Raw genomic sequence first — 72,089 nt, forward strand, 5'->3', positions numbered from 1 at the left:
ATATATCTCATAAAAACGAACTTCGACAAAATGTATCTCGTAAAAACGAACTTTGGGAAAATATATCTCATAAAAACGAACTTCGACAAAATGTATCTCGTAAAAACGAACTTTGGGAAAAATGTATCTCATAAAAACGAACTTCGACAAAATGTATCTCATAAAAACGAACTTCGACAAAATGTATCTCATAAAAACGAACTTCGAGAAAATATATCTCATAAAAACGAACTTCGACAAAATGTATCTCGTAAAAACGAACTTTGGGAAAAATGTATCTCATAAAAACGAACTTCGACAAAATGTATCTCGTAAAAACGAACTTTGGGAAAAATATATCTCATAAAAACGAACTTGGACAAAATATATACTTGATGGCACTACAGGGCTTTCGTACAATAGGAATCTACTCAAGTTGTTATTTCACGAGCAGTTGAACACTTATATCATCTAGGTATTTTCCAGTATTTTCCTCAGAGCCGAGTACCCCGTGTACTTCAGGGGCCAAGTCCTGGGCCGAGTCCAAGTACACTGTGACGAGTCCTAGTTCTAAGCATCGAGTATGAGTACATTCAAGGCAGAGTATTGGGCCGAGTCCAAGTACCTAAGTCCGAGTCCGAGTCTGAGTTCGAGTACAATACCAAAAAGTACCCCAAAAATTAATAAATAAATAAATAAGTAAATAAATAAGCAAGTGAGTAAATAAATTAAATTAAATAAAACACCACAACACGCAATACAATTTTCTTTACCAAAATGGTTAACACCAACAACTTTGATTAAGTCTGACACCAAACAATTGGGTGAAAAGAACGACACCGAACTTCAGTGGCTCAATCACGTGCTCACGAGCGCTGGTACAATGATTTTGTTTGGGAAAAAAATCCGAAAATAATGGTCTCACTGGTAACCGTGAAGCATGCAGAGAGCGAACATAAGCATACGCTTGGCTGGCTCTTATTTACATACTTATGAAGCGCTGGGACAAGGATTTTGTAGGGAAAATCCCGAAATGGTCTCACTGATAACGACTTAGGTTCCAGGTTGCAGTGGAATCGATGAAAAAGAAATGTACTCAATTTGTACTCCCGAGTACTGGGGTCTAGTCTGAGTATCACCCGTTATCCACGGAACCAAGTCCCTTATATTCGCCGTGGTCTATTACATAGACTAACTGGGGGTCGAGTACTCGAGTACTAGTACGAGTACTCCAACAATGGTATTTTCCGAATTTCAGCTTAATCTGTTGTTGCAAACGCTAGTGTTACACCTTGAACTATCTCCGAGGAAAATTTCGACGAGGAATATTCCCACCAAGCCCACGCGCATGGTTTTCAGCAAAGATCGTTTAGCTCCGTAGGCGCCATGGTTGACCGATTTCGGTCCGGCAACACAATGACGAAGCGTATATTAGCATATGCATTAGCGTCACTCGGCGCGACTTGGCGTGGGTCTCGGTGTCGACCAATGGAAGCCAGCGAAGGGGGTACAATTTATTAATTAATAACTCGTGAAGGAGGCTTTTATGCAATTTGTACTGCACACCATAGGAACTTATTAATGTTCTTGAGGCTTGAACAGATTGACAGATATTGCCAACACCAGTGTTACAACTTTTAAAAATCCACGTAGACAGGCCTATTTCTTTTAAATTTCAACGCGAAGTAATGAACATAATCACAACGATTTTTAGCACATACTTAAATCTTAATAAGGGAAATAAACCCTGAAAGTTGCAAGAAAATACGGTCTTCCAAACGGGAGAAACTTTCAAAGATTTTGGCCTCCAACGTGAACATGTCTGTGTGCATGTAGTTTCATTCGAAAATACAGTGTTACATAAATCTTTAGAAATCGCCCTTCGCAACCACACGGCTGGAGTGTCCAAGTGAACCATCGGCCCGTTTGGAAATGAGTACATCAAGGAAAGGCAATGAATCGGATGTCTCAGTTTCCACGGTGAACTGTATACTCGGGTGTTGTTGGTTGAGATGGCGGAGGATCAGGAAACCATCAAGTTTATCGGAGCCGTGTGGCCATAATGATGAATGTATCATCTACGTATCGAAGCCATAGCTTGGGTGGAATTGAGCTGTCGCCAAGGTCTTAATGCTCGAAATCTGCCATAAATCGGGAGCCCCATCGGAGTGCCCAGCCTGTTGGTAGTAATTGTCAGTCTCTCCATTGGAAGTACATTGATTTGATCTGGCGTTAGGCTGGTTCTTTCCGAGAGGAATAGAACTTTCACAATATGCTCTTTGCTTAGCACATGGAAATTAAGCATTAAGATCAAACACCTTCATAGTGTTGCTCTTTAAAAACAACAGAAATAAGGCATGTCTATCAAAAAGCAACATTAAGAAGGTGTTTGACCTTAATGTTTAGTGTCATGTCATAAGTAAAGTACATATTGTGAAATGTCTATTCCTGACTCTAATGTTAATTGTGAAACACACAAATAAAACTTCAAACCTTAAAGCTAACTACTTTTATGTATACATATAAGGAAGTATATGTTGAATTATCATTATTTTAATGTGCACAATTCTTTAAATAAGTTTAAAGATTGGGCGCATTTTCTAATCGTATACGTTTTAAGTCACCAAAAGGAATGACAAAAAAAACCGAATTTGCTTTTTCAATTCAACGCCGATTGCTACACGAGACGAATTAAAAAAATTTAGGACGAATCGGTAGGCTGAAAAATTGAAACCTTAAAAGAAATCTAGTGGTGGTTTTCTGAAATTCAAATTGAGAATTGAGCTTGGCGAAAAGTTCGGGGATGAAATTAAAGTATCGATATAGGGAATTTGTGTGATACAAGTGTTAAAATGACAGGGAAAACCTATATTAACATACCATTAGCGGAATATGACATTTCCTTTTAGAAATGATACGAAACTGATCGGTTGGCTGCTCCGCATCGCGCGCTTCAGAAGGTAGGCCATATAGTCACTTCAGCCAACCAACTAGGAAGGAACAGTATTTCTGCCTTAGGCTACTTCCTAACCCATGCAGTCGGAAATCATCACAATATTAAGTAACGAAATATTCTTTGAACAGTTTGATTGGTTTTCCCGGCGCATTATCCCACCACACTCACACTACGTCACTCACTGCGCACATTGTGGACGTTATTCCAAGATAATACAAGTTTTTGTCGTAACGCATCAAGACACCCTGCGCGCTGTGCTGTAAGTGTATAAGAAAAACGTAGAAATGCAAATGATGCCGCGTGTATTTTTCAATCCAGAATCATTCCTAAAAAACAGTTTGGAATTAAATACGTCATTACGTGTGTACTGCTGCCAACGACAATTCTCGAGTTTGAACTCGGTGGATGATTTATGCCCCGCCTAGATATAAAGGAGACAAATCACGTGGGTTGTTGGACGAGAGAGTAGAGATATGCAGTAGGTTAATGGAGCTGGCTGGCCAACATCCTTTCATCGATCCCAAATCACCAACCCATCAATCTACACTGTCGGCTCGTCATTACCTTCATCGACGTGAATTTCAAGCTCAACTCTACTGTCAAGGATTGGAGAGAGTTGTGTGATTTACTGCCGTCTCTAAGATCAAATGAAAACTTGGACCTGCGTTTTTTATCGGGAATGTTTTTGACTATTCATTCTCGTATCGTAAGTAATTCAATATACAGATGCAAAATTTGAACTGAAATCCACACTAAGACTACTCATCGGACTTTTGCTGGTCCCGACGAAGATCACAGGCGCCTCATTCGTAAAGACTAGCGTCGACAGGTAAGTTTGTGAAACCCATGGTTATCTACCAATGAGAGTAATACGACAGGGCTTACATATAATCTTTAAATGTATGGAAAGTTGAAACGCGAAACCTGGCCTGCATCACGCACCTGGGTTATAAAATGTACGCAAAACAGGAAAACGAGTGTTGGCTATCATCGTTTTCCTAAAATGTAAACCCCCACCGCGCGCAATAAGCATGGGTTCAAAAATTGGATTCGGGTCTTTAATTTAAACGACGGTCGCGCTATTATTACATGTGTAACGGCTTTGTAGCCATAAAGTTAGCCAAAGCTAACCACGCCTGAGCTGCCCACGAGCCATTACCTTATAAATAATGTCAAAAGGTTTAGAGTGACTCGACGCCTGACAAGACAAGAAACTAAACCTGAATATCGACATGACTGTGCAGATGGCAACACGAGCCGAAAATGGAGCCGAAAATGGAGCTGTCACCGGAAGTAGCATGTGTGTCTACGACCGTACTTTACAGGTTGTCTGTGGTAGAATTACTATGCCGCCAGCTGCATGGACAACTCGGGAACAAATCGCTGACTGCATGGGACTTCATTATAATGACGCTGGCCATGAGCCATCGAGTAATTCCTTGTAATTGAGCCAATAGGTATTTTGATCACGATTACAGGTCAATATTTTCGTCCTCAAGTGACGTGCAAGGATTTTTTCCCCCGTTTTTGCTTTCCTTCTTATGATTCCTTTTTTGTCTCGGAATCTGAAGGTATGATTGTCATGGCACTGGTTGGGACCATGGGACCAATTGACGGAATACCGCAGCTTATTAAAGATTCTGAGGTTAGACAGCAGTCACAGCACTGCATAATTATGATCATGCGCGTGCTTCTATCATCGGGTGAAACAAATTAAAATCGCTGCTTGTTGACATCTGTTCCAAGCTGGGAACCCAGGGACATGCAACACATGACACGAAACACTGCAAAACACACGCACACTGTATACTCAATTTAATTGGATAGAGATAAAGAGATAAATGGGTTCCTTATTTATACCCGTACATAAAACGATAATCCAAACACAACATTAAGTATATTATGCTTTCTCTTTCTCTTTCAAGCCTTCATAATAGCATAAGTAATGATTAAGTAATGCATGAAACCATAATTTATATTGAGACCTTTAACTGTCTTTTAATTGACGAAGGTTCAAAGTTTGTCCATTTGGTACAGATTATTCTTGATTAAAAGTAGATGACTGATGAGGCGGGCATACATTCCTCCTGTTTCCTTGCTCTATGCTCCTATCCTCGCACCAAGTATGTAATACAAGTGCTATTTGAGGGCTGTCAAAGCGACAGCTTAATCAACTGCAGGCGGCAACATTCGCTGAAAATTTAATGTAAATTAAAATATCTAATTGGACATGCCTTCTTTGGTTTGCACTTTTAGTTACAAAAGTTAATTTAAAACACAATTTGACCTTTGGACTAATACTGAATAATTGTTTTCCTTGTTCCTACTTGCTTTTGGTATGCAGCTTTTATTAAACAACTTAACGATGACAAAAATGCGCAAACGTCATACATAGGGATATACATCATGATTAACACACGGAACTCGCCGGCCGGTCTTAAAACGGTTGATAAAACACCACGTGCAGTAACAGTTTTACTTCGAGTCCTTTTCTTTTTTTTACCTATATTTTTTCCTTTTTTTTGTGATTTTCTGGGGGGGGGGGGGCTGGCGAGGCAAGGCCAACGATTGCGGGGTGTGTGAATTACCCCCATGTCGCATGATTTGAAATAATTTCATAGTTTAGACTCCACGGTAGCACTGTATTGAGCGTGGCATCAATATAGCCTGCTACCCAAGATCGGGGTCAAAAATGCTGCAGGTCCTGGAATCCAAGATTCTTTTTATTCCACCCCCCCCCAACAAAAATGCATTTACCTTCCTTAAATTGTGATTAATCAAGTCCTACTGATCGATAAGTTGAGTTCACCTCTTTTTCTGATTCATGGCTTCAGAGGATTTTTTTAAAGGGTAGTCAGAAAATATAATTGCAGGCCGCATTGAACCAGATATACAAACATTATACCCGATCCCGTCATTAGAACATTTTGGGGACGTCACGGGTGTTATGGACATGAATTTTACTTGTGCTCATATTTTGTGCAACTTTCTACTCTTAAATGTATGACACTTAATTTTATTGAAAAGTGAAATTTTAAAACATTTCAAATTGTCCATGCTCTTCTGGACAAATAAGGGCACTCTTGCTGTGATGTCATTTCAGAAGGACACGAAGGGTTTTCTGTTAAAATTGTGAAGTTTCTCTGAAAACATTTGTGGGAAAATTTGCTGACTGGTCTCATGTCACGTGCTGAAAGAACAACAAATCATTAAAGAAAAGAAAATTTGCTATTTCCACAGAGGTTTCCCCATTTGTTTTCTGGTGCACAAATATTTCTGAAATTGTGTAAGGGGGGAAGGGGAGTAACATTTCATCCAGCCCAGTTTGAGGTGATTTTTTTTTCAGACGGAAAAATGATGACGACTGAACGACTGACGAATTTGGTAACATCCCACAAACTTCAATAAAAATGATCAAACACATCCCTCAGAAGTACAATTGAAGTCTTAGCACACCACTGGGTTTTAATACACAACAGATGACAGGTAGTCACTACAGGGATCATTGTCTTTGTAAATTGGGGGCATGGGGGAAACAGAGTATCCTCATTTTAGTAGGGACACTCATTGAACAATTAATGTAATGATATAAAAAGCATAATTTTTTATGTCTCCGCAAATTCTGAGGTTGGGATGGGGAGAAAAAGTGGGTGCGTGTGTTGGGGAAAAGGAGTCGTCAATGGGGGTGGCGTTACCCATTACCTCCTGCCCCTGTTTGCTCTACTTTCGGCAGGAAAAAAATGGAATTGGTTTCTCAGTATCTATTAATAGGGCCATCTCTGGAAATTGCGAACATGTACACGTATTATAATCAAGCTATGAATTTAACGACCATATTGTTCATCATATATTGATTGGATGCATTCCTCTGATCATACATTAGGCCCCCAAAAAGTCTCCGGTTTCTATTCTGCGCGCGCGTCGCCGCGCCGTAGCCATGCGCGTCGGCAAAATGAAAAAGTTTTTTTTTCAATGTAAGATGATGTCTCAAAACCGCCAAATTTACTGGTTTGACTGGAATCCTGCTGCTGCATGCACAATGTTAACGTGTTTTTAGATGGGGTTACGATCGAGTATAAGCTTTATGTGGCCTCTCTGTACTCCCATATATTTTGCACTAAATTTAGTCGGGCACCATTTGCAGTCATCAGCCGACATTATTTTGAAGAGAAAAAAAAAAAATAAAAAAAAATAAAAAAACCAGCCACGTCGCCGCATCACTTTTGGGGCAAGCTCCATACCAGAAACTGGAGACTTTTTTTGGCCTTACCGAGTTCCATTGGTTAAAATATGGAATGTAAAAACCTTCTTAGAACATTGTTGGGTAAAACATTAAGAGCACATCCATGCATAAGAAGGTTCAAAGGGACACTTACAAAACAGAACTGCTGTCAATTGATCATTCCGCTTTCAACACCTTACATGTACATGTATTACCCTCAGTGGTGGCGCACATCGTCCATTATCCATCTCACCATTGCAGGCTGATCACATCAATAATTGTCCAGCTCGTGTCAAATGCAGGCCTACAGATCCTCAAGAATCAAGAGTTGGCCGCTGAAAACTTTGTTTTCATATCCCCCCCCCCCCCCCAAAAAAAACCCTACAAGGACTGAAGGAGTCACATCCAGTGACTTGGGAGGTCATTCTACAGCATGATTCAGTGAGATTACTGTCCCTAAATGTTTATGAAAGTGATTTCTGAAGGGAGTGAGTGCTGGGGCACCGTCTTGTGCCTGCCTGCCTGCCAATGATGTTAGAAGATACAAAATATCCCATGACATTACTTGTCTTTATGTCCGGTTGTGTTTTCTATAAATTGAACCTAATATGTATGCATGAGCTCTTAATGTTTTACCCAAACTGCCCCCCCCCCAAAAAAAAACCCAGCTTTTTACATACCATTTTGAAAACAATGGAACTCAGTGGTGTATTACCAGAGGAATGCATCCAAGATATCAATGGAAAGCTATAAAAGCTTACTGCCCATAGGTTATAATGAAAACCATAATTCTAAGCCTAATAATATAATCATGTTACACAAAGGGTGTGATCAGTTAATTTTAGTTAAGTTTTAAGAACGTCAAATGAATTGATTGGAAATCAATATAGCCCAGATATTTACTGACACTTGAAAAGTTACACTTCTCGAAATGGTTCAATATTTAAACAAAAGGAAAAATTTGAAAAGGATACAAGGAAAAAGTAATTGCCAAATAACAGCTGAAAATTTTTGATTATTATTTCTAAAATGTCACAAAATAGTGCCATTAGATCTATGGTTTCCTCTAAATGTTCATTTCAGCTTTCACTTATTTGGCTCTTTGACTATTTCTCTCCTTTATCAAAAGTGCTCTTTGATTCAGCATTAAGTATGAGTTCATATCCAAATTTCAAAAGTTCATGCTGCTTAACTGGCATCAAAAGCCTAATTTGACACTACAGGGTGTTGCAAAAAGAAGGAAACCCACTTTTCACAGCATTTTCACATATGTATTGATCATATTGCAAGTATTCAATTTAATGGTATTAAAACGTTGATCTTTAAACACAGTGAAGAAAAAATGATTGCAATTTGCAAATACACATGTACATAGTTTGTCTCTAAGATATGGTAGTTTAAAAATTGCATGTGCCACACCTATTTGTCCACGGACGGATTCCATTCACTTGACTGAGCTCTGGAGCTTGATTTGAAGACAAAAAACACTACAATTAGACTTACAAGTGGACAGAAGTGATTTTGGTGACTTGTATAGGTTTTCCCGGCCACTTTCCTAAAATATTCACTCACTTCTGAAAATCGGTCATTCATTTTCGTCTGAATTTGAGAATCGCTCTTAACACGCGTTTCGTTTTCGCTACCAGAGCATTCGATACCATTTCAGTTCAATTAGGATGATATACAACATTTGCAAACATCAAAAAACAAAACTACAAAATTATTATGCAATATCTTACTGGATAGTAAGTTGTTGAATTACAGTCTAAATCATCCTGTAAAATCATGGCACTTGGTGTGCTGTCATTTTCAAGAAAAGTGGTATTTTTGTACCAGCATTGGAAAAGAAACTTTTTTCTTCTTCAAATACTGCCTCCAATTTACCATATTTAGTTTGGCTGCATTTTGTTTGCAATCGACAACACACCTATGAGCGGGTACACAAGCCAGACTGTTTCCCTGACCTTACCATTCCCCGACAGCGTAATTTTTTTTCCTAGGAGGGTTAGGGGCAATGTCATGAATAATTCAGTTTTTCCTTTGAATCATTGCAAGACTTAGGTTCTCGTTCTATTTTCCCCTTAATTTAAAATTATCTCAGTGATAAATTTGGAGAAGAAAAATAGCTGATGAAAATGAGCAGCGACGACGTGGATTCGAACCAGGGATCTTTGTATCCATAGCTCATCTCGCTATCCACTAGGCTACTGTGTGGTAGCTCGACGACAACCGTTCTTTAAAATGCTTTAATGTATTGTAACTAGTTGAGTAACTAACAACAATGCTGTTGATGTCATCGTCCGTTCTCATGGATAAACATGAATTATTCATGACATTGCCCCTAACCCTCCTAGGAAAAAAATTACGCTCCCCGACATCTATAAATTGCTCCGTTTCATCTTACGTGGGGTCAGGGAACCAGACTAAAAAACATGATCGTTTTTTTCGTTTTTTTTCAGCATTTACGAACACAAACATTCCAACAAGTCAGTGTAACAATATTTCCTACGAAATACTTACCCCCAAATAAATCCATTTCTGAAAATAACAGCAAAAGCAAATGATGTATATCCCCTTTAAGTGATTGAGCAGCACCTTTTCTTTATGTCCATTCAGATTCGTTTACAAGACTTCTTTTTCGCTTTTAGAGACCGATTTCAAACATTCACAATGCTATTTCACTTTTAGTTTAATGCGTTCGGCACCAGATACATTTAGGGGTTTCTTGTTCATTAACCGTCAATCAAATTAGCTGTACCTGAATTCAATTTAGAAAAGGTATGCTTGGGTAAATGAATGCACAGGTAAACGCAATTGGCCGTCTGTTTCTCAAAACCGAATGCACGAAAACAATTGAACTTTCGTTGAATTGAAATGGGACTAAAGACGTGCATTCAAATTCAGATAAAAAGGAATGACCGATTGTCAGAAGTGAACGAACATTACATGAAATTAGCTGGGAAAAGTTATACTTAAATTAGCATAATAACACTACTCTTGCGATATTTAAAAGATTTTTTTTTCACCACGTATAGTTGAAGAGCTAAACTTCACTACATTATATAAAAAAAAAAAAGTTCAAAAAAGTAGGTTAAAATTCTTATCAAAAGTGGGTTTCCTTCTGTTTGCACCACCCTGTAGAAGTTCCTGGTATTATAGTATATAGTATATAATAGTACATAGCCAAAGCACTCTCAATTGCTCCAAATCCTAACTCTGAGCCTGCTGGAAAAGCTATGGAGCAGGACTGCGATTTTTCAAAGTGTGCTTTATGTTTGACATAAACTTTTTAAGATGACAAAACACCCCCTCTAGCTGTGTTATGGTATGTCCCTCACGCAATTAGTCGTAAACAACTCCTTATATGGAGATTGGAGCATGCGTTGCGCATACTGGTACTGTGGCACAGAAATAGGCGGTGCTGGTGTACAAATGTAGTGTGAATTTAGGACTCTAAAAATACGGACTCAATGGTAGCATTGCACACATTCTACCAATAAAAGGGTTACAACGACCAGACTTCATAGGAGTCCAAATTTCATGCTACACTAGAAAAATGTTTTATGACCAGCCAGCCGGTGTTTTATCAACCATTTAAGACCGACCACTTGATGGGCTCTGGACCAATGGGAATGGATAAACACAATGTAAATGTGAAAAACAAATTATGAGGTGATGTTGTTAACATACTTTTGAACATGCTCCTTCATTGGGTAATGTAAAAAAGTCAGGATCCTACTTTTAATTCAGAAGTAATCAAAACACCAGATGCGTGTAGTATAATGTCATTAGAAGAATCATGTCATGAGGACAGATGAGGTACATTTTATCATTTGCATTTGCATAATATTGATTTGTATAATATTTAAAAAAAAATCCAAGATAAACTGATTGTACCTTCACCCCATAATAAAGGATAACTCAGGCGCGGATCCAGAGGGGGGGTTTGGGGGGTCACCCCCCCCCAGCTCTGTAAAAAAAAAATTATCATACAAATTCCTAAAAAATAAGTTGAAACCCCCCCCCCCCCTGTGAGTGACACCCCCCCCCAAAAAATTACACTGGTATAATGTCCGCATGTTCTAAATACGGTACACCATTTTGTAATCTAGTGTTAATAATCGTCGGATTTGAATAGCGCCCCCTATTGAAATATGGTACCAGCCCCCCCCCCCCCCCTCCCAGTTTTTGATTTTATGGAGGCCAAGTGTCTGGAGAAAAAAAACCTGTGTACATTTTCAGATTTTTTTGCTGATGAAAACACCCCCCTGCGAAAATTCCTGGATCCGCCCCTGTTACTTGCTTACAAACGTGCAAAATCGGCAGTGGCCTACCAAAGGATGGATAAGCTAGAATCCCCATTCTTTTCTGAAATGCTCCCCAATTTGTCCTGGCGATGCAGTAATTATTGTTCACATCTTACCATTTGTTCTCCCCCGATTCCTTCTGCTTACTTGTGATACTATGTGGCCAGTATGGTCAAATTGTCTGTGGCTTTGATATCCATGGAAATTGGCCCATGCTGAGTTACCAACCCAAGGTGCAGGATAATCATTGTATTGTCTTGCTTGAGGTTGCTGGTAATAACGACGATCTTCATTCCTCGAATTCCAGCCCCTGTTTCTCGTTGACTCATTGTGACTTTGCCACTGCTTCTGGTAAGCAATGCTGCTTTGGCCCCTGTCACTTAATGACTTATCTTGTGGTCCTTTGAAACCACTTTTACATCCTCTACTGTATTGAAGAGTCTTTGTACCTCTACAATTGTACGGTTGATAGCGATACTGGTCCTTGTGTTTCCTTATCCTACTATCACAGCTAATTCCTTGGACGTTTCTGTTATCAGGTCCCATCAGCTTTGTAGTGTAATGTAATGAACTGCCCCTTTCACCATCTGTAGATGACTGTGTAGATAAGTCATCAACTTGCATTACATGTACATGCCCTGAAGGTGTTTTTGATGGTTGCCTTGCCTCACTGCTGAAACATACAAAGAAAATGCATGAATGCAATTACAATCCATGAAATGAAATCAAATTAACTTGACCAAATTACCGTGTAATGCAGATGACTCAGCTTTACACGTGCACATATTCAGGTGTATGTCTTGTACACCTTTTCAAAACTACTTTACAACAGAAACTCCTTTTTCATACAATCTTTTACAAGCTAGTGCTTGCTCCTTTAATGGAATTTAAGAAAAACATATAAAACAGTGATAAATAAAAAAGGAATTGAAAAATAAAAATGCCAAAACAGATTCTAACATTTTACCATGCAATGAGAAATCATATTCTGAAATACTAACAGGTTCTAGAACTCCCAGAATAGTCCTCCCCCGGTGATGACCCAGTGTGCAAATTGGTATAAAAACATGTAACTTGCCATGGATGTTCTCTGATGCATTATGAACAAAACCTTATATAGGGTCACATCATGTTGGCTTGTTAATTTGGCTAATTAGCCTAGTTGTGACCCAACCCATCAAAATGAGGGACAAGTTGCCTAAACCATTTAAAAATAATTTGCCATCTAAACAGATTTAAATGTTGAGGAATAGTCGCCCTTTCACCCACATAATACCTGTATATGTTAAGATGTCAACATTTGTGCTACATATACAGGGTGCTATCAAACTAAAGGTAATCCAAAAGTCATGGGTAAATGTGCACAGGTTATGAACTTAAACACTGTCAAAGTGGCTGCATCTTAAAGGCTAGTTCATTAGCTTTTCATCTCATGTGCATCTCTTCAGTCACGGTTTATAAACTAAATGTCTTGGGTCGGTTTCACTACCAAGTTGGGCAACGCTCAAGCCATATTTTGAGTACATTTTTGCAATTGGTAGTTATTATTTCAGAGTAAACATAACATCTTTGAAATGATCGATTTAATTATGAAACATGATATTCCATTTAATTACTCAAACACTTTCAAGATGTCTTTCTTCCTGCCCCATTCAACAAATAATCCACTGCGACTGCGAACTGTTTTGGACTGCTCAATTCACAGCTGGAAGAGGGAGTGGACTAGTCCAATATAATTCTCAACTGATGTGTAAAGCCTCAGTAAGAAACTGAAGGCATTACAGTAGGACCTTAGTTGCATTATGGTTGGAATTGACACCCATCACAATAGTGCCATCACAAAAGTAAGAAATTGCCATACTACTTGTTAACAAGTTTTCCAATAATTATGTGCTCAGAATGACAACTACTTTTACCAATTGTGCATGTACAACTACCACATCTGTTTTCAACCTGTTATCGTGTCAGCTGATTCCTTACAACCCTACACTCTATATTCTGCATAATGTACATGTAACTAGGCATAATTTATAACTCATTCACAAATAAAAAAATACGGGAACATGGTTTTTAAAATATCACAGACTATGTAAAGCAGCACTTACAGGGAGTAACTAGGTTATCTAACTCAAAGTATCTAATAATCACATGGATGATCTATCAACTATGAGTCTCATAATGTTTTAATATTATCTTTTTATGAAAATGTTATAAATAATATTAAACATAATACCAATATTAATTTACCAATAACCATGTCACAAAAAAATACAAATATTACGCACTGCAAATATTAATCATGATTATGGTGCTGTCCAAGTTGTTAACTTCATGGGGACAAACAATATATCTATTGTTATCTATATATATAAGAGAGAAGTTTACTCGCTCCCGAGACGATGTTTGCTCATGAAAGGATCCGAGACCGCGGGCTCACGCGGCGCCAAAATCGCTCCACATCCGTGGAAAAATGCGGAGGGTGTCTTCCGCCGGGTCGGACGCTTCGGGTCGTCCTAATTTTCCCGTACGGACCGGCGATCCGTTTCGTCGATTTTTCGTGACTGCTTTTTGCGCAGGAATTTGCCGTCGTGTGCGCTTTCACGTTGACTGCCTGGCCGCCCCCTGTGCTGGCTTTTCTGCGAGTCTAGACTGTGCGAGGTCAGCGAGGTCAACGTAGGGGTTTCGTTTACGTGTTCTACTCAGCCGTTCTGCAAAAGTGTTCACCAAATGGTAGTATGGGGTGACCTTGGCAAAATATTTTTTCTCCATGGTGCGTGGCCACCAAGTGTCCCTATTGTTTCCTGTGCTTTGCTTGCCGCCCCTGCGCCGAGTGCAACGAATACTCAGAAGGACTACACGTTAGTATGCCTTGCGCGGTCTGACCAATCGAAAGTCTACACTGCGTAGTATTTCCGGGCTATGCAAAACTGTCGATGGCAACGCGTACTGCAGCCTGCTCCACACCTGCAAACGAGGTTGGGTCTACGGTGCTCGCTATTTGAAGCGCAAGCATGTGACGTCGCGTGATAGAGTGCTGTTGCTTCCATAATGTGTTTACAGCTCCATGCTTCCACCACCAAGGCTGAGCGTTGCGAGTTCGCTGCCCGCCACGTATAATTCAGTGTCGCGTTATAATTTCGGGGGCCTGTTTGGGGTCATTTGAAGCGCAAGCATGTGACGTCGCGTGATAGAGTGCTGTTGCTTCCATAATGTGTTTACAGCTCCATGCTTCCACCACCAAGGCTGAGCGTTGCGAGTTCGCTGCCCGCCACGTATAATTCAGTGTCGCGTTATAATTTCGGGGGCCTGTTTGGGGTCAACGAAGGATCGATGCATTGCTTCAAATATCGCGATCTTAAACGAAGTCACAAAAAAATCGACGAAAAAGTGTCCGACCCGGCGGAAGACAACCACATTTTTCCACGGACGTGAAGCCGCGGTCTCGGATCCTTTCAGAAGCAAACATTTCTCGGAGGCCGAGTAAAACTTGCTCTTATATATAGATGGTTGAACCAACTTGAATAAAAGTTGAATCGACTTTTTCCTCGCAGACGGTCTCGCAAATTGTAAGAAGTTGAAGTTTACGTTTGTTGAAGAGTCCAATACTGAAACTTAATTATGACCTTACTCCATGATTCAGACCGTTTGTAATTTTATGGTAACACTCAACATTTTCATTTTAAATGACACCTTCACGTTTTATTGCATTATGATTTATTGTCAAACTGTACAACCAGCCTTCGCCTGTGTATTACACTACAGTAACCTTTTCACTACGTTTTCCAAATGCGACTGCCTCACAAAAAGCCAATTTAAGGCCAAAAAAAAAATATATTCGGTCTCTGGTCAGACCAAAGTTCCGGAATTGACGCGGCGACGCGGCTTTTTTTTTTTTTTTTTGCTTTTTTTTTCCTTCTTCAAGCTTGGATTGTACAGACAAGGTGGGGTACTATTTTACTTTTTTGGTGTCCTCATGTTCATTGGTGTCCTCCATAATTTGCCTTGGTGCTCTCGAACATTTGCCTTGGTGCAATTTCCCATTCCTTGGTGCTCTTTGGTAAAACAAAATTGAGGAGGTGCGGCAATAGAGGGCACTGTTGGAGTTACCGCGGAATATTTTGTAAAAAAAAAGATTGACGCGCATGATTAAAATCGACGCGCGCGCTGACCAGAGACCAACTTATTTTTTTTTTTGGCCTAACAGACCAACGGCAACATTAACAGACATTTGCCATTTTACATAATTATTATCATGTGCGTAAATCGACGGGGGACAGGGGGACACACACACACACATTTTGAGGGGGGACATTGTTTGGTCCCCCCCCCCCCACACACACTTTTTCTTCCCCGAATAAAAATATTGTAGCCTACAGTAATGATTCTATTGCTCAGAATACATGTAGCTGATTCAATTACTCAAAACTCAAAACTTTCACAGATGATCTTTTGCTCAAATTGGTTTTAGTGAGAAATTGCCTCAGATCACACCACAGAAATTGCTTTTCTTTAACTGCATGTCTCCCCAACTATATCCCCCATTTACATTTAACTCCCCACATTTTCATCCCCAACACTACGCCCTACCCGATCTATGATCGGGTAAACCAGCTTGTCTATTATAAGATGTTTAAATGTGATAGTTAAACATACATGCATACATGGTTAAACATTACAATGAGTGATTGTGTGAATATTTCCTAATGTCCTTTTTTAACATAAGCAGGAACTGAAGACCATACATATCAAATCTCAATATAAATTGTTTGTGGTTTTGACTGGCCTTTAGGTTTTGCACCTGCTTAAAAGTGCAGCGGTGCCACAGATGGTCAATAGCAATAGTACAAAGGTTGCCATGTACTATATGGGCATATGTACTTTAATTATAAAATTTATCAAATTAAACCTAAAAGTAACGACCCGGTTTAAAACTGAATACTGCCTGCATAACATCATTGTGTATTACTCTACAATTACAAGTACAAGTATGTATATATTGCCCGAGGGAAACTACCATGTTTTTCTGTAAGGTTTTCCTCTTTTTTTGTGTGCGTCCCTAGAAGCAGGTACAGACACCCCCCCCCCCCCTCCGCCTGTGTAGATCGGCTAGTGCAATATTAAATTGAATGCTGATATCAGAATTTGTTTTAATATCCAAGGAACTACATGTACTCATGTTAAATTGAAGGGCAGAGTATACTGGACAGAGGACTTCTTTGAAGGATTTTGCAGTTTTGAAAAGCAAATACATGTAGTGGGTATTCTGTGCAAGGAGAACGGATGAAGCTGCCTCCAAGGTTCTACCATGGCAACCCAGACATGAAAGAGATCAAGAGGACAGCCACCTAAGGACTACATGAAACTCCTAGGATACAGGCTTAAGTGGCCAAGACATCAAGACATGTATGATGGATAGGGTGGTTTGGAGAGCTATCACTGGAGTCCGACCTTCAGAGTCACCATAAGCAAGTAAGCAAGTGGGTAGCCACTGGGCTTTCAGTCACACTCATAATGTGCATCGACCCAAGACATTTATTTTGTAAACCGAGTCTGAACCGAAACAAAATTGGACTACCTAAAATTGACCCGACAATAATTCAAAGAAAACCGACCCGAAACTGAACTGACCCAATAAAACCTCCCGAATATCTGGCTTGGGCAAATGTGTCTACTTTTTGCGCCTGAACTGACCCGCTTCGCGTAAAAATATGTCGGCTTTCAGTAACTACATGTAAATCATGTCGTGCAGCACTCACAACATGACCTACTGGTGGGCCTACATGTTATAGACTGATCGAGACAGACAGCAAACCATTTTTAGTCGCCACCGCGCACAGTGACTCTGCACTAAATAGTGCACCATGTGAATTCCGTTCTGTTTCGGTTTATTTCAGGTTTTCCAAAATGGCTTAACCCACCCGACCTGAACGCAAAACGGAAACGGACCCAATCCGACTAAAATGACGGACAAACTGACCTGACCTGACCTGAAGTCGGTTTGGGGTCGGGTTTGCACAACATTAAATCACACTACTTGTACCAACATCTTGCCTGTAATTTATAAGGTAACAATGTACCATGAACTAAAGATTGTAGAAGCTAGGTTTTGCAGAATTAATACAGAAACTTTCAACATGTTTTTCTAAAGGATTTTTTTGGGGGGGGGGGGGGAAGAAATATGTATTAAATAGGATGAAAGATACTGCCCAAGTTACTTACCTCAGTGAATGTAGATCAGCAATGTAATTTGACCTCTCCATTTCATGACCTCTTGCTTTTCCGAATGCTAAAAATAGACAAAATATAAAGCAATCATTACACAAACTCCATTACAAATCATTTACCATTCATGTAAATGAACACGCACAATGTATTTTGACAATACAAGTTATCCGGAGAGCCTGAGTGGAACACGGCCTCATGGTATGTGGGGCACAGACGCACTACATTTTCCATGTTCCCGAGCGCAAGCGCGATAACGAATTTATCCTCAAGCAAACTTGACGCACAGTTAAAGGGAATATACATCATTTGCTTTTGCTGTAATTTTCAGAAATGGATGGAATTGGGGGGGTTGGAAATATATAGCAAATATAGTTACACTGACTTTTTTGAGGTTTTGGGTTCGAAAATGCTATAAAGACCAAGAAAAACAATCATTTTCCTGTAGTCTGGTTCCCTGACTCCATATAAGAAGAAACAGAGCAGTTTACATACATTGGGGAATTGTAAGGTCAGGGAACCAGTCTAGCTGGCTCGTACCCGTTCATAGTTTTGTAATCGATTGTAAACAAGTGCGATGGTCAATTGGGGCCAGTATTTGAAAAAAAGCCAGTTTTTTTTCCAACGCTGATCGGCCGATCAGCGTTGGAAATTGATACAAAAATACCACCTTTCTTGACAATGACAGTATACCAGGTGCCATGATTTTACAGGATGCTTTACACTGTCATTCACTAACAGTCCAGCAAGGTATTTCAAAATGATTTAGTAGTTTTATTTTTTGATGTTTGCAAATGTTGTATTTTCCCTTTAAGTTGGAACATGCACCCTGTACACAAACTTTTCAGCGGTCGTCCTGTTACACATGCCTGTTGCACGGAATGGCGTGCGCATCTTAGAAAAGCGCAATACGTGGAGTGCGGTATGGACCAAGCCGTGCTACATGTAGCACAGCTGGTTGCCATGTATCGACCAATCAGGATTGAGGATTCAAGTTTTCTTGAAGATAAGTTAAAATATATCTGCTGTTGGTCACATCGCAGAGAGAATTATTGAGAACTACATATGTAGGATTTCTCAGTTCAGCGATATGTGACTGAGTATACATGTATGATAGCTGTACCTCACATTAGATTATTCCAGTCTAACCACAAAACCAAGATGTAAAGATAGGGATTTATGTTTGAGTTCCATAGACTTATGGTTGTGGGTGTTTACACATAGTTATTTTTCTTTACAGAGGAGAATTACTTTTACACTACAATTGAAAACAAAACTGTTTTATGGTATGAAAACTACATGTATCTACATGTAGGTAGGACTTCCTATTACCCATTCATAAACCCATAAATATTAGAGTATTTAAACACAAGATATGAATATATCTTGCGTTTAATCATCCCCTGAAATTTATTTTGTATTTTTATAAAAGCCAAGAGAGACTTAGCATTTGTTGTTGTTATGAAATGTTTTGTAAAAGCAGGCTTGCAGCATTACTACTATTTAGCATGGTGACTTTGGGCATGAGCCCTGGGTACATGGTATACAGGTTTGTAACACCTCTCCCTAAGGATTCTGTATCCTGACTGGCTGACAGCAAGTCACATGGTGATTGCTATTCCACTATCTTGCTGTGCACAGCCAAAAAGTACTCCATGTGTATGCATAGAAACCAAAGTAGCAACAGGTGTGTGTGTACACGCCCACACGCTACTAGAGTTGGGTTCAAACATTTTATGAAGGGGAAGTTTGGAAAATTGGAGTAAATTTTTCAACTAAATTTGTATTGAAATAGAAGTACATTGTAATTGAATTTTGGTTATATTAATCGGCTATCTCTTAAAATCAAGCAGAATCTGCAGGTGGGCATTATAATTCAAATATTGACTGAACTCTTGACGTGGTAAAACCAGCCTCCCTCAGTTTAGCCTCATGGAGGCTCATTTTACCATACCACTTGAAGCAGTAAATATTTGTACAATGTGGCTTTTGACTAGCCCCCTTAAACCAACATATTGACAAAATGGGGAACTGCCATAGGGGTTTGAACCCTGCTCCAGCCAATTTTTTTGGTTTCAAATTATAGGCCCCCCTCCACCAAAAAAAAATAAATAATGAGAGTGTGAGAGACAAGAACTACATGTACAGGTCTGTGTCTGTTTGAAGAACAGAACATGGGGCTTTTCTGCATTTTACATTTTTTAAAAAGTTTATGTTGCAATCATGAAATGGTACAATTATAACATTCAATTTCATGTAGGAACAAAGTTCCATGATTAAAGTGCTGTTTTAGCATTCCATTGTTTGAGTTCTAAATGAGTGGAATCCATGACATGACCAAGTCTTTAAATAAGACTAGTCATCTCCAAACATTCTATGTTGAACAATAGACCACTGAGTAAAAATTAAAAGAACATGAGTAATCACAAATTACGTACAAATAGTATCGACAATAAAATTACCAGCCTTCTGACTTGTTAAATAAGACTAACAATCAGAGAACTAAATAATTATTATAATAAATATGTACCGGTAACTTGTATATTTTATGTGATTGGCAAACCGTGAAATAAACGAATGAGGATACCGAGCCGGATTATTAGTCTTTTATTGTGAAAATTGTGGCCAATAATGGTGAAAACAAGTTCAGACAAAATAACTGGGAGAAATGCTAGAGAATTGAGATCAAAGGTGGCTAATCTGTTGAGGTCACCCAGGAGAAATGAATCTAAGTTGACTGATGGAGCACAAGAAGCTCTGAATGAGCTTCAAAGAGATCCAGATTCTGACAGCAGACAAAGGTAGACTCATAGATGTTTTTAGATTCAGAAGACTGCCTACATAAATGCAAAACACTGCTCAATGACATGAAGACCCAACACCCAACTACAAGAAACAACTAGTATCACTAGGAGGGAATTAACAGGACTGAATATCGTCTGTTGCACCCCAGTACTCAATGAATGGAACATATTCTAACTATTGCACTCATAAACATTCATTACTTGTATACTATTCCACATTATTTATATACTATTCCACAGTATTTGAAACAAAAGCCCATGTACATTTACAATAAGCTTAATACAGCACTATTAAAACAAAAACCTTCCAGTGAGTGATTGACACCCCATTAATGTCCTGATCATTACAAGTCTCTTTCAGTTCGTCTTTTGAGATCTACATTGCTTGTGTGCCGTGATTAGAATTGTGTTACGCCCATTACGAACAATATATTTTGAAGATAAGGCCAAAAAAAAAGTCTTCATTTCTGGTATGGAGCTTGCCCCATAAGTGGTGCGGCGACGCGGCTTTTTTTCCCCCCCCCCCTTTTTTTTCCTTCAAAATAATGTCGGCTGATGACTGCAAATGGTGCCCAACTAAATTTAGTGCAAAACATATGGGAGCCCAGAGAGGCCACATAAAGCCCATACTCGATCGTAACCCCATCTAAAAACACGTTAAAATTGTGCAGCAGTAGGATTCCAGTCAAACCAGTGAGTTTGGCAGTTTTGAGACATCATCTTACATTGACATTTTTTGTTAAAAATTTTGCCGACGTGCATGGCTACGAAGACGCGCGCGCAGACCAGAAACCGGAGCCTTTTATTTTTTGCCTTAGGTTGGTGATGCCAATTATTAGTGACGCATGTACATGTATGCATGCATATGCCTACAGACACGTTCGACTGCAGAGGTACCGGTACTACGGCAGGTGTCAGTCTCTGGGAAATGGCTAAACTTTTGGAAATGTTTAAACGGTTCTTAAAATATTTGCTTAACGTTTCCAAATTAAAGGCAAAGTCACATCCTTACATGGTGCAGCTATTTCACCCGCCATTAGTTTTTGAGCAACATACTTATTCTGTGCCTCGTCAATTCTGTGTGTCTCTGCTGCGCCAGCTTCAATTGTAATTCTGCAGCGCCAGTAAGGGCAAAAGCAATGTTAAGACATTTCAAGGACACTTTTAGTGAGTCCTTGAAACATTTTCTTCTGATCTCCTCAGCTCAGCCTTCTGCAGCAAAATGAATATGTCTAAGCTGGTTCCTCTGCGATCCCACACATTCACAAATAGTCTACCAAAGGCAGAGTTGCTAACTTATGCCATCCTGCTGTTAACCCTACGTAAGTGAAGCTGTAGGTCCCGATCTTTCACACAGATGTGCAGCTCATGATAAGGCTTTCCAGCGACAAACTGATGCATGATTTCTGTCTGTTTGGTGTTGATGGTGAGACTTAAGTTATCACATGCCACCTGTCCATGCTGGTTTGCATGCCTTGCTCTGAGCTGCCATTGCGGGGCAAAGTCGAGTCGCCAAAAATGTGAATTGATTCGGACTTGAGTCGAGTCATTGTCTCGAGTCATTACAACTCTGGTTTCTTTTCAGTCTGGTGTTGGCTGAGCTTGGGCTTATATTTTGATGGCTTTATTCAGTGTTGGAAACATGTAAAGGCAAAACAAACAAAAATAGCACCTGCATTAGATGTAAAGGAACTCTATTTTTGCGACATCTTCGTCGTGAATGTTGTAAGACATTATGTGGGTTTCCTAAGGTCTAGAACTTTGAAGTTGAATTAATAAACCATGTGGGCACGTGTGGTCTAGCGATGGAGCACAGGATTCATGATCGTTAAGTTGTGGGTTCAAGCCCCGCTGTGGCCGTGCGTGTTGTGCCCTTGAGTAAGGCGCTTTACCTCAATTACTCCTCTCAACCCAGGCATTATTCAATGCTGGGAAGGTAACAGACTCGCTGTGGAGGAGGTGTGGCAATCTCCCCACAGCAGCATGAGTCTGGCCCAATTGCTAAAGAAAGAGAGATGAACACTCCATTCCTGTTAACACAGGTTTGGCATCTTTACTTTTTTTTTTAGTAAACCATCAAAAATGCTTAGTATAAGCGATCCCGAGACAAATGTCCACATTTAACTAAAGAAAGTTGCATATCATTGTAAAATTGGTAAATGGGATGTGACTAAATACTAAGTTGCTTCCAATGCTTTTTGATTCTTCATAAAAAAACATTATGCAAGGTAAATGTGTGAATTCTTGGACGATCTGGCCCAATTGCTAAAGAAAGAGAGATGAACACTCCATTCCTGTTAACACAGGTTTGGCATCTTTACTTTTTTTTTAGTAAACCATCAAAAATGCTTAGTATAAGCGATCCCGAGACAAATGTCCACATTTAACTAAAGAAAGTTGCATATCATTGTAAAATTGGTAAATGGGATGTGACTAAATACTAAGTTGCTTCCAATGCTTTTTGATTCTTCATAAAAAAACATTATGCAAGGTAAATGTGTGAATTCTTGGACGATCTGGCCCAATTGCTAAAGAAAGAGAGATGAACACTCCATTCCTGTTAACACAGGTTTGGCATCTTTACTTTTTTTTTTAGTAAACCATCAAAAATGCTTAGTATAAGCGATCCCGAGACAAATGTCCACATTTAACTAAAGAAAGTTGCATATCATTGTAAAATTGGTAAATGGGATGTGACTAAATACTAAGTTGCTTCCAATGCTTTTTGATTCTTCATAAAAAAACATTATGCAAGGTACTATTTTTAACATTTGGGTTCTGAAATTTGTGTACCGATGTGGAAATGTTTGGTTTAAACATGGAAACCTCTTATCCTTAAATTTTATTGCGTAAGTTTAAGGATATATGTGTTCCGAACATGGCAAATGGAATGACTGAGTTCACACTAAGTTCTCTTCAATTTGGAAGAGCCATATGTGGCTAACTTTTATTCAGTTCTGCCATTTGGCTGCAGCACTAGCAATAACCCTTATTAACACTTACCTTCCAAAATCCTCTTTTCAAAATGGAGGATTTTGCAGGATTGAGGCTATTTTGGCACAAGTGTGTGGCTGATTGCGGATGATAAACTGTGTCAAGATTTTAGACTGGACCTTGTGTTGTCTACATGTATGCACAGCCATGCATCAATTTAGGCCTATTTTATACTCATATCATCCACAATGCTCTAGGATGTCACATGCTCTACCTCAACATATTGGCAGTGATTGCCGGAGGATTTTGACCCCTCCAAGGACCACATTCAAGAAATAATGGAGGATTTTGCAGGGTTGAGGCTGTATGCAATTTTATATAGAACACTACTGTTGTTTCACAGAGATAATCTCAAAATAACTGTATCTCAATAAATAACAGTGTGGTGTATTTTAATTATTTGTCATCTGAATGGAGATTACATAGAGACATAGACACTGTACTTACCAGCCAATGCGGCACTTGCTGTCCATCCTAAGCACTCAATCATGTATCTAAACAGAAAATAAAAGAAAGCATACACAGCACTAACCAGCATGTTGCATATATATATACGTGTATTTAATCAAATCAAGCATCATTTGGGATCACATTTGGTTGCAATGATAATCATAACACAATCACTGGCACAGTAAATGTGGTTTTAATTCTCATCCATTGAAAAACTTTTATTCAAGTGAAAAGTGAATAGTAGGCTATTTAAATATTATACATTAGGCCAATTTTTTTTTTAAATGTCGGTCTCTGGTCAGACCAAAGTTCCAGAGTTGATGTGGCTATGGGTTTTATTTTTCATTTTTTTTCTTCAAAGCTTGGATTATACAGACGAGGTGGGAACTATTTTGCTTTTCTTGGGTCCTCATATACAATGGTGTCCTCCATCATTTATTTGTTCTGTGATGGGGATGATCTGACCATCGCACGCAGTCCCCTTCGATCTAGCAAAACAATCTCTTGCCACCACTGGACAGAGTCCCATCGCACACAGATCTGTGCGCAGTAAGTAGACTTATCAAGCCATCATATGACACAACGCCTAACGGTCGTCACTCCACAAACAACGAACATGGAAATAAGTGGCATATTTCATGTATTTAGACATGCTATTCACAATCGTTCACATCACATGTTGTGTCGAAACGTGGGTAGTTGACTAGCCGCCATTGTCGTTGATCAGCTGGCAGCAACCTCGTACCCATGGTCTACTAGATCATTCTTTTAACATCGACCTCGTACTGGATCTATCACCCTGGGTACGAGGTCCAGCTGGCCACGAAAATTTGAGGCAGTGTGGCAATAGAGGGCGCTGTTGTAGCTACTGCGAACATTTGAGAAAAAAAAAAAAGTTGACGTGCATGATTAAACTCAACATGCGTGCTGACCAGGGACCGAATTTTGTTTGCCCTAAACATGTATTCAGAATTCCACAACACCGAAGATCTGTGATTTTCTTATTCCATTCCTTTACAACTTGAAAGTAGTTTAAAGGTCATCAATGTTCATTAATTTGAAACAAAAATATAATAAATATATGGACCAATGGCATTTCTTGAGTAAAGACAGAAAACTACATGTACCTGCATAAAAGGTAGCCAGTCCTATTGATGCCATGTGTACAATGAACTCCTATGACAAGATCTGTATGTTCAATGAGCAAAAAACAAAAAGATGACCTCAGACCAGTTTATGAATGCAGATTCAATAAAATACGACGTAAGATAAACAGTAAAAAGTGCATAATTTCAATGGATCACTACAATTTCATGCATGGACTCTGCAGAGTGTATCGCCCCTTGTACCTTGGGTACATTATCTATGGTTCTCAAATAAAGTCAAAGAGTTTTGGAAAATATTCTCGGTTTTTCTCTTTGCGACACTGGTCTAGTACAAATACTTCTGTCAAGAAAACCTGGTGATCCAATATCCATGGCATGTAATAGGGTTTTCACTCTAGTTCAAATTGTTCATATTTGCTGAAGCATGAACATGTATACATAACATTTAGACAAGTAACTCACCATCATCGGAGTGTTGATGTGTGAATTCTTGGACGATTGTTGTAAAGCTGTAGAGAGAATCAAACTTTTTCATGTAAAACCTGTATACACATGTATATTTGACTCATCACCAAAAAGAAACATGTTTTCACCTAATTTGTTCTTTACATGTTTTATTGCAAGAAAGTATACATGTACTTGCTGGATTATTTGATGGCTTTTAGTAGATTATTAATTAACTTGAATGCTTTATTTTCACATCAAACTGGATTTTATTTACAGCTTAAATTTGTAAAGTAGAAACCATTTATATCATGTGCATGTATTAATCTAGCTCAGTGAATGTCCTGATTTTTTCAGTGTTAAAAGCATATCCCAAATTTTAATACCAAAAATATTTTAATTTCTTGAATCTAAACATGTGCCTACCTGAATATATTTTCCTTTTATCACAAACTTTTAAACAAAAAGCCATATCTTCTTCCGATTTTGCTTCACATTTCCCCCTTTTTGCACTCTGTCCCAAATGGCCTAGATATTGTACATGATGTCAGTTTGGTCAATTCTTAAAGTTCTAAAAATTATAGCAGAGACAGTCTGTGTTAACATTCAGCACAGATAATAGTTTACATCATTGTAGATGATGTAAACTGAATTGATGATGAAACCTGACTGGGCTTCCTGGCGGTGTGCATTGGACCAGACAGCCATTACACTGCATGTGGACAGACCACACACAGAAATCTGGATGATGACCAATCAAATTGTTATAGGGCCTGAACGTATCTATTTTGTCTTTGAGCTTCCAGACCCCTCTGCGACCCTTTTATGGGCATGTTACACAGGGTTGTCCTTTCTCTTGCTACAGATTTTGACAGAATGATTTCTAACCGTATTCACTCCAAGAAACATTCATGTTGGAATTATATTTTGGAATTCCACAAAAATAACGATGAGTAATCACTAAGATGGCTAAAAACCAATTTTACGACATTTCACACCCGGCGTTTTTGTTTTTGTTCTCCTGCCTAGTGCCTACATCCCATGGATTCTAGATTCAGTCCAGCTTGCTTGAATACAGTTCTCATTGACGGTTATTTTAAATGTGTTTGTAAATGATAATGAGTCCTTCAAGTTCATTTAAAAATATGGAAGTCTTGAAAAAAGTTTCATTCTCCTATAGGTTTAAGTTTTCAACCAATAACCGCCACAAAATTATTTCATAAATTTTCATCTTTGTAGGAGTACATCGAGTTCCGCTAGTCCACATGTATTTTAGATTTTCAGAAGTGAGAGGTCAATTTTTTGCATGATATTTTTCTTTCACATGTAGCGATAGTTTTCATAATGTTGTGATGCTACCGGTAGTAAGATTTTTTTTACACTGGCCTTTTTCAAGGGTGATTTTCTTCGGAAATCAATGCATCAAAAATTATTGCAAATTTTTGAATTTGTGCACGTTCATTTTCCTATTCAAAGGGTTCCGAAGCGCACCACTAGGGGTGGACTTTCAGGCTCTACGGCACACCAGCAACATATTCTAAGTACCCGTTTGAGTTTCGTGCAAGCCTCAAAGTGCTAATCTTCAACAACATAGGTTTTTAATAAGGGAATAAATGTGTGCTTGGGAGGTGTTAAACACAATGTTTATTAGACTGGTTGGAGTCTGGAATGTTGATAATTAACCGAGGCGAAGCCGAGGGTAATTATCAGCATTCCAGACTCCAACCAGTCTTAAACATAGTGTTTAATACCGACCAAGCACATATTTATTCCCATTAACAAATACCTTTTTGGTCAAAAAATCAAAACTTTCTGCTACAAAAGTCAAAACAAGTTAAAATTAAAAATTTCCAACGGTTTTGTCTAACAAGTCTACTTTCTGTTTTTAGAAACACCCTTCTAGCTATATAAAAGAGTAATAGAGTGTCCAGATTGAGAGTAAGACATAAACAACTCCATTTATGGAGATTGGCAAGCAATTCACGCATACTGCGCGTTGATGCGCAGATGCAGCTGTGGTGAGTGCATTGTGAATTTAGGTACAATGGGCTCCTTGGATTACTTTATTTTCACGAGAACAATTAGCTCTCCTCTGAGATTTAAAGTGTGACTGATTTAAAGTCTCCTTTTTTGATGCAGCATCAAATGTGCATTTAAGGTCTCTACACATCTCTGACCAGTGGACAAGTTTTTAACTACATGTCCACAATGAATGTTTTTGGAAAACCTACCTTTGAACAATTTTCTGTTGGGGTATGACATGTCCTTCTGTGTAAAGTTTACGGTATTCAATGCCAGCTTGAACAAAGTCCTTTTAAATGAAAAAAAGAAGAAGTAGGTCAACAACAAAATCCTACAGAGGGGGCAGTATAGAGTCAAATTGCACATATGCGCAATGTTGTCAATGTAAGACGTTCAGAGAGCTGAGCATTCATTAGACACATGAATGACTCAAAACATTCACAAATGTCATAGAAATTTGCATATGACTAATATATGATAAAACATGTATCATTTCAAAATAAGCACTTCAATGCTGATTTTTCCTATAAAAAAAAAGTAATTTTCCACATTAAAAGGTGTATTAACATCCAAGATTTAAAATGTGTCTTCTCTAATGACCAAGGAGAATCACCAATCGTCCTGCTAAACTTCATATCAAATGCAGAAAAACTCTAAATTTCTCTCCTTGCAGTAAAACTAATGAATGAATGAATGAATGAATTGCCCAGTCCTTTAACAGACAGCATTCATTACAATGTACAGAATTGAGACTGGTTCTTACTTGTGGATTGTAGTAGCGACTAGTGTTGGTTAGATCAATAATAAGACCAAGACCGAGTCCCGATTCCTTTACCCTCTTCAGTAAGTCTTCTGGAGTAAACCTAGAAATAAATGAAGCATGTAGGGACAGGTTAAATCATAAACAACATTTAGACACAAAGTTAATATGTGGAGACAAGTCACAAATTAATCCTAGCAGTTTAGTGTTTTGTATGTTATGTCATAGTGCTGCAGCTGAACCACAGACCGAACAAAAATTAACCGAACATAGCACTTCCACATAGCTGCCAACTTATCTAAATCCAAATTAGTAATCAACCCGCGCGGTCATTTTCAACTGTGCGTACATTAACAGTGTATGTACCAGCTTTATCAACATCATGTATAGGTACATGGTTAAACGTACACATACATGTGCATACCCTTCTTGTTGTGATTAATAACGTACTGTATAACGTACTTTATTTTGAATGAAACTACATGTTCACAGACATGGTCACATTGGCGGGTGAAATCTTTGAAAATTAATTTCTCCAGTTTGGAAGACCGTATCTTCATGCAACTTTCAGGATTTATTTCCCCTATAATGATCCAAGTACATCGATGACGGCGATTTTTCACTGACATGAAGTTTAGAATTTCTTCTTCAGTCAGAATGTAACATTTCAATCATACTGAGCATATTTTCTGAGAAACACAACGTTCAAAATGCCATGTTTTTGGGGGTGCATGAATTTCACTGCTCTGTTACAGCGTCTAAGTACGTACTCGGCGACGCTTAGCGGTTAGCAACCATATGGCTGAGTACACACACATCCACACGCGATAAAAACGAGGTGCACACACCATTGAAAAACATTTTTAGTCTGGTCCTCAAGTACTCCACTGCGCGCACCACACTGATGTCTATCAGGTGCTTGACCGTACTGCTTATTAGACTTGTCACCAGTCTATCCATTATCATAACATTTCGCCAGAAGTTTTCGGGCAAAAATGATCTTTAACATTTTTTTTTCGTTAGATAGAAAATGGGAAATTCGTTATTTTTTTAGTGGCAATTCGTATTTTCGTAATTTAACCAAAAAATCGTAATAATTATAAAAAATGTGTAATAGTTGGCAGCTATGCTTCCATCCCGCATACGTTCAGAAATACCATTTCTAGGGCATCAACGCAACCAAAATAATCATGAACCAAAACTTATGTACATGTATGTAAATGTGTATACCATGTACGGAATAGGTTGCAGTATCAAATAGGAATGACAAAGGATAATTCCAGATTAACAATGCCTTTTTGACACGGATTGTCTAACTAGTCAAAAGGCTTTAAATAGATCTAATTTTTGACAAGATCGCGATGGACTGGTCCGAAGCACTAAACTCGGTGGATAGATTCTTATAGCCCTAGAGAAGATATTTATAAGGAGTGACAACTGAAATTCTTTTGGTATGGGTGCCTCATTTGGAAAAATTGTAATGGCCGCCGTATAATATATTTATTCACATATTTTGGTACATTCTTAATTTTTTTTAAAGTATATTTTGGTGACTGGATAATTATGAGAACATTATGACAGATTCAAAATGGCTACCATTATACTACATGTATAAAGTTGTGTGCATTTATCTTTTCCCCAGATATCATGATGTAGTATCATCACATAGTTATATTAGGGTAACTGTGCCAGTACGTAACTCTGTGAATTTGAAGTTCATCAATACTGAAGTTTGACAAGTACTTAGATCAAATCTGGGAAAAGGCAAATTCATGCAACTTTAAGCCATAATGGTAGCCATTTTTAATCTATCATACAATGTATATCTATCATAATTGTCCAGTCACTTCTTTGCTTTAGAAAATGTTTTGTAAGTGAGGATATACTTGCATGTAAGTAGAATACCCAAAGCATACCTTTCAATTTTATAACAAATGTATGGCGTGGCTGTCAGTTTGGATTTGAAAATAAGGTATCAATCCAAAACAATTTTCAGGTGTCACCCCTTCTAAATACATGTATGCTTTGTATGACCCATAAAGTCTCCATGCCACATTTGGTGCTTTGGACCAGTTGGTCACGATTCCACACATAAGCCACCTGACTAAAACGATACTCTTAAATCATCCTATAGTAAATGTATACTCACCTGAACCTTGGAGGCAAATTCTCACTTAATGCCTGCAATTCACAAATTGAAATATTAACCCAAACATTAATCAACCAAGCTTGTACAATTCATCAAAAAAAGTATTTACCTGTTGGCTTTTGTTTTACCAATTGCCATTTGGACTGAGGTCACATGTAAAAAAATGTTTACGATTACAGGTACAATTTCAATCCTCAAATGCATTAATTCCATCCAAATTATTTATTGCTGGTGTGATACCTATACATGTATACATGTACATACTGTCTAACAGACTCCAATTGTTCAGACCACCTTTGTTGAGTGGTAAAGATTTCTGCTCAAGTAAGCAGGAGGTTGCTGGTTTCAGGGGTGGATCAAGGTTTGAAGCATGAGGGAGTTTATCTGCCAATAATGGGGAATTAACTGCGTTTTTCTACATGCTTTTCCACTTTTTTTGCCAAAGAGGGGGGTTTAGAACAGACTCCCCTCCAATAGAATTTTCTTGCACTTTTCAGTCAGTGTTAAGAACATAGTATGTGTTAATTATATTTATGAATAGCAGAAACAAAAATTTAGCTTTACAGTTTACATTTTCCCCATACACCCCCCCCCCCCAAAAAGAATCCATTTATTTTTGAATTGCAGTATCTGCTGCCATGTTGGATTTGAACTAAACAGCTGATTCTGGCAAGTTAAAATTCAACATTTCTAGAACGAACCTTATTCAATGGCACTTTGAAAGCTATGAGTCTGGTCCCGTTAATGGTTCTCCCTAACGGCTCATAGCACTCCCATCTGTATGGGGGAAAACAAGAATTACACAAAAATAATTTTATTGTCATATATAGGGGAAGTGGTTTCTTTAAAGGTAGAATGGACCATTAGTCATTTGTTTCGTTTGAAGCAACAAACTTGCTCAAAATCTTAAGACGGCTGCTTATAACAACTAACCTATTAGTTTTAGCCATGTGAATGCTGTATGTCACAAAAACAAGATTTTTTGGATCTTGATTTCAATTCGAAAGTTGCAGAGTCATATTTGAATTGCGCCCTCTTGTGACACAATCCCTAAGTCACTCGGGACATAATCCTCATTCAGGAATAATTTCACAGGAGTTTACTGTCAGCGTCATTACTATCTCGAAACCAAGTAAGCTTTTTAAAAATAACTTGGTCTGTTACTTTTTGCACTCTGACTTTTATGCATAAAATTCTGCTTGTGTTGCAGATCTGCTGCCAAAAATATGGGTTTTGAAAATAAAAACGCTACCAATATTGTTGGTTTGTATGGAATACTAAAGTTGAAGCCCTTAAAATAAACTGCACATTTTTATTTGCAATTTAACAACCAATCCGGCTTTGGACCAAAGGTAGTCCAACTGCCTCTGCAGTTAATAGTCTCCTCTTGAACAACTATATGCCTTGTACAAGTTTGTACTCTTTTGAGATTGAATACAGGACAATTGTTATAACACAAATGCATACATCTATCATATATGTCACAGACTGAACCAGCGAATTACAGCAATAACTTCTTAAAAGACTCAAAGTTTACTGTATTATGGAGATTAAAGGGAAGATACAACATTTGCAAACATCAAAAAACAAAATTACAGTAAACTCTGGCTAAGTCGGCACTCCCGAGAATTTGTGACGACTTACGCGAATGCCGACATCTGCTGTAAGTCGTCATTTTGCCGACTTACATGAATGGCCTTTTGCACACATGATTCATTGCACTAATTGGCTTCGAGTTACCCTGGTTTATCTCCTTAATGCTTGAGTTGAATCCAGCAAATTAATCCTCGAATTGTATCATCTACTAGTTTTGGGGTATTGATAGTGGAGACCATACATAGTCCTATGTGCACAGTAACAAATTAAATGCGTGCGTGGTTTGGTATACACCAGGCACGCATTGACTACAGCACTAGTCATTCAATAAGACGACCCCCAAAATGGACAGAGCGCATGTGTACAGACTAGAGGGGGTACTGGTATTGATATGCTCATGATACATATGCGATGTATGCAGTAGGACACCCTTTTGCAACACCAATGCATGCAGTGATCACGGGCATTGCCAAACCACTTTTCACTCGACACTCCTTGCCAACCGCAGTACAGGAAGTCGATGCCAATGCGTGATTTTTTGACTCATACAAAGCATTTTGTAATGCTTTTTATGGAAAGGGAACCGAGAGTAACACAACGACTTGAGCGAAATGGCGACTTGTAAAAGCACACTTAGAAATAAAAAATTCAATGGAAACGCATTATGGACAATCGGGACTTGAGTGATTTGACAAGTTGAGCGATGTCGGTTTAGCCGAAGTTTACTGTATCAAAGTATCAAATTATCACATACTTTTGCATGTATGTGGGCGCACTTTTGACTAAAACTGAATGACAGGCAACAGCCATACAAATGCACATTGTCAAAATTTGATGCAAGCTAGTGAGGGCGCGATTTATCACAACCCATGACGTCATGCAACACGACGCTTTCGTGAACAATGGCTGTAAAAGTCATCCGAATTCAACTCGAAATTACAAGATAACTAGACCTCTGAAGGTGCCGAATTTAACGTTTTGTTGATATTAAGCAGTTGTAGACGGCATTGTGTGAGTATAAAGTGACAAAATAATTGCGATTTCGAATGCATTTTCGGCTCCCTTAGCAACGGACTCTACGTCCAATTTATGGATTTGTGATGGTTAATACGGAAGTAGAGGATTACCGTCACATTTATGGGACTATCTTACAAGTTGACCAATCCGTGTACGAGTTGGTTCGCGCATGGATCTGATACACCGGCCCTCTGGAGACGTGAGTACAGTAGGGAACAAAAGATTGTATACGTCTCCACAGGGCAATTTCTATAGATGAATACGTCTCCACAAGGTTTTCACGAAATAGATATAGGCCCTATGGATTTTTTACTCAAAAACTGTCACAAATGGAAGAGTTTTAGAAAAGGGATATCAAGTCCAAATTTTAGCCAAGGAAATTAATTCTGGTTAAAATAAGAGCAGTTTGAAACTTCACTTTCAAACTCGAAAACTTTACTAGCATAACGAGGCCTAGGCCTACACGAGAACAAAGAAATGTCTCTGTTACGCCCCAACTATCGCATCGGTCCCAACTATAGTTGGGACTGTCCCAACTATAGTGCGGCAGTTGGGTCGGCCCAACTATGGTTAGGACTGAAGTTGCGCCGGACACTCGATACATGATACAGGGTGTTAATGTTCCGCGGCGCTGGCATCGGCATCATGTAAATGTATTCATCGTACATGCATGCCGCAGGGCTGGCCAGCCACGTGGTACTGTCTAGTTGGATCATGGCTGGGTTTTATAGTCCAGGAACATTTTTTTATGCAAAATTCAAAGATGGCGTGGCCCAGCTATAGAGACGGGCCCCACCCATAGCTAATTTCAATGGTTCCAAGTAAAGTCAGACGTGTATATATCAGAGCTGTAGAATGTTACGGTAGGCCTAGCTGTACAGCTAGTGAACGATAGTTAGGACCGCAAAATTCAAAGATTGGCGTGGCCCAACTATAATGGCCAGGCCGGGCCCCACCCATAGCTAATGTCAATGGTCCCAAGTAAAGTCGGACATGTTTCAGAGCTGTAAGGAATGTTTTATAGTCGTACATTAGTCCAAGTAACTTGGACCCAACTTATCGCCTTTTTAACATTCGGACATGGTCTGGCGATAGTGGGGTCCAAGCTAATAGTGCGAGCTGGACAACACCATTCTGTCACTGTCCCAAAAACAAGTAGACTGGATCGCGTTAGTAAACACAAGTGCATTTCGAACGATAATAGGGGGTCGGGAACTAGGACAGCTTTTATGGACGGATACCAGTTCAAGCTGGTTCCCGATTCCCTTTTACCGTTCGAAATGCACTTGTGTTTACTAACGCGATCCAGTCTACTCATTATCATAATCGATGCATCGCGCGCGCTCGGTAACGGAATCGCATTAGGGATACGGGGACCATCGAATGTACGCTGGGAATGAGGACCACATTGCGTCGTTCAAACATTAACACGAATCGGAAATTTAACGTGTTCACGATCGCGAGGGGAGCTCTTGGAATTGAACGGGAAATTTCACTTTCCATCCGGATCGTAAGTAAACTTCAGTACAACCATCTTAATTATCGATGTCTACTTGTACCTCAGTTGGCGTATCTAGTAATTTGGAGGCCGTTTTGAAGGTGAAATCTGATGTTTTTTGTTGGAAAATGTTGGTTTTGGGGACAGTGACAGAATTGTGTTGTCCAGCTCACACTATTAGCTTGGACCCCACTATCGCCAGACCATGTCCGAATGTTAAAAAGGCGATAAGTTGGGTCCAAGTTACTCGGACTAGTTGTACATCAATGTAAACTATAGTTGGGACCGCAAACTAAATATATTGCAGTGGCCCAACTATAGATAGGCCACACCCCTAGCTAATTTCATTGGTCCCAAGTAAAGTCAGATGTGTATCAGAGCTGTAAGGAATGTTTTATAGTCGTACATTAGTCCAAGTAACTTGGACCCAACTTATCGCCTTTTTAACATTCGGACATGGTCTGGCGATAGTGGGGTCCAAGCTAATAGTGCGAGCTGGACAACACCATTCTGTCACTGTCCCAAAAACAAGTAGACTGGATCGCGTTAGTAAACACAAGTGCATTTCGAACGATAATAGGGGGTTGGGAACTAGGACAGCTTTTATGGACGGATACCAGTTCAAGCTGGTTCCCGATTCCCTTTTACCGTTCGAAATGCACTTGTGTTTACTAACGCGATCCAGTCTACTCATTATCATAATCGATGCATCGCGCGCGCTCGGTAACGGAATCGCACTAGGGATACGGGGACCATCGAATGTACGCTGGGAATGAGGACCACATTGCGTCGTTCAAACATTAACACGAATCGGAAATTTAACGTGTTCACGATCGCGAGGGGAGCTCTTGGAATTGAACGGGAAATTTCACTTTCCATCCGGATCGTAAGTAAACTTCAGTACAACCATCTTAATTATCGATGTCTACTTGTACCTTAGTTGGCGTATCTAGTAATTTGGAGGCCGTTTTGAAGGTGAAATCTGATGTTTTTTGTTGGAAAATGTTGGTTTTGGGGACAGTGACAGAATTGTGTTGTCCAGCTCACACTATTAGCTTGGACCCCACTATCGCCAGACCATGTCCGAATGTTAAAAAGGCGATAAGTTGGGTCCAAGTTACTCGGACTAGTTGTACATCAATGTAAACTATAGTTGGGACCGCAAACTAAATATATTGCAGTGGCCCAACTATAGATAGGCCACACCCCTAGCTAATTTCATTGGTCCCAAGTAAAGTCAGATGTGTATCAGAGTTGTAGGGAATGTTTTATAGTCGTACAGCAACGTAAACTATAGTTGGGACACCGCAAAATATAAAGATTGGAGTGGCCCAACTATAGATGGGCCCCCTTGATGACTCCCAACTATAGTTGGGCCAGCCCAACTGTGGAACTACAGTTGGGACCGTCCTAACTATAGTTGGGACGATCCTAGCCCAGGTTGGACGAAGTCTTCATTGCATTACGACTGATGTCCAGGATGAGAATTCTCTACATAAGACCACCCAAAATTTGGACCAGATTTTTGTTACGTTTTACCTCGTTAAAGAAGCTTATTTCACGCCTACATTTTCTATGTGTCCTTCTCTATTGATCCAGGGGTTCAGGAATTCCATATGTGATGCTGACCGACATTAATCAGGAAAATAAACTCTAAAGCAACGTTAAACTTGTACGTGTTTGTAGTCTCTTTTCATCAGTTTTATTCCCGAGTCGTACGTCATGTACGTGCGCACGAAAGCGCGCACGCACGCTAGCGCCCTCATTTGTTTAGTTTTGGTTTGAACAGTGACGTCACTCCAGCCAACCGACGTCACGAAAATGCTCAACCAATGACCAAAGCCGAAACATGTTTCTGGTAACTGGCGCGAAAACACGCTCGGTCATTGGATTAGCGACCGCGCCTTCAAGTAAGTGCGCGTGCGTATGAGGGTGGTTACTAAGCAAATCGCGCGTGCGCACTGCATATTCACGCTGCATAGTCTGGCTCCCAGACCAGACGTGATATGAGCACCGAGAATAATTGTCAGTTCTAGGGAACCAGACTACACGCTGCACGGACGTACACCATGTACGACTAGAATAGACTCGGCGTTGAGAAACTGATGAAAAGAGTCTACAAACACGTACAATTTTAACGTTGCTTTAGAGTTTATCTTCCTGATTAAGGTCGGTCACCATCACATATGGAATTCCTGAACCCAGCGGCCCAATAGATAAGGACACATAGAATTCTACGACGTAAAATTGGCTTCTCCAACAAGGTAAAAATATTGAAAATATTGGTCATAGTTTTTTTCGCCCGGTTTTAAGCACTTCATATCCTGGACTTCCTCCGTAACATAGGGAGGAAAGGCAGTCCACCTGGGCTAGGACGATCCCAACTATAGTTGGGACCGATACCATAGTTGGGGCGTAACATCTCCACAAGGATACAAATTTCAGTAGGGCTAGGCCTGTGTTCGCGTTATCTGGTTATGTGTTGTCCCGTTTCCGACCTAGGCCATCCTTACTTTTAGGACCCCGTTCCTATATAGGAAGGGAAAGACTCACCAAAACAGTTGACTAAACGACACTCAAAATTGACATTCTGATACTTCTTGGCACATCTGAACAATTGGCAATGACACCTTCTTGAATATCAGCAGGTTTAATTTTGTGGAAAGAGGGCAGGGCTTTGATTTATGAGGGAAATTCAGGGGTAAAAGACGACAATGACAACCAGAAAACAGACTCAAAAACTAAGATGGCAAACGTGAAAGCTCGATGCGATGAAAGCTCGATGCCGATTGGCTGATAAAAAATAAACATCTTATTTATTTTTTTTAGCAGCCAATCAGCATCAGGCTTTCATTATGTAGGGCTTTCACTGTGTTGTGAGAACTACAGCATGCACGTCTGACTGCGAAAAAAGGTAGGAAAGTCACATTTTCTTTGAAAGTGCTTTCAAAATTACAACTAACATGAGTTTATATGAAGAAAAAAGACTGCTTTAGCCTGCAAAAGTCACTTTGATACTGGACACTTTGGACAGACATCTGCAAAAGTCATTTTTGAACAAAACACGTAAAAAATAGAGGTGTCCTACATCATGTCCTAAAACAGTAAAAGTAAGGATTACCCAAATGAGCATAACCATGGTCACAGTTAGCCCGACTGCGTCTGGCCGTACAGTACTATCGCAAGCTCTGTAGTACGGCCAGACGCTGAATGCTTCCAAAAAGACTGAATTTTTTTGGCCGCTGATGTAGCGATTTTGCTACATCTTTTGATCGGGATTATCTTTTCATCCAGGACAAAAATTTCCACAGTTAAGGTTCTTAGTCGTAGAGCAACTCATACCTTTTCGAAAAAACGTTCTTTGGTCTCAATATTTTCATCCATCTGGCCAAAAGACGACTTTCAGTCATCATCTTCCACAAATATCGTCCCGAAAATGCTCCCCCATGCGATTTCAAAATGGCGGCCGCGCTGTAACTCATGAATATGCATAAACAGTCTGTGACGTATGACCTCGTGTTTTTGGACGTGCGTGCGGCGGGGCCGTACGTACATATGTACATGTACATTACTTGTAGACAACAGCCCAGTACGTGCATGCACACCGCCGCGCGGACATACGTGTGCATGCACGTACCGGTGTCGTGCCAAAAACCGTCCGGTGCCTAATAGTGTCCGCTGAGCATGCGCAGTAGGCGCCAGACACTATTTGGCATGTAATACATGCCAAATAGTGTCCGGTGCCAAATAGTGTCCGGGCGCCGCAGAACAAGGGCGCACACAGTTACGTCCTGCCGGACAGTATTAAGCTGGAAAATCGGACAGTATTTTGCAGGAAAAATCGGACAGTATTTTGCAAGGGGGTATCGGACAATATTTGGCAGGGCGGGGAATCGGACAGTATTTGTTGGCAGGAAAAATCAGACAATATTCAGTGGCGGGGGAATCAGACAATATTTGGCAGGGGAATCGAACATTATTTTTAGCAGGAAAAATCGGACATTTTTTCGCAAGGAAATCGGACACTATTTGGCAGGGGGAATCGGACACTGTTTAGCAGGAAAAATCGGAGAGTATTTGGCAGGAAAAATTGGACAGTATTTGGCAGGGGGGAATCGGACAATATTTGGCAGGAGGAATCGGACAGTTTGGCAGGAAAAAATCGGACAATTTTTGGCAGGAAAAATCGGACAGTATAAGGTGGGAGAAACCGTAAAATATAACGTTGGTTATAATGCTACACACAGCACATACATGTACATGTACATGTACCTGTACTACTACGCACACTTCACACGGCGTTAGGCCTCCGTACGTACGTACTGCACACCAAACAGGTGAACTGACGCGAAAAAAAGAAGGAAAAAAAAACATTTTGCACAAAAACCAAGTCAAATAGTTATCACAGATAACAAGAACAACGTTAAAACAGATTGTAAAAAGCAAATTCAGGTGAAAAGAGATCTTTTCTATACGATGTATTGACAGTTCGACAATTAAGCTAGGCACGCAATAGGATGCACGCTAAGCGCGGACACTATTTGGCAAGCGTCAGTAAACAATGTGACGTCATAGACGCATGACCAATCAGATCGCATTATGCTAATTAGCGGACACTATTTGGCACCGGACGGTTTTTGGCACGACACCGGGCTGTTGTCTACAAGTAATGTACATGTACATATGTACGTACGGCCCCGCCGCACGCACGTCCAAAAACACGAGGTCATACGTCACAGACTGTTTATGCATATTTATGAGTTACAGCGCGGCCGCCATTTTGAAATCGCATGGGGGAGCCTTTTCGGGACGATATTTGTGGAAGATGATGACTGAAAGTCGTCTTTTGGCCAGATGGATGAAAATATTGAGACCAAAGAACGTTTTTTCGAAAAGGTATGAGTTGCTCTACGACTAAGAACCTTAACTGTGGAAATTTTTGTCCTGGATGAAAAGATAATCTCGATCAAAAGATGTAGCAAAATCGCTACATCAGCGGCCAAAAAAATTCAGTCTTTTTGGAAGCATTCAGCGTCTGGCCGTACTACAGAGCTTGCGATAGTACTGTACGGCCAGACGCAGTCGGGCTAAGTCACAGTGTTTATTTATGCCTTTTTAACTGACTGTTAGTCCTTATTTTTTCCTCCATGATCTGACTTAGTTAATAATAACAACAACAACAACTGTACGTGTGTGTTACCTTTCGGGTATCTTCCTCTTAGGCATAATTAAGGGGGGAAACCTGTTTTAGTCGTCAACAAGGCTCAAGATTTTCTCGGTGCGCTTGCATCTACATGTATATTTAATTATATGTACACGTGATGTGACCTGTGAACCACAATGACGACATCAAATTGGGCCATGGGGAAGGGCGCCGCTTACGGCAGGTAGGTAAAACGCGTATGATGCGCAAGGTTAAAGCTGAAGTCCATCATTTGCAGCCATCCGAAAAAGTAACTGGCGTATTATTGTTGAAAAACATACTTGGTTGAAAGATAGTAAGGGGACTAAACTCCCTGTGAAATTATTCTTTCTGGCAAGCTATCATTTTGAAGTAATCAACGAAAGAAGGCCTTTCCAACGGCGGCGTCTTAAGACGCATTGGCACGACGCACAGGAGGGCGCGGGTGCTATAATTCGTCGGATCATGATCAGTGCGCGACATCACGTATAGCTGCAATTCTAAACAATTCAAAACATGATTCAGTAACTTTTGATTTGAAATTGAGATCCTAGAATGCTGTTTTTCTCGGAATATACAGCTGAAGCTGAGCTGAAACTTCATCAGGTTAGTTGTTCAGCGTCCTTCATTAGAGTTTGAATACTTTTGTTGCTTCAAACGAACAAAATGCACAAATTACAAATGATGGACAATATCTTTAACACGTAAATTATATAGGACATCGGGTGTACAGTGCGAGCGGGTTTTTCATTAATTAAGAAAAAAAAAGTTCAAAGACGAATACTCGGAGAAATGAATTAAACATTAAGAAATAAATGAACAAACGAATTAATGAGTAAAAAGGAGAATTAAAGTAGTGTCAATGAAAATAGTTACGTTGAGATTTAGCAATGCAATAGAGAGACGGTTTTTTTTCGGGGGGGGGGGGCGGGACGGGGCGGGCGGGGAGGGGACCGGGCAAGCAATCACATATGACTTAAGCGGCGATTGCTTAAGAAGTCTACAACTTTCCTGAAGTTGTTCAAATATGGAGACCAGCTTCAGGATTTTTGCCTTGAAAAACAAATTAGCATTTATTTGTATTATCAAATATTAGAAAATCATAATCTATTTATAACCCGTTGCTCAGAACGTAATTATTATAATCCCCTTCAATTTGTCAAGTTTTGACGTTATAATAATAATTAACTTTTTTTTTTAATGCTTTACATTACATTACAAGCGCTGTACACTTTAAAAAATGCATCTATTGTTTAACAATTATCAATACATTCATTAATATTTTAATTAATTAATTAATTTTTGACGGTATAATAATAATAAGGGAATAAATGTGTGCTCTGGAGGTTTTTATCACTCTGTTTAAGACCGCTTAGAGTCTGGGTGCTGAATATTAGCCGAGCCGGAGGCGAGGGTAATTATCAGCACCCAGACTCTAAGCGGTCTTAAACAGAGTGATAAATACCTCCAGAGCACACATTTATTCCCTTATTATTATTATACCGTCAAAAATTAATTAATTAATTAAATGCACATGATATAAAACATTCTAGCATTTTAAAAATCATATTTTCCGCCTATTTTGTGGACGTGGCCTAATGTGTTAAGGGGTGGTGCAGTGGTTTGATCCAATTGTGGCAAATATCGTGCATTTTCGTGGCAAAACCATGAAAATTGGCAGGCCTGTTTGAACTGAAAAATGGGCTTAACATTATGTTTACGACAGGGATCCACTTTGGAATTTGCCCACTGTGGGGATGAGGTTTATTTAAAAAGGGGCGCAAAAAATCCAGAAAAACTGTATCATGTCCGTTAAACATTAACGTTAAACCACTTGTTACTGTCATGCATTTGGTGGGCGCAGCTTAAATTCTAGGCGATTTATGGAAGCACCTTGGTTCAAACGATGCCAAAATCGTCATTTTGGTGGTAAAATCACAAATTCTGTATTCGTTAACTATATTTTTACAATACAATGTAAAGACAATATTAAAGGTAACAGGCATCCCCCCTTTTAAGCAACATGTCAAAGTAGGGGGATTAATATTCGATACCTTTCTGTACTGGCTTAAAGTGCTTTGTGATCCGTCATTCAAATATTTCATGTTAAAGACGTCAAGCTAATGTAAACTATGTGTACATCTTAATCAACTGTCAAGAGTCAAAGAGCATCCTTAAATGCATGTAGGAACATTTGCATTTAGTAAAAAGAGTACCTATCGATTAACGACACATTCTTTGCCCAAATTAAGTTTGAGACCTGCTGTATGAAAGTGTTTCGCCTGAACTTGTATCATTTAGAGAGTGAAAAAACGTTGAAGGTGGTTTTAGAAGTTTTCCCACGTGCTGTTTTTACCGAGCTATCCAGCAAATGTTGGCGGTATCCCAATTTGTCATTGTCCTTTTCAATCAGAAGGTGCTTGTTACAAGCCATAAACGATGCCATATAGCAGGGATCACGCCCAAAGTCATTACAAATTATCAAATAAACCACAACGGGAAACTGACTGTATTTATGTAGACTCGTGACAGGTGATAAAATGTAAATATACTGCTACAGGAAACTAGAAGCCCTAAATCGGAAATATTTAATTGAAGTAGATTAAATTACTTTGAGTCAGTATGCATACTATTCTTCCCCTACCATGTAGGTACCCGCTGCTATGTACATTAGATTCGAACCGGCCAACCGATCCCGTTAGCTCGGTGGTCGAGTGGAAAGACATCTGCACTAGAAGCAGGAGGTCGTGGGTTCGAGTCCCACCCGAGTGATTTCTTCCAATTTTCACTCGGGAGGTAACACACTTAGTATACAGTGTTAATACGTCGGTGAAGGGCAAAACCTAATTTGATTTACATCACCCCGACGCAAAAATTCCATCTTATGAATAAGCATAATACTGTTTAAAAAAGAAGACACTTTTAGGGGGTGGTGCTATTAATCAGAGAATAATTCTGCATGATTTTACCCCCGAAAAAAAAAATAGTTTAGCGGCTTTACATAATTAAGTGTCATGGGGAAAATCTAGAGTTTACCTACCTGCCGTGCGAGGCGTTCTTCCCCATCGCGACCATTGAGCAGGTACTTCTTGTTTCACTTTTTTTAAGCGGGCTTTGCGTGCACAAGGTAAAGCCAAAAAAAAGTTTTGTTGCCCTCACCCGACCGACCCCCAAATCTGGAAATCTTCGGCCGGCTTTTTTTTTTAATGCCAATTATTCTGCATTTCGTTACAAAAATGTTAATTTTACCGTGTTCGTGTAACGGATGACGCGTGGTTGTCGAGACATGGGGCATACCGGCAAGGGCGGATCCAGGGGGGGCCAAAGGGGGCCATGGCCCCCCCCCAAAACGAAATCAATTTTTTTTTATCTGGATCCGCCCTTGCATACCGGCATCGTACAGCATGGAGGTAGGAAACACCCATGCGTACACTGAATAAAATGCGCACGTGCACAAGCAGTACACATAATTTTTAACCGCTGCCTAAAACGTACGTTTCGTGTATGAGTCGAGTTGGTAGAGGGGAACTGGTAACTGGAACTGGAATTCTTTGCAAAATATGAGTCAAATGATCACGTAAGCTACAATTAAATAGGGGACGTGGATGAAAACTTAAAAAAAAAAAAAATTAAAAACAGATATCAACGACGAAAATCTCAATGAAATATCAACGACGAAAATCAATCTTCTAAGAAATCACTTTTTTAAAGTATGGTTTGCTATTCACAGGGTAACTTATTATGTGTACTATGTACACCCCCCCCCTCCAAAAAAAATATAGGTGACCATTTTAGTAGATTTTCTGGTAGATCTGACATATCTTTTTGCTACAAAATGAAAATAGCAGAAAATCCAGCAGAATGAAAAGTTTAGCACATTTCTATATCTATTTCTATTTCAGAATTATGAACAATTATGATCTTCACAAGATACAGCAGTATTAATAATACCGGGGTCTCTTACAGCGCACGTATCTACGGCATCTACCAACAATTAGGTACTCAAGGCGCTGGTAATAAAGTTTCTTTTTTAAATTTAGACAGGTAAATGAAGTTTATTAGAAGTTTATGATGTTTATGAGAAGTTAGGAAGAAGTTATGAAGTTTATGAGAAGTTATGAAGTTTATGAGTTTTGTAAGTGAACAAGCTTCAATTATTTCGAACAAATCATTGAACAGCGGGAGGGGTGACATCAATTTAACATAGCCCTACTACATCTAGCAGACATTATTTTTCAATGTTCATCTGGTCACCATAATGTATTTATAGACTTGGCCCAAGTCTGGGTTTCGCTTGGTCTGTGCAGTAACGTAAACATGCACGTACACACTGCACGGACAAGATGGATGTCAATTCTGGACCAGCCACATCATGTGAACAACTCCGGGGGGGGGGGCACGGGGAACGGGGCGGCGGGGGGGGGGGGGGGGGTAGCGGAGGTCCGTACCTCCCCCTTATAAAATCTGTAATTGAACAAAAAAACCGATAATATTATGTGCCTCAGTGCTCCCCCCCCCCCCTAAAAAAAATAGTACACCCGCAGCGCAGGACCTCCTTGTAGTTTAACCATATAGTTTCGCCGCTGCATGTGTATTTAATTTTATGTGAGTTCAGAAAGTGGCAGGCATGTTTTTATTCCATACATACTAAGTTGAATGGAGGTCCAAGAAAATTACATAGCGCAAAATCAGTGTTGTAGTCGACTACTTTTTTCCGAGTACCGAGTACTGCCGAGACTTAGGTTACCGAGCTAGTACGAGTACGAGTAGGCCTACGAGTAAGTTGTACTTCTATTTCCGAATACGGCCATACGGCAAATGGTTCATTGTGTGTAATTGACCCAGGCCCAGTCAAACCGATATACAGACCCACTCACGGCTAGCTGTTAAATGTGTTTGTCCGGACGTGTGCACAGAGGAAAATCAGGAAACTTTGATTTCTCTGCAAGCCGATCAACCATTTCCAACTGAAAGTATCGATAATAAAATAAGACTAAACTCAAACTATACCTATTTTTTTTCGAGTACTGCTATTCGAGTACGAGTACTTGATGATCGAGAACAATTTTGACATGTCGAGCTAGTACGAGTACTTTGCTGCCCGAGTACGAGTACCGTCATTTCGAGTACGAGTACTTTGACATTCGAGTACAAGTCACAAGTACTCTTTAAAAAAGTGCTCAAGTAGTACTCGAGTACGAGTACCGAGTACGAGTGCTACAAAACAGCGCAAAAACTTACATATTCCAGATGGCAGTTCCCAGTCGCCTGTTCATGAAAAAGTATAGTTTCGCATGTTTTCAACGTGTTTGATGAGTCAAATCGGGCGTGTATTCTTCACAATATATCATTTGCAAGTTTCATTATGGGAGGATCGTTGGAAATGCTCACTTCTCCCCGTGCACCAAATCAAAGTGGCGTCATCATTCAAACCTTAGTTTTTATATCTCTGTTTTTGATAATCAATCAAAAGTTGTATATTATTTTATGCTAGAAGAGACAGAAGTACGGCACTAGTGACTTTTGCATACTTTAATAAGCCAAAACATCATTTCGAAGACGAAAAAAAGAAGAAAGATTGCTGCCACTTATCAGAACTGTAAAAAGAACACGAACAATTCAGCCCTGGGTCATTGGTTTCGTCCACATGACTTTGTCAATAATTGATATGCATTAAGAATTACTAGTACCTCGTGAATCTCAATTGACATACCGCGGTGTTGAAGTTAAAGCAATTTCCGCTCGATTATTCATTGAGGATTCTTTCATCTGATCAGGAATTATACTGCGGGCGAAGGTAGAGACAAATTAATATGATTTCCTCCATGACAGAGAGGCAATTGAATGTAAAATCACGGCGAGGCTGTCTCGTCCTTTAGATGGTACAATCAGCACGTGGTCGTCAGACAGTGAATGGACATGGTTGGGCCTATATTCATCCATAGGTGAGTTGCCCTAGAGGGTGTGCGGCAACCTCCATTCAATTTGCACCATTTCTGGTGATGTGATTGAACTTAGCAGGCGTGACGTTGAAAACAATAATTTTAGCCCAAGGCTGTGTGCAATACCATCAGATGCACTTATAAAATGATCGAAATGAATTTAAAACGCTTAAAACAATCTTTATTCTTGAATCAAAACACGTTGTGACCAATATCTGATTATTCCTTATGATGCATTTCAGGGGCTAACCATTACAAAACAAGACGATATCTATGGCACCATTTTGTTGGATCATCGTGTTATAAAAGGCAATATACGCACATTTTCGTTGGATAAACAATGTCAAAGATGGCGCGTATAATCCTGTTGATTCGGTCCGGGGAAATATTGGAAGGTTGGTCACTTTGGCGAGCGGAAACGTAAGGGAATAAAAATCCTGCACATTAACGGTTTCATGTGTGGAGTTAGCCGGAAAGGAACATTGCAGATTTACCAAAGGCATAGACAATAGAATATATTTTAATGAATAAGCCCCAGTTTTGTTTTGAAATAAATATTTCAGGTCGTCTTTAACTTTTCAAATGTTTCTTTAAAACATTTCCTGATAGCTTATTTTTACAAGTTAAATGTCTTTTCTTATCAAGGTTTCCATCAAAGTGCAATTGGAATTCTTGATTATTTTGATGACAACCGCGTTGTGCTGTGTAGGTTTGAGCTCATTGGCAATTATGACTGTCATTTTAGGTACTATACGCTCTATCGAATTATATTCATTCCATGATTCTCATACTTTCGTTTCACAAACTACACTTAGAAATTAAAGTAACGTAATATCACAAGCCTTCAGATAACCTTTGCTGCTGTCACATCAATATTCATTTCCTCTCTAGGAGGTCTTTTCAAGCTCTGATGTAGTTGAAAATTGGATAAGATCACCAAGATATCGGGCCATGAGTCTTGTCTTTACATGTACATTGTATAAAATTATATTTAAAGTTGCTAGTCTTGTAGCTTTGCCATGTACTTGCCGGACGAACACAACTGTCTATTAACCGAGCCAGTCATTCCTTTTGTCTCTCCGAACCACCAAACTCTTGAAATCCTTTGACATCTTTACTACACATGTACAGTACTTTTTTTCAAAGCTTGTTATCTACATTTATTTGAATTATTTCTTGCACTTTCACAAATTACACTTTTGGAAGAAGTGTATTCAGCCTCGCGTAGTGATGTCGTACTAAAGTTTGCAGCAAAGCCGAAGTCAATCGCCATTTTCAAAAAGGATCCCTTCACTCCGCTAACAAGAAAGCTTTGGGGTCCAATATCAGGCCAATTTTCTCAGAAAATGCAGGGGCGGTAAACCATCTAGTGCTTGGAAAAGAGACTATCAGCATGGCCAATGCAAGGACGCCCGCACAAGTCTACTTTCAATCTGGCACACACCATCGTGCAGCACCATCGGCGCGGCGAGCCATATAAAAGCATGTGATAAAACCAAGATAGCAGATGGGCTATATATTGATGCAGTACGTATGGTTGATGAAGAGATCGGTCACATAACCTTATAAAGGAAGCCGAATGGAATTAGCGGATCTGACTTCCACAACTTCATTTGTAACATCATCTGTTGACAAAGAACTGTCGCAATTGTCTCTTTCGAAGTGCGAAAGATAACAACATAAAACGTATTAATTAACTTGTGAGTCTGATGAGCGACAAGGTTCTGTTACTAGCTGTGGATTATAAGGCTTTGCGTTGGGCCTTTTGCTGTGAAGTGGTAAGTTTACATTATGCATAACGAATACTTAGCTGGATAAACAATTTTACAAATGTAGCCATGATATCTCATATACATTATAATACTTAAGGCAATAAAAGAAAAATGTACCGAATATGTGAAAATTGACTTGAAGCATCTTACATGGATGCAGATTTTGGACATCACGAGGAAAAGGTCTGTGCAGAACTGACGAAAAAAAAAATCTTTCCTTTGTGTTTGATGCTCTGAATAGTCAGATTAAGAATAGGAGTTGTTTTTGTAAGAAGTGATCGAATTGTTCAGCATGGATGTCATCGACTGACAAATATCCTAAATAAAATGACTTTTCGGGCAATATTACGTCATTTCCTGATCGTAAATTAAATATTAAGCATTTCTTATTCAGTGCAAACACGTTGAATATTGAGTATAGATCACACATAATAAAACTGACTTCGGGTTGTTATTTTTGTTCATTTTTTTTCCTCAAAGGATCCATAGTGAATGGGTTGCCTTCGGGTTACCTTCGCTAACAATAATACCGAGGACCTGATCCCAAGTCCTCGGAAGATTTTCGTGTAGGCTACATTTCGTATGGGACAAGCGAGGACATTTTAATTCCAGACAATATAGAACAAAAGAAGGGAACAGGCCTATAATGCAGGCCTATAAGGCATAGACAAATAGTCACTATGGTCATGTAATATGACCGGAAACCTCGGAGTATTCCAAGTTTATATAACTTCCCATGAACAGAATAATTTAAAAGCAAATTAATGAACAACTATGTTGGGAGCAACGTTTCGATGTCTAAAGTTGTTCATTCTAAACTGAAGCGGTGATAATAGGAAGTGACATTTTGGAAATCATAGGGATGTTCTCACATTCACAGAACGGACGGAGCTGACGCACGCCCACGATCGCCCGGCAGAAGGGCATATGTGCATATGCCCTTATGCAATAGCGCGTAATGACCAAAATGTTCCCAGCAAAAGGGCATATGCAGAAAACTGCCTCCATTTTAATGAGATTTAAACATTTTCGTCAGAAATTAACGTGTATAGTTGTTCCAAAACTTATGATCCATACGTGTGACAAATTTCAAATTCGTACGATTTATATTACGTGTGGGAGAACATTGGTACAAAATGCGCGCGGGGGAACAATGGGACCTTTCAATGCAATTTTCTTGAAAATGATTTTTGCGTCAGAACGCTCATATGCCCTTCTGCCGGGCACCCGACGCATTGTTTACAAGTGTCATCCGAGCGCGATTGTGCCCCATACATATTAAGCATATAATTAACATTATTTATAGGTGGACGCTGAATAAATTTTAGATGTGATATGTATTATTGGAGTAGGCATTGCTATCTTTCTTCACATGTTAGTTTCTATGAGTGATACTCTTGTTCCATAGTCTATGTCTTGATTTGAACACTTCCTTTGTATAATTTGTCTGTAATTTGTGTCTACACCTGTCTCTTGAATCATACGAAATCAAGGCATGTTTTTTTTTTTTTTTTTTTTTGCTCCGTATTGTGTGTCCAGTGCTGTTCATTTTTCTTGATTTCTGCTTATAATTATTTGGACCATTTCAAATTAAAAGTTAACAAAAGTTTGTTAAACTTTAAGATATAGGGCCATCGTTAAAAACACACAATCGTTATACATGAAAACAACATGATCTTGCTTCTGTTTCTCTATAGGCAAATACGAATCAGAAAGCGCATATATACCACAGAAACGAATTTGAGAATGCAGGCATGTGAAAACTGTTTGCTTATTGATTAAGTCGAATTCATGATCAACTTCTTTGTAGTCCCTTAATCCGACGAATTTGAATGAACGAAACGAATATTTGAATGTGAATGAACTTATTTATCGAAAAACTGCTCAAATAAAGAACTCGAACGACTCTTTTTGATGTTCGAATATGGCACACCTTGATTCAATGACGGGTTTCTTGCTTCGATATTTCCGTTAATGAGCAATCAATTTAGCACTGTGCACATTCAAAATAATTAAACACACATCAAATGGACGAAAAGTGTAAGCAAAAGTAACGATGAAAACAAAGTTTTTTTCATTTGGACAGCTGCACTTTAGTTTCTTTTATATTTTCATTTCTAGATGTCGTTCATTTTCGTCGGCATCTATTCTTTCATCATAGCTCTTTATATATTCCCTCTTACCTAAATACAAACTTCTTAATTTTTTTTACAAGTGCAAATATTTTTTTATCGATATTTTACTTATCCTTACTATAATTCCAGGAATCTCTGTCTGTCTGTCTGTATTTCGATTATCTCTAGAACCGGGCACCGTATGAAGTTGAAAATCGGCGGGTATATTGCTCGGGACCACAGAATGTGCAGTGCCAAGTTGAAAGTTGTTTGGACACATTGTAGGGCGATCATTGTCCAGAGTATTGGTGAATAGCATGCACTGCGTACCATGTTTCCGGAACTCACGTACGGGACGTGAGTAGCTGCACGGGCAAATGCATTTTGCAGGCGAATGAGCAACCATCACTGTAGGGCGATACCATTGTCCAGTATGGCTGAATATCAGTGCCGGGGATGGCCTGGCGACATACATATACAAAGTGCGTTCAACCTGTGAGTGTGAGTTCAACCTGTGAAAACAACACAATTGAATCGTGTGCGTTGTTTGCATGATATGAGCAGTTTGAAATTTCCCCCACCGAACGTAGGCGCATTTTTTTGACGGGCCCTGCACTAGTCCTTACTGTAATTTCAGGAATCTCTGTGTGTCTGTGTGTCTGTATCTCCAGAACCGGGAACCGTATGAAGTTGAAAATCGGCGGGCCACCGGAATGTGCAGTGTCAAGTTTAAAGTTGTTTGAGCAAGCGGTTCTCGAAAAAAAGCTGCAAAAAAGCAGCATTTTCTTGGCAGTATGATAGCCTTAGACCACCATGCACTGCCGTCCTTTTCAATTGTCTACGTCATTGTTCAGTATGGGTGATTAGACCTGCAAGCACTGCATACCATTTTTTTGGTTTTTGGCCGTATCATATCATAGAGCTATATTAAATTAGAATGTACATATAAATCATGGTATAGCTGCACAGGCACATGCATTTTACAGTCGACTGAGCAACCATCCCTGTAGGAGGTCGACTGAGCTGAGCAACCCTTACTGTAGGGCGATACCGCTGTCCAGTATGGTTAAATATCAGTACCAGGGGATGACGACATGTACAAAGTGTGCGTTTGACCTGTGAGTGTGCGTTCGATCTGTAACTGTGAGCAGTTCTCTACGGAAGCGTATTTAGGACATGACCGAAAATATTTCTTTAGGCCCACTACTTCGCCCGGGCGGATTACTATTTCGCCCGGGCGGATTAGTATTTCGCCCGGGCGGGGATAGTATTTCGCCCGGGCGGATTACTATTTCGCCCGGGCGGATTAGTATTTCGCCCGGGCGGATTAGCATTTCGCCCAGCGGATTACTATTCCGCCCGGGCGGATTACTATTCCGCTTGGGCGGATTACTAATTCGCCAGGGCAGAATACTAATTCTCCCGGCCGGGCAGACTACTAATTCGCCCGGGCGAATTAGTAATCCGTCCGGGCGAAATAGTAATTCGCCCGGGCGAATTAGTAATCCGCCTGGGCGAAATAGTAATCCGTCCGGGCGAAATAGTAATCCGCCCGGGCGAATTAGTAATCCGCCCGGGCGAAATAGTAATCCGCCCAGGCGAAATAGAGGGCCGGATTTTTTTTTTGGTCATGTCCTAAATACACTTCCGTAGTTCTCTGCCTCTTCCGAACAGCCACATTTTCGACGGGTCCTGCACTAGTGTATCTAATTCTTTGAATTATGAATATATATCTATCTTTCAATTTTCTGTGATGTTCTCCAAAATAGTGTATAAGTGGTGTATTTGAATTCCAATGCCAAAATGTCGAAACTGTCAGTTGCCCATTTATGAATTCAATTGACCATGTGTTCTTGGCCCATGGCTTGGGTGGATTTGAATGCCCTTCGTTGATAATTTCAATTCGAACGAGCGTACTTTAAAATTTGATTGCCGAATTTTCCCGATCACGTGCTCGAAACACTTTTAAAATTGAATGCTCCTTATGTGTTTAATTGAACCATGATCTTAAACAACATTCGAATTCGCGCTAAAATGAATAACTCGAAGCTAATTTGGTTGGGTGGTATTTTGTTTACATTAAACAGGAAAACCTGTATTAGTCGTGACCTGAAAAAAACAACAACTGCAATTTGTTCAGATGGTTTGCATAAATACCTTGCCATTATTATGTTACATGCTGTAACTTGTGTAGCTAATGACACAGAAACAATATCATATAGGCGAACCCGATGAGAATGTATGGGGTGGAGGGGGAGGGGTGACCAAAGACTCTCTGCCATAATTTGGTGAAGGATGTTTATTTAGCATAATGAAGTTTAAAAGAACCGTGGAAGCCCGTTCGTTCCAGGTTTAAAAAGGGAAAAATATTTTTATTGTGAAATAACGCAATACTTTTGCGAAATGACGCAATAGGACCCAAGATTGCGATTGAGAATAAAGATTGTATGACAAACGGTGTTTCAGGAATCTTTAGGGAACATTTGGGATTTTCTCCCCAGTTTATTGGGATTGTTTCAAGCCTAATATCTGAACTAAATGTCTTTGGTCAGACGGAGGATGGTGGTCAACCACCCCAACAATCCCAAATATTCACCATCGCCTAATGCCCCCATAACAGCATTTCTTTAAAAACAAATGAAGAGTGAAAACTACAGTCACTGTGTCTTTACCAAACTTTAAAAAAAAATCGTTCAGTTTCTCAAACACGCTTTACATAAATATTGGATTTCAAGAAATATTCTTGAGGCAAGGCTTTCACATTATTTTCAAATGAAACTGAGTGGACCGGTTATAAATGGAGGGGATTTGCCGGGGGAAAAACAGTAAAAAGTTGGATGTTTCTCATGTAATTATGATCGTTAAAATTAGTAGTTTTCTTTAGCGTGGTGGAATTTGGATCGTTTAATTGACGCAAAAAAATTATAGTACAAAACATCAATCAGTAGTAATGGCGGATCCAGGGTGTCCAACAAAAACGAACTCACATTTTGTTTTAGTAACGTCACAAAAATGGCAGCCATTGCGTACACCGCCCACAAAACTCAACAAAAGCAATGTGCACCCCCTCCCCTGGCTTTTCATATTTTACTAAAATTATTTTTGGCGCCCCCAAAAAAATTTGAGTTCTGGATCCGGCCTTGAATCAGTACAACTTACATTGCATTGTAACATAATAATTATGTGAGATGTATCATTACTTTAAAGTGATTAGTCACATTCCTAATGTCACTGCTCATAATAATTATGCAACACTTAGGCCTATAGTTGCGTGGGGAATCGTTAAGGTCTGTTCTGTCAGCACGCGTTCGTGCTTTATGCCCACTTTGTGTCTGTTGTGTTTTAAATAAACAGGGTACCCATGATTCAATATTAGGGGCTGTGGAAAGACATTAAATCACTTAAAATCTTCGGAAAAAAATACCACAGAACGTTCCTATAAATGTCAACTTTGTCTCAAGATTCTTAAGAATTGACAAGTTCAAACAAACTTGTTTTCAGCACCCCACCCCCTTGAGTCAAATCATGCCAACATAACCTGTAGTGAGCGCAATGGACAAAAACGCGTCGGACAGAAAGGCACTTCGAGAATAGTTATATAACCAAACGGACCGCGCTGCATATTTTAGTTTGGGCCTATAACTGAACACCAAATGTGAAGTTTATACAAAAAAGTGTGGCGTTATTATTTCGCAGTAGTATTGCGTCATTTTGCAATACTGCTGCGTGATTTCCGAAACATTATTGCGTTATTTCGCAATACTATTGCGTTATTTCGCAATACTATTTGCTTTATTTTGCAAAACTACTGCGTTATTTCGCAATAAATTGATTGCGTTATTTCGCATTATACAACACCTGAATAAATCCCCGTCATCTGATTGGTGAATTGTAGATCACGTGACATATTATTATTCGGTATAATGCACGGTGCAACCATGCGTTATACCCATGCGTTATACCGTTTCACTTTGCGCTTGTTCAAAGCACTGATCTCTATATAAAGACTGGATAGCTAATACAGAGCCGCACAATGTACGAATTTGACGCCATATTGGTGAGACCGGCTGGTGATCTACAAAGGACAAGATGCCGTTTTTATAGACGGCATGATTTCTTTTGTAACGTCGCGGTTCACTTGACTTATATTTTGACCACCACCACTGACCAAGGTTAACTACAATTTTTCTAACGTCGTGGTTACTAAAATGCCGCAAATATAACTTTTTCGGCGTTTTGAAATAATAATCACTACGGAAATGTGTCCCTTTTAGACCATCATAATATGTGTACGTGACCAAAATGCGCGTCAACTGTTGATACAACGCGCGCGTATTTACGCGTAGAACGTTCGTATTATACGCGGCCATCTTTGTGAGACCGGGGCGAATTGGTCAATATGCAAAGTCTACTGTGTGAATGTTGTATGCATATCCGCTATCCAGTCTTTATATAGAGATCAGTGGTTCAAAGACGCGGTATTTGCGTGCAAAATGCATGCTGGTGTGCGCGTTAAGCGTAGCGCGTATTGTTCCAAAGAGCCAGCGCTACATGCAGCGTTGGGTTCAAAGATTTTCGTGAAGGGGTAGTTCAACATCTTTAAAATCAAAATAAATTGTAGTTTATAATTTACCAATCAAATGACGAGAATGTATTCAGGTGTTGTATAAAACAAATAACGAATGTTTTACGTTCGTGCGATGGAAAGAATAATTTCATTCGGTGATAGATTGAATGTTCTATTCCACTCGGCTTCGCCTCGTGGAATAGAACATTCAATCTGTCACCTCATGAAACTATTCTTACCATCGCACTCACAAACATTCGTTATTTGTATAATAGTAGGCCTATTGCGTTATTTCGAAATAAAACTATTTTTCTCTTTCAAAACTTGGCACGAACCGGGCTTCCGTATATAATAGACTTTGTGAAAGAAAATTTTAAATGGGAAAACGATTTTTTTTTTACAACCCATTCCATTGATAACTATTGCGGAGGTGATGAGGGGCAAGATTCGTTGTTCTGATAGATACGCTGGCTTGGATATCGATCGGCTTCTACAGTTTCTTCAGGGTGTATCGGTTCACTGGATTTAGTGTTTATTTACATGATTGAAATGAGAGATTCCCAGTGGCAGTGCCATTGCTCGCCACTCCTAATTTCATGCCGCTGTTGCACGGCTTGAATGCATTGACGAGTAGTCTTTGTTCAAGAGGGCAATTGGAAACTCAATGGAAGAAAAACAGAAAGTCTCCAAACCTAATAAAAGGTTAACTATAAATTCTGAGACAGAATAGCACTGTCTGAGAAAAACAAATTAGTTCATATAAAATGACTTTGAAAGTAAAGTCGAAAGTTTCATTAATAAAGTTTAAGAGATTTTTGAAACAATCTTTACAAATGATTTTTTTTTTTATCGTAGAATTCATTTTGGAAACTACCACAGTAGTCTCTCTATTTAAACTGTGCCTTTTATCTAAATAAATCAAATAAGTAGAATGAATAATACAGGTATTCTGTCTAAGTGCTCAGATCCACCACTGTATATAGAGTGAGGCTAGCAGACAAACTGTTGAAGTTATTATAATATTCATGGCTTAGTGATGCATATAATAGAAACTATAATTACACAGATATCCACATTATACTTTGTGGCTCTGTTTACATACATCCATATAGTGAGAGTTTTATATGGTAGAATAATGTGTTCCAATTGGTTTCAAGTTGAATAAAGAGCCTTCGGCAAATCTATCTGCATTTAAATTGCTTTTGATGCATGACTCATTCTAGATAAAAAAATATGTAAACATCAGTTACTTTCGTCGTGGCGTGCAATGTGCACTGCCTTTATTGAAGCGCGATTTGAGAAAAAAAGGTTTTAACAATACTTTTTCTTACTATATTTTTAGACCAAGAAAAAAAAGAAATATTAGAATTGTGTTGGCCTCAAAGTGCAAGGTTTACCATCTCCAGGTATTGTTTCTGGATGATAACTCTTGTTCTACGTGCCTGTCATTTTTTTTAAAGAGGAAACTTTGATAGGATTAAGGCATGTTGTCAGAAAGGGATATGGGCCGAGGTTACTGGGACGTGTAGCTTTGTCATTGGAATACATTTTGCCTCCAGGAGTGAAGCTATATTTAATTGGACTGTCACTGTTTATGAACTGTAACCAAACTCAAGGTAGCTTCACACGTGCGACCGATCCGGTGCACTTCTTTAATTTATGCCCAAAGCATGCTGCGTCGCCTTATTTCTGCGGGATTGTCGTTTTTGTTTTGGTATTAAACTTCGATTGGACATGTAGCAAAACAGGTTAGTACGTCAAATAATTTCTAAGATGATATTGGTGCAGGTGATAAGAGGTGAAGCCATAACCTAAGTTCCATGTTATTTATTTTTTGTATTTGTTATTTATTTTTTTTTTACATTTGTTGGCAATATGTGTTTGGGGGGGAGGTGAACACGTTTTATTATCTGTAAACTATGGGAGTGTACATGATTAGAATGCTTTCAATGACGCTCGCTACTCTGACAGCTTCAAGTACCTATGCAGGCCATGGCGCAAATCACTTTCATTTACAGCAGTCATATGGACTGTATCTGACCTTCATTAATTGTCTCGTGATACCCAGTGACGAACCTTGTCATTTTCCATTAGACCTACCATCAGTGTTTGTTTTAAAATAATAAATCTTACTGATGAAATAAACGAAGAATACTCCAACATAATATTCAGAATCGATCTTTCGTTTTTAGTTCACAAATTTATCTGACGTATTTATCCTACAATTGTTTTTGGTTACCATGCACATCTTGAGGTCTTTAGCATAATGTGCCGGTTTTGCTCCCTATTTTCATCAGTAATTTCCAAAGTATATAGTTAGGACCTTTTCGATTTCCATAGTTGCATACATTTATTTTCTTTCTTGCTTTGTTCTACATTAAATATTTATGCGGTGTTTTTTTAAACAATGTAATATTTTGCTTTGAGAGTACTAACCGGACTTACATTTGAAGCAAGTTACCTGCTTTTAATATACGTTTTGAATTATACTTTTGGAATCAACTTCTAAGTGGGCAGCTAGGAGCTGGGGCGTACTACCTTGACAATCAGGCATAAGTAAGTGGGTGTTGAGTAGCAAATATAATTTAAAATACCACAAAACTTATTCTGCAATTATGATATTAAATATCACAATTATTTAATTCACATTAATATGCGCATAACGATACTATATAGTTGCTCAGTATAAACATCAAGTTGGTACGTACAGCATATACATTGCTAAAACTGTTAAATGAACACAAATGTGGCTGTCACGTTTAAGAAACCATCATGTAAAAAACAAATACTATTTCTGCCGAAGAGTAAAAATGTTTTTGGGAAAATAGGTACATGTACACCCTCATATGACACTTCTTTGTAATAATGTTAAAGGTGCTCTATGCAGCGTTGTGGTGCTATACGCCGAAGCCTACATTCAACTTAATCTTTGAAACCGAAACAGTCGCTTTGCACACTTGCGTTTTCACTTTAATCTGATAAATACTGGGAAATTTAATTTACTGATGGTGTTCGCCAGTATTCATTTACCAGTGACCACTTTGTGCCCTTTTTCGTGTAGAAGAAAGGGTAGGCGCTTAGTTGGGGTCGGCTGACTGTGCCGCTTTTCCTTGGGGGTTGGAGATTAGTAACCACCTCGGGAAACCCAAATCACTGGTGTTCTTTTCACGTCTAGGTTTATCAAGAGGACGCTTTGTCAAAGATGCAGGGCTCAAGGGATTTTACAGGAAAATAAAACCAATACAAGGCGGTGTGGACTCTGATTACTTTGAAGCAGGGAAGTAACGCCGCTGCCCGACTGATTTCTCTTCTTAATCGTTTGTCGTTAGTGATTTCTTTCAATTAGTGTTTATGCGGGCAACACATCGGTTTCATATGTTATCCTAGTAAATTGACCACTTTTCTTAAATCTTAATTTACAAAAGACAAACGATGAGGAATTTTGCAGCTACATGGTACATTAAATTCACGTCATATTTTAACCGTCGAATATGTTCGCAGTAGATGAATGTGTTTTACAAGAAAGATGTTCAGTTACGGCCGCTTAGGCTACCCAGTTCCAGGGAAATAAATGCGGCAAATCAATTTATTGCTTTTGGTTTATCAAGAGGACCCTTTTTGGGGTCTTCAAATCCAGCTCCGTAGCTCAGTCAAGCGGATGGAATAAAGCCGTCCGTGGACAAACAGGTTTGGCAAATGACTTTTTAAACTTCCATAAATCAGAGACAAAATATGCATTTACACAATCATTTTTTCGTCACTTATGTTAAAAGATCAAAGTTTTAATACCATTAAATTTAATTTTTGAAATATGCTCAACAAGTAGGTAATAATTGCTGTCAAAAGTGGGTTTGCTTCTTTTTGCACCACCTTGCTTGTACTCTATAAGTTCCCTGATTACTTGAACATAGGTTTCCCAGTTATTTTAAAACTTATATCACACCGATTCCCTAGAGCGATACTTCATCGAGCTCAATTCTCAATTTCAATTTCAAATAGCCACCAGAGATTTCATTTAAAGTGCAGTATAATTTAAGCACTCTAACTAAGTCATCCTTATTTCGGTAGATGCGTCTCATGCGGCAATCGGCGTTGTATTGACAAGCACATTCCAGGGGGGGGGGGCATTCATTCATTGATGCTGTTGTCATTCCAATTTTTTGCTGGTCTAAAACGTTACGGTTATAAAACGTTTCCGATTTTTCGGACTTACTTTGAAGGGTAATTAGTCATTTATCACTCAATTTCAAAGTTTGGTCAACCCATTTAAGTACTTGGTCAAGAATATTCGTCAATATTCGTCAATTAAAAACTTGTGTTAAGTAAATTAGACTGGCGTGTGCTTCAGCATTTTTCTTGTGCATACTCCGGCACATTCGCTTGCATGATGTTATCAAACCAAGCAGATGTGCGTAACTCAGAGAGCAGTTATACCAAAAGATACTTGTATATAGTAATATAGATTTTTCCCGGCCAATTTCAGTAAATCTTTCAATTTAACACGAGGCCCATTCAAATTCGTTTTAAAAAACCAATGTTCCATCAGCATTCAAACATAAAGGCGTTCGATTTCGTTATTTTAGCAGTCTTGCGATAAGTTCATTCGAATTCAAATAGTCGTTTCGCTCACTCAAATTCGTCGAAGGCCTCAGAAAGAGGTTTAATCAAGAATTCGATCTAATCAACTGGCAAACAGTTTTTACATATCTGTACCCAAATTGGTTTATGTGTATGCGCTTTCTGCTGATTCGTATCACCTATAATTATAGAGAAAAGAAAAGCACAATTTTGTTTTCATGTTATAACGTTGACCATACCTTTGTTTCTACAAATCTTTGTTAACTTTTAATTAGAAATGGTTCAAATAAATATACACAGAAGTAAAGCAAAATGAATAGCACCAGTCCTGTGCACACAACAAAGTGAGCAAACAATGCTACCTTGATTTCCTATGACTCAAGAGACAGACGTAGACACAAAATAATGATACAAAGGAATTATTCAAAATCAAGACAATGATTATAATTATGGAACAAAACCATCATTCAGAACAACTTACAGGTAAACAAAAATATAGCAATACCTTCAATAATCCATGTCGCATCTAAATTGAACACTGAGAGTTTGAAATAGATTGACTCTAAACAAAAAAAAAAGAAAGAAAAACACACGCAGATAAAAGATCCTGTATATACGCTTCGATGACATTTAATTTGATTGCACCAATTGGAAACGACAGTAGAGATTAAACTAATAAGAATGGTGGGAATGTAGTCTTGAATGGCTATGAACAAAATATAATGACTAAAGCTGACAAAAACAAAATCATGTGTGCACGAAAACGAAATGGAATGCGATCATATAAGAGACCCAAGTATGAACAAAATCGAAAAATCTGCACGAATCTGAATGCGCGTTGATACAAAAATATACATTTTTCTTGCTGAAAGTGGCAGGGAAAACCTATATTATGTAGATCACCAAGAACATCAAAACAAACAATACTTAAGGTTTTCCCGGCTATTTTAAAACTTTTACATTCAATTTTAAAGTTTGGTCGACCCATTTAAGTACTTGGCCAAGAATACTCGTCAGTACAGTTCGAATTCGTGTCAGCTATTGCCGAATGACAGACATCATTCATAGATCGCATTCGTCTTACATCAATCGATTTAAAATTTGTGTTAAGTTAATTAGTCTGGCGGTGTGTGCTTAATTATTTTTCTTGTATCTTTTAGCACAATTCGGAACATTCGTTCGCATGATGTTATATCATACCAAGTAGATGTGCGTAACTCACAGAGCTGTTACCAAACGATACGTGTATAGATATAAGAACAACATAACATCAATTACTTAAACATTTAGAAACAAATTAAACAAGTGTTAAAATAAAAGATGGAAATTTAAAAACTACAATGACACTTAGTTAATTCCCTGCGTAACATTGCGTACTTTTATTTTTTTTTAAGGTAATTTATTATATAGGTTTTCCCGGCTATTTTAAAACATGTTTCATCAAATTCACCAACCCCGACATTTTAATTTCGTCCGAGAAAAAAATTCACACGCTTTTACCTCAATCAATTTAGTCATTTACCATTCATTTTCAAAGTTTGGTCACCTTCTTTAGTCACCGTGTCGAGAATATTCGTCATTGCAGATCAAATTCGTCTAGACTGTTGTGGAATGGCAGCATTCATCCAAGTTTTGGAAAATGCGTCCCACGTGGAGATTGATGTTGAATTGAAAAAATATATATATTATTCTTTTTCGCACTTCGGTCATTCATATTCAGTTCGTGCCTAAATATATAAGACGGAGTTAGAGGGCGGTGGTTTTGTATCGCTTGGATGGGCATGAGTAAACCTTTGGTACATCGTTACTAAATTAATACAACAAAGAACGCCCCGTCTGAGATACCTGCAACGCATTAGGTGTTTTCAAGTTTGCTAAGGAGTCATACATGTTTCATCTGAATCTCATGGTCATCTGAATCAAAGATTCAGAGGGTCAACGAAGGAATATTCAGAATGTTAGATTACCCCTCTTTTAAACTACTAAAGAAAGCAAAAGTGCAAATTATTTCACAGGTTCTACTCAGTCATTAAACAATTCGAGGATATTAGAAATATTTGTCTTTAACGTTTCAACTTGCCATTTACAACATTTAATGACCGAAGCATTTAAACGAAATTATGATTAAAAAAACCGAATTTGTTTTTTCAATTCAATGCCAATTTCCAATAAGACGAATTTTCCTAAACTAGGAAGAATAAGAACGCTCCGTGAATTCCACTGCATAAAAAAATGAAATCCATTGGGGCAGAATTGAAATTGAAATCAGCAATGGAGCCCAACAACATTCTGGAACGAAAATTGAAATACATGTATATATCTTTCTATGGAATTTGAATGATACAAGTGTTAAAGTATTTTCGGAAAATACACATTTACTATGAAAATCAGACGAACATGCATGACTCATTTTTTGCTTGCATTTTCTAGTTCCTTTAAATCAAGTGTTCTTCGTTTATGCATTTATTTTAACACAAATTTACATCGAAATCACGCATGAAAAATAAAATGTGAACTTTTAATCTCCTCCATCGCCATGCGAAGAATGCACGAACTGAATATAATTGATCGACGCGCGAAAATGAAAGATAAAACAAACGAGTTTGCTTTTTCAGTTCAACGCCAATCTCAATATGAGACATATTTCTTTAAAAAACTTGGATGGTTTAGAACGCAACATTCGCAAATCACACTGGATCAAATATAAAATATATAATATGTAGGTGTAAATCCGAAATCGGAATTAACAATGGAGCCCAACAATGTTCTGGAATTCCCATTGAATTTGTGTTAAAAGAGCAGACATATAAAGGAATCATTTTAAATCTGCAGAAAAAAAATGTTCACAAAGGATGAATAGGCTTTTTGAAATTATCCTGTTTTATTTGTTTATCTTGATGAGTTTCTCTTTCGATTTTTGTTTCTGCTTTTGTTTTTCGTTATGATTTTAACTTACGTTTCAGACGTAAAGTGCGTCCAATATTATACTTGTTGTAGGCCTATATGGGACGGAGGTAATAAGTAAAACGACGTGTATTTTTATACACATCATCTGACGTACCGCAGTGATATTTATAACCCCGCCTATTTTATAACTCTTAGGACGTTTCAATTGATTGATCTACGGGATTCAGGTTTTTTTTTCTCCAGTACACGTGGGTGCCTTGTTAGGAAGTCCAAATTAGTGCAAAATAAGGCGTATTATGTACTGTAATTACGTGCAAGACAGTCCTGTATAGCCAGCCCTACACAACTACACGATCTGAGAAAGTGCACAACCGTATTGATTTTTGCGCCACCGGTCGAAGATCTCAGGGTGCATTCTCCCGGGTGATATCATGTGGAATAAATACTTGACGCAGGAAGTCTCAGCCTCTAAAAAGACGTTGAAAGAGTGGCCCACAGACCAGAACTGGACATTATTTATTCATGACATACATTGAGCAAAGTAACTTAACCCGAATCGCCTGTACTATATCCATGTCATTTTTTTGATGCGGATGAGGACGTAAGCAACAAGCAGTTGCTCCATTGATGTTTTGCAAGTAATATTTTGGTTACTCCATCAACATCGTGACCTATTGGTTTTGCAACTTTGCATCGCTATCATCGGCTATGTGAGTTATTATGTTGTGAACAGTTGAAAAGCAGTCGTTATTGGGTGAGTGTGTTTAATACGAGTTTTGTTTTCATAATATTAGCAAGCAAACAGCCTGGAGCCTATATGCATTCTCTGGAAAGCCAAATAGAAAGCGCATGTATATGTATATTTTTGTGCAGGAAACCATCTGTTTGTTTGTACATGCGTTTTGCCCGAATCGAAGGGTTTCTTGTCAAGTTGCTTTAAACAATTTAAGTATTATAAATAATGGAACAAACTTGGTTTGAAAAACAGCACATATGACAGAGAAAACAAGTTTGAAATCATTTCAAGTAACATTATTATCGGATTGAAAATTACTGATATTGGACGAAAGCTCAATGATATATTTAATAACAGCCAGTTTTCACCAAAGAATCAACAGTAAGATAAACTCGTGAATCATGCGTCACGCTGTAGTTTTATAGCACACGTACAAATGTATCGAGGAATTCGTGGCCATAATTCTGTTGAAAACGTTTACTTTCCCGATTACTTCAACACTTCATACAAATCACATGGAAAGATACTCGTCCCAAAACGTCGCTGGGCACCATTTTAATTTTCGATTCCCAATTTACAACAACATAATCGTAAGTGGTGTGGTGTAAATATGTGCCAAGTTTTGGATTTTATTTTTCATTTGGAGATTTCCGTTGAATTGACAAAGACAATGCGTGTCGCATGGCGATGGGGAGATTGAAGCATGTAGTTCAATTTATCAGCTATCAGAAGTTCTTCATTAAGGAGATGAATGATAATACAGGCCTAGGCCTAACAGTAATGCTTTTTCGTCGGTAAAATTTCACACACACGCAGCAAACGATACAATGATTTGGCTGTCTGATGGCCATTGAATCATGGTATCACATCCTCTGTTCGTGGATAAATACTGACTTATTAACCGTATTTCGTATATAGTCCATATTTCATATGGAGTATTTGCTGTGGAATACGTCTATTTAACGCGGGAAAAAGGACACCTGTGCGAATGTGGGTCAGACGCGCTTAGTTACTATACTAATAAATAATGGTATCCAACATGACTGCGACATCGAGTCATCACCGCATCTTTTGGGGTCCATGAATAGAACAGAGAGCGCAGATCAATGATCAACACATCACGGTGTCTCAGTGGTACTACACCAAGGCCGTTCACCCCAGTTTTTTTTACTTGCCATTTTATGAGTCAATGCACAATCCAACAAAAGTAACGACTGTCTATTATCAACCCCTCATCCTGTTTCTGGTATATGGCGCCCCCTTGCGCCCGAGCTCTTTTCCCGGAATAGGCTTGATTCAGCGGTATGATTATGTAGCAAAAAGCGGGCTACCACCATGTAATGTGTTTAAGAAAGAGAGCGGTTTTATAACAATTGCATGAGAGCTTTTTCTAAATGAGAAACAATACCCTTTTTGATACGTCTTGTATTGCGTATCTCTAGTTAAATTCCGTGGATGGACTCGATAAAGGAGAGCGTGTAATAGTTACGGGTGATAGAGCCTGAAAGTTGACCCCTGGTGGCGCGCTTCCGGACCCCTCGAATAGGAAAATTTGCGTGTAAAAGTCGAAGTTTTTGAAGTAAATTTTAATACAACGATTTCTTAAGAAAATCACCCTCAGAAAAGGCCTTTGTAAAATTGGCATCTCAATTTACGGAAACTGAAATTCCAAAGAGTGAGATTACTCCCACAGACTCAGAAACCAGACGTTTTATAGTGACATTCCTTCAATCGTAAAGATCGAGTTTTCACTCGCGCTTCGACTGAAGTGATTATTTTTGTTTGTTAAATGAGAGTGATTTTCACTCTAAATCGTCAAGTCCCTGATTTCACTCTTTGGGATTTAGAGAGTGAAAATCGCATGACGTGAAAATGAAATATCGTGCAAATCTAAAATCGTGAAAATCTAAAATACCGTGGCTCGTGGAACTCGGAGCACTCATACAAGATGAAAATTTATGAATTAGTTTGTTGCGGTCATTGAGTAAAAACTGAAACTAAAACAGGAGCCTAAAATATCTTTTGAGACACACAATTTTTGTGGGAATAAACTTGCGCCACCTTTTGGAATAAAATAGCGCCACTTTCGAGTCCAATTGCACAAACCTATGGAGAGCTAGACATTTTGTACGTCTTTCATATTGTACGTCTTAAAAGCCAAATCAGGAAAGCCGATAGAAGTGAAATCGGGACGGTGAAATTTATATTTTGCAACGGGCAAACAAAACCACAGATAGGGAAACGAGATGGCTAAAGCGTATGCGAAGTGGTTTTTTTTTTTTTTTTTAAATCTAATTAACCCTCAAGTTTATTGACATGTGCTCTACCCAAGTTGTTAAACATTGTGAGATTCTTGCGCCTTCTTGAAGAGTTTGAGATGCTGGATACGCCACTATAGGAGAGCACAATAATACACATTTACTTGTTCTATTTTTTTTTTGGTGAAGAGCTGGGGGAGGGGCGGGCATCTCCCAGTATCCAAAAGTACCGTCTGATAACGACGTATGTCATGTCCTTAGCGGACGATGGAGACAAATGGTTCTGGGCAATGTCCCTTAAAAACCGCCATGAATTTAAATTTAAGGACAACGCAACAACTACGAAAAAAAGACGTTCAAAATGGTCATCATTCTGTAAGTTGATGAAGGCCAGGGGGCTATGTTGTACTCTGTTTTAATTCTAAGGCAACTTTTAGCGCTCAAACAATTAGACTTGAAGACAAGTCGTTAGATAGTCGTATTTTGTCCCTGAACTTCAGTCGAACTCCATCGGCACGGCTGGTATAAGACTAGTAAATAATGTCTGTCTGTGGGTTCAATACAAGTTGCGGTTGCGACATATCTAATGTCTTGACGATTACGTTCTTGCACCGTTAATGCGTGCAGCAAATGAGAATTCATTCATTCCGTTGCATGGGGAGTTCTTCTCAATGCGTCGGGGGCATGTTTGCAGATCTGCAGCGCGGGCGACGTTTTAACGACCAATACATTCAGCTACGTCAATTGTGTATTGAAATAAAATGTATCATTATGATATACTTGATTTATTTGAATCGTGCATGTCCTATAATGATTTTTGTGATGTTACACAACACAAAGTGCAAACTCTCAAAGAATGATCCTCCGTGGCGGCCTAGAATACGCACTGGAATTTAAACCAATGAGTGCTCGCATAGAATTCGCTAGCGATTCAAAATACTCCCGTATGTTGTATACAAAATATTGAAAACGTATTCGCCAAAGTCGGTAATTGAACATCAATAGTCAGCATCATTTGGTCTGGGAACCAGACTACCGCATTGCATGCAGCGATATATATTTTGCGTGCGTGGAGCCAGTATTACGGTACACAAAACAATTACCGACTTTGCGTTCGCGTTACAAGTGATATTATAGTTGAGTTATAATGTTAACCATAGTCATCCCTCAACGTGCTCATATCTGAAACAATATACATTGTGTTATAGTCTAATGACCTCAAAAAGAAAAAAATCAATGTGATGACATCGGTTTATGAATTGATCTCAATATAACGAAAGCACCTAGACCTATTGATTTCAAGTAAAAGGTCAATAATGGGATTAATAGCTCAGATTATTATCATATAAAAGTTGAAAGATCTGCTTCGCTATTTTTCATGTCTTACAGATACAGCGATACAGGCGATTGTTGCTAAGAGCTGTGAGGGAGTTAGTATGGAGGCAGTAGTACATCTAGCTTCCTCGGACCAAATGAACCAAGACGATTCTTTGTTGGCTGGTTATTACACCGAAATAAGCACTGATATTACATGGGATGAAAACACTGCAACCGAACATCTTCTGTTTGACGACTGGAACGCTACCGTCACATCAACGACGGATGCTCCGGAAGGCAATGTTAATATTACGCGGGTACTACTTGCGAGTATAGCCTTGCTGATCATTAACTTAGCAGTTATAATTGGAAATATTCTGGTATTGTTGGCTGTATATTGCGAGCGAGCTCTTCGAACGGTGACCAACTATTTCATCGTCAATTTAGCGATAGCCGATCTACTTCTTGGAACTTTAGTATTACCATTCTCAGGTGCCTTCGAAGTCATACACTATTGGCCTTTTGGAGGAGCATTTTGTGATATTTGGGCAGCTGTGGATGTTTTGTGTTGCACTGCGTCAATAAACAGTCTGTGCTGCATTAGCGTCGATCGTTATATTGGAGTTACAAAACCATTAAAGCACCGACTAATAATGACACCAAGACGAGCTGTAATGCTCAATATTTTCGTTTGGTTAATATCTTTTGGAATTGCCGTCGGACCATTGTTTGGATGGAGACCCGTAAAAACATCAGACATGGAGTGCCCATTATCGGACTCTATCGGATATGTATTTTTCTCAGTAGCGGGCTCATTTTACATTCCTTCAACTATCATACTCATTCTTTACTTTCGAATTTACCGAGCGGTGTCACGGGAAACCAAAACTATACAAGCTAGGTCTCGAAGACGATATGGCGATACTGAAAATGGGCATGCAAGACATGTCATTCTTCGCATTCATGTTGGTAATAAAAGACACTCTGGTGAGAATTGTAATCGCCGATCAGACGGTTTGTCTTCGGGTTCATCCAGATCCAGGAATCTCTCGCAAAGAACTGCAACGTTCAACAGAGAAAAGAAAGTTGCCAAAACCCTTGGCATTGTTGTTGGTGTCTTCATCATTTGCTGGTTGCCATTTTTCTTTTTTCTACCACTAAGTAAGTATATGTATATTGTTTTTATATGAGGAAGTGTAACAATGTTCCAAGTCATTTTAACAATTATTCATAAATACCTAAGACAGTTTACGCATTCCTATTGGTCGAGAGCCCGTCACGTGGCCGGTCTTAAACGGATGATAAAGACATGGCTAGCTGGTCTTAAACACTTTTCCAGTGTCACAATAAAATGTGGACTCCTAAAAATCCAGTGCCTCTTACCGTTTCATTGGTTGAACGCTCACAATCCTCACGTAGGCATGCGCAACACTACCAGGGAGTCAGAATTTTATAGTTCTAAATTCAAAACGCAACGCGCCAGGTGCGTTCCGCGCGACATCGCGCAGAACATGATACGCGCGCGTCAGTCTCCATAAAAGGGTTGTTTACATCTTACTCGCCAGCTGAACACTCCATTATTTTGCAAGAGAGATGTTTCAAAAAGCATAAAGTGAATTTGTTGAACAAAATCGGGAAGTTTTGAACGAATTGTATTTTTTTTTACCGAAAGGGTATTTATGAATGGGAATAAATATGTGCTCCGTCGGTATTTATCACTCTGTTTAAGACCACTTAGAGTCTGGGTGCTGATAATTACCCTCGCCTCGGGCTTGGGTAATTATCAGCACCCAGACTCTAAGTGGTCTTAAACAGAGTGATAAAAACCTCCGGAGCACACATTTATTCCCTTAATAAAAACAAGGTTCAATAGTCCGAAGGTAAATTAATCTGAAAGCACACAAGGTTTAATTGTACAAATGGTTAATAAGGTTAAATGTTGTCATTCGGAACCGTCACGGTATTGTCGATTGGGACTATCGAACTTTATCGTCTATTCGGACTATATCCAAAACCTTCGGATTGAACCTTCGGACTAACAAACCTTGGGACTATCGAACCTTCGGACCGATGAACCTTCAGACTATCGAACCTTAGAGCAGTCAACAGGGTTGTAACTTTGTATGCGCAAGAAATAAATTAAATCACTACGGTGTTATCTTAATTTGATAACTGCAGGCTTTCCTGTCGGCCATAAGACTGAGCGGTTGTAGTTCTCAGTCATCATGAGCGCCAGATCGTATTTAAAACTATACATGAGCATTTCGTGAGATAAAAAACTATGCGGGTAAATTCACGTCGGTATATGGGCTCCGTGCACCCCTTCAAAGGCCAGAAAAGAAGAGTTGGGGGACCTAGACTGGTTCCCGGTCCAACCACTGCGTATTTCGAATGATCCAAAGTTATTGAGGGCGGGGATTAGTCTTGGAGACCGTCGCATCTGAAAATTCATGCGTATGTAACGTGATAGAAATAGTTAACCAGTCTAACTAACAAGTGACAGGGCCTACTGTTTAAACATGGTTTATAACATTTCGCACCACTGCAGTGTAGCTTGTTAATTTAAGAATAACCGGTAATAGAGCAAGTAAGTGGACCTCAAAATCCTGCAAGATTTTACAAAAATACAGCACATCCGAACTACAACGTGTGTAACGTCGTATTTTTTACATTTTATTTTGTGTCCTGACTGGGCACATCCAATCAATTGCAATAAATGGGTATTTTGAAAGAAAACAAGGCTTTACAATTTACAACATACCGAAAATGTTACGAATTGATGTCTTGAACTTCCGTTCAATCGACCACACTAATAGTCTGGTTCCCAGACCAAAATATTCTGACTATTTCTGAAAACTTTTGGTCAGGTATAGCCACCAAGGCTTAAACAAAATATGATGGCCCTTTCTCAAATATCGGCTTTGTTTCCGGTTTGGCTTTATCATTAAAAGCCTTTAATGTTCCGATCCAAAAAAAAATCGGTCGCTTCATAATATACAGTTTGATATTTCTGACTGATGTTGAGCTAAAATCTTCAAAGTTAGGGACCCAAATATCAGGCAATGCCGAAATGGAGACGAAGCCGAGTTTGAAAAACCCCTAGGTAACCGTCGTCAGATTCATGATACTACGCAGCAAAGCTCACCCCTCGTACGATCCGAGTGCATTATTTGAAACACAAAGTCGTCATTATATATTATTTCAAGTTTTTATATTAAAGCAATGCAAATATGAACTCATTTTTTTTTACCGCTATAAGGGTGCAGACCAGTAAATCGGTCCGAAATTGCCTACGCCGGCCAAATCACGATTTGCATGCCCTCAAAATCTTCAGTATTTGAGCATGCTGTGGGCCATGAACTTGAGGGTTTGTAAAAAATATGGGTGGAAGCCGTGCACGGGACTGGGAGCTTACAGTTCTGTGTAATTTGGATGTAATTTCGACCCTAAAAGCGCTCTATTTTGCAATGGAGTGTAGGCATCGTTTTTCAAAATGGCGATGGGCTTCAGGACTATTTTCAGGGGTGAACATTTTCAGATGGAAATTTCTCCTAAAAGTCATCAGTTGACCCCCCGAAAATTGAAAAGAAAATGAAAGATGATGAAATAAGCTTTAATTTGATGTGTGTCTCGAACACCTTGGAGAGTTGTGAGTATTTTTCCCGAATTTCTGAAGTGGGAGCATTTACCATTGGGGTCTATGGAAGTTTATTTACTGGTCTGCTACCATAAAAGCAGGATTCTGCCCCTTTTTGGTCGAGTCTATTTTGTTTAGCCCTAGAGCGAGGTTATCTGACCGAAGATTTGTCAGAAATGATCATGATAGTCTTTTGGTCTGGAAAGCAGTCTATCACACATATGACAATTGGGTCAATTCCAACACGGAGTCTGTTACTAGACTTGCCAGAGTTTGATATCCAGACGTTCACATAAAAAAGGGAACGTGGACTGGCGAGACTTGCTCGTTTTATAATGCACAGGCAGTAAACCTAAAGATTACGTTATTTAATGCGTACCTTGTTTTATCTTTTTTTTCCCCCTTTTCCCCCTAGCCTCTGTATGTCAAAGTTGCAAGCTTCCAGATGTTGTCTTCACATTCTTCTTCTGGCTCGGGTACTGCAACAGTTGTGTCAATCCAGTTATATACGCCATGTCCAACCTTACATTCCGTAAAGCTTTTCGGAAGATTATCACATGTTGGTATTGTAAAGACCATCGTGGCTTACGGAGGACATTGGGTTCAAGGCGATCCTCAAATGTGTCTCGTCTTACTTCAAGCACGCCAATGTCAAGTCCCATGGTCATGAGCCGTGTTAAGCGACTTACTTCAAATACACCAAGTAATTTGTCTATGTTCCGGAGAAAACCAACATCAACGAGGACCTCACAGCTGACAAATAGCAAGCAACACCCCATGCCGGATTATCGGACATGCGAGGCAGACATTAATCAATCGAATGTAAATAAAGTGTTTTGTGATAAACTTAAAAATGAAAGATGTGGAATGTCGACTTTTGACATTGAGTCAACAACTGATGATAAGAGCAGTTTCAGAGAAGATAAGCAAAGTAAACCGCAGGATGCTAATCAAACCACGAACTCTGATGATTACGGGCATTTTCAAGTAGATCTTAATAACAGTGTTAGCTTATCGGACAATAGCAATAATAATTCTAAGGGCTTTCATGAGCCACTCGCACATTCATTTTGCAGTGATAACCAATCCCAGTGTTCTAAGACAGATCTGAGCACAGTGGTCAGTTTCAAACATTTAACTGACACGCACTTGTCAAATGGCATATACGATTCCAGGGAGACACCTGTTTGATGTTAAGTCGTGTTTTGTTAGACTATAGGTGCCCTAAAAAGGCACTATATTTAGTAAAAGGTAAGTGAATGCTTCCATTTCTGATGTTACGAAGTCATTTAGATCCAAGTGGACAACATAACAGACAAAACCCCCTAAAAATGGGAAAGAAACGCCGAAATGAACGGAGATTGGAATCAAGGAGTTTTAGCAAAATAAAATTATAATTATTTTAATAATTTACAATTCACAAATAAATACACACTAATCAGTTTAGATAAACAGATGGGAAACGAAGTAAATTATTACATCATAAATCATAATTATGACTCATACGGATCAGCCATTTTGTCATCGTGGCGGTACGGATAGGGCCTGTGCGACAGATCGAAAGTCGCGAAAGTTCTTGCTGATTACACCAGGTATATTGAAAGAGCGAGATTGACACTAACTGAATACCCTTCTAGAGTCTTCCGTGAGGGTACAGCCTCCGGACACCGAATCATATTTCAGGAATTTTTTACTTAAGGAGTTAATCTCGCAGAAGCCCCGCGACATTTTTTTTTTATACAAACCATACAACATATTTATGAAAGTTTACTATATGGTATTATCGACCTGTGTCAGGCTTTGGCTTTTTCACCGTCCCATGGTCCATGTAGATGTTATTAAGTTCGTATATCTATAAAACATGTCAGTGCCTTTTGGGTGTTTTATCACGTGTTGTCAAAATTTGAAGTATACAGTGTTTAAACGTCGGTGAAGGGCAAAACCTAATTTGAAAATTTGACGGGATAACATATATTATTATTGTTGTTAAAATAGTACGTGTTGTCAAAAATTTGAAGAGATAATTATATAATATTTGATGACTTTGAGGGGGATACACGAATATATTGAATTATGATTGTCTTATTTTCTCTATCACGGAAAAAAAAATCGCCTTTGTCTCTCTTTGTGATATCTTCGAGTTTGACGTGTCCTCCGAAGGATTGCCTCCATTTTGATTGAAATCCTTCATTGTAAAAACGTTGGGCAAAATGGGTTGATATGTAGACCAACGTTGGTCAGCTTATCAATAGGTTAAACTCTTGGGCAATTTCTTCCCAATAGTTGGACGATGTTTACCCAAATGAGTTGAACCAGAGTTGAAACGAGTCACTGACTTTTGTGACTCGAGTCGAGTAGAGTCATTTTAAAGAAGTGACTTGAGTCGAGTCGAGTCATTAGGTCAAGAAGGTCGAGTCGAGTCGAGTCACAGTGTGTAGTCGAGTCGAGTCAAATATTTAGTTCGAGTCAATTCGAGTCACGAATATTTGAACACTTTCATAACAAATAAAGACAAGAGAGAAATTAATTTGTATCACTAACAGTTAACAAGAA

At 39.0% G+C, this 72,089-nt stretch overlaps 2 protein-coding genes and 1 non-coding gene across 4 annotated transcripts; 2 read left to right on the top strand and 1 right to left on the bottom strand.

Moving 5' to 3' along the window:
• Positions 1 to 11,342: 11,342 nt before the first annotated feature.
• Positions 11,343 to 39,865, bottom strand: LOC119734843 (RNA/RNP complex-1-interacting phosphatase homolog). 2 transcript variants are annotated; one of them, XM_038208428.1, is made up of 10 exons: positions 39,727 to 39,865; positions 31,117 to 31,192; positions 30,416 to 30,447; positions 28,270 to 28,369; positions 27,716 to 27,795; positions 25,503 to 25,549; positions 25,062 to 25,122; positions 23,932 to 23,978; positions 17,684 to 17,750; positions 11,343 to 12,137 (listed from the first exon to the last, which is right to left on the bottom strand). In XM_038208428.1, exons 1-10 carry the CDS (start codon positions 39,750 to 39,752, stop codon positions 11,570 to 11,572), a joined length of 1,104 nt encoding a protein of 367 aa, XP_038064356.1. In that variant the 5' UTR covers positions 39,753 to 39,865; the 3' UTR covers positions 11,343 to 11,569. The 2 variants fall into 2 exon arrangements, with proteins under 2 accessions (XP_038064356.1, XP_038064364.1); XM_038208436.1 differs by having other exon boundaries at positions 11,344 to 12,134.
• Positions 39,866 to 42,408: 2,543 nt separating this feature from the next.
• On the top strand, positions 42,409 to 42,480 carry Trnal-uag. The gene has a single exon. It is a non-coding gene; the product is annotated as a tRNA-Leu (tRNA).
• Positions 42,481 to 62,060: 19,580 nt separating this feature from the next.
• Positions 62,061 to 71,943, top strand: LOC119734854 (alpha-1A adrenergic receptor-like). The gene is made up of 3 exons (XM_038208451.1): positions 62,061 to 62,342; positions 65,972 to 67,060; positions 69,952 to 71,943. Exons 2-3 carry the CDS (start codon positions 66,019 to 66,021, stop codon positions 70,725 to 70,727), a joined length of 1,818 nt encoding a protein of 605 aa, XP_038064379.1. The 5' UTR covers positions 62,061 to 62,342; positions 65,972 to 66,018; the 3' UTR covers positions 70,728 to 71,943.
• The last annotated feature ends 146 nt before the right edge of the window (positions 71,944 to 72,089 follow it).

This window comes from Patiria miniata, unplaced genomic scaffold (assembly GCF_015706575.1).
Source record: "Patiria miniata isolate m_02_andy unplaced genomic scaffold, ASM1570657v1 HiC_scaffold_10, whole genome shotgun sequence".
In the NCBI taxonomy this organism is placed as follows: domain Eukaryota; kingdom Metazoa; phylum Echinodermata; class Asteroidea; order Valvatida; family Asterinidae; genus Patiria; species Patiria miniata.

What these genes read in the sequence shown, in the direction of transcription:
- LOC119734843 (XM_038208428.1), bottom strand. Translation starts at nt 39,752, where the DNA reads ATGCCTAAGAGGAAGATACCCGAAAG. An exon ending in CAACAGAAAATTGTTCAAAG is followed by an intron (nt 25,550 to 27,715) that starts GTAGGTTTTCCA and finishes TTCTCTCTACAG; the next exon opens with CTTTACAACAATCGTCCAAG. An exon ending in ACATCAACACTCCGATGATG is followed by an intron (nt 25,123 to 25,502) that starts GTGAGTTACTTG and finishes TTGAACATACAG; the next exon opens with ATCTTGTCATAGGAGTTCAT.
- LOC119734854 (XM_038208451.1), top strand. Translation starts at nt 66,019, where the DNA reads ATGGAGGCAGTAGTACATCTAGCTTCCTCGGACCAAATGAACCAAGAC. An exon ending in TTTCTTTTTTCTACCACTAA is followed by an intron (nt 67,061 to 69,951) that starts GTAAGTATATGT and finishes TTTTCCCCCTAG; the next exon opens with CCTCTGTATGTCAAAGTTGC.